Source organism: Leucopleurus acutus (assembly GCF_964270905.1).
Source record: "Leucopleurus acutus genome assembly, chromosome: 3".
Classification (NCBI taxonomy): Eukaryota; Metazoa; Chordata; class Mammalia; order Artiodactyla; family Delphinidae; genus Leucopleurus; species Leucopleurus acutus.
In genome coordinates this window covers 25,937,138-26,008,917 of record NC_139145.1, presented here as the reverse complement: position 1 = coordinate 26,008,917, position 71,780 = coordinate 25,937,138, and the positions used below count along the sequence as shown (strand labels likewise).

At 49.8% G+C, this 71,780-nt stretch overlaps 1 protein-coding gene across 1 annotated transcript; it reads left to right on the top strand.

Annotated features, from left to right (window-relative positions):
* Nucleotides 1-28,751: 28,751 nt before the first annotated feature.
* On the top strand, nt 28,752-49,058 carry HRH2 (histamine receptor H2; the record flags this gene model as incomplete). The annotated part of the gene is made up of 2 exons (XM_082835391.1): nt 28,752-29,827; nt 48,947-49,058. 2 exons carry the CDS (start codon nt 28,752-28,754, stop codon nt 49,056-49,058), a joined length of 1,188 nt encoding a protein of 395 aa, XP_082691517.1.
* Between the last annotated feature and the right edge of the window lie 22,722 nt (nt 49,059-71,780).

The following is a 71,780-nucleotide window of genomic DNA, read 5'->3' as shown; positions in this document are numbered from 1 at the left end:
AACCCTTCAGTAAAAGGTCATAAAATGAATATCCATCCATGTTTTCTAAATGATTAGCCTCAGTTTTGTAAACCATAAAAACTGTAATTCTCACACCATTATATCAGAAGAACAAGAATGTTTCTGAATGCTTGTAATCTGTATTTTGATTAAGGATCCTACAGTGGAGTTTGAAAGGTTTTATTTAGACTATGTGTGAACTTCACACATGTTAACTAATAAAACCGAATGTTTTTTAATGTGTTTTTTTTTTTTAAAAAAAAAGCCTATTTCCTAAGTGGGCTTAGAGATGCAAACTGATTCCCAAGGCCCCTTATCTAGTTATTCATTGCTTTGTAATAAACCACCCCAGAGCTTACTGGTGCAAAACAACAAGAATATGTCGTTTCTTTCGGTTTTGTGGGTTGGCTGGGTGGGTCTTCTGCTGGGCTTGCCTGAGCTCACCCGCATGGCTATAAGAGCGGGGACAGCTGACCCTCTTCCTCCATGTGGTCCTTCAGATGTCTTCGCAGCCTGGTGGCCTCAGGGCCTTATCCCAAGAGAGTGAAATCCGAAGCACCAAGGTCTCTTAAGGCCTAGCCTCGGCAATGGCACAGAATTACTTGCTCTGGGTTCTAGCCATCAAAGGCAGGCCCAAACTAGGGGAAAGGACATGGACTCCACTCAGTGGGAGGTGCTGTCACACTGCAAAGGAGCCAGGGCCACATTGTGGCCATCTTTGAAAATCTGTCACAGGTAGTAAGTGCTGGAACCAGATTGAGTGAAGCTCTGACTCAGCAAGGAAGACCAAGGGACCGTGATTACCTGTGACTCCGCAAATCTAAATGGCCTAAATCAAATTTATCTCTCACTCACATTACGTGTCCACCAGGGGCTGGCTGGGCTTCCGAGACTTCACTCTGGGACCCAAAGTAAGGGAGCAACCTCTTCCTGGCATATCTCCTGAACAGAGCCAGTCTCGTGACACACAGGAAAGGGAAATGACAAGGACTCACTGGCCCAGAGCCTCTGCACAGAAGTAACACAAATCACATCCACCAATACATCAGTGGCCAATCAGGTCACAGACATTTCCTCCTCTCCTGGGAGGGGCACTGAATATGGGTGGACAATAATCTCATCTGCATGGAGCCTATTTTCCTCTTCAGATCCTTTAAAAAAAAATATCCTTCACAGAGCCAAAATCTGTCTCATTCTATTTCTACTGTTGGTCCAAGTGCTGCTGTCTCATCTGCTCCCTCTGCCCACAGAGCAGAGAGAAAAAGGTCACTGGAGCCGTTTCTTCTCCAGGACGCACATCCCAGCCCTTCCAGCCACCCAGTGCAATAACCTGCCACAGCCTCCCATTGCTCCAAAGTCCTACCTGTGTCCTTATAAGCCCCCCACGGTCTGATTCCTGCCGGCCTGCCAGTCTGCACTCCATGAGTGCCCCAGGCTGTTTGATGCCTTGTGCGGGTCTCCATGCTGTTTCCTCTGCCTCTGTGGCCCTTCCACTGTGAAATGTTTTCCTTTTAAGATCTGCCTCGAAAACCACTCCTCTCTGAAGACAATTTTTGTTTCCTTTGGCAGGGTCAACCAACTTTTCCTTTTTCTAAACCACTTCATTATAGCATCTATTCATTCACTCGTTTGACCAACACTTTTTGATCATTTATGACTGCTCCAGGCTCTGAGGAGACACAGGAATAATACAAACAAGGTCCTTGCTCCTTCCCTCGTTCCATTCTGGTGCATTAAAGCAGGCGATAAGCACATAAACAAATGAATAAAAAAATAATTTTAGACAGTGATACGTGTTTTCATTACAATAGAAAAGGGATAGGAAAAACCCAGTGGCATGGAGGTGACTGCTTTAGGTACGATGATCAGGCTTCGTGGCCTCTTTGATATTTGGGCAGCCGTGGGAAGATGTGGGGAAGAGCATTCCCGGCAGAGGGAACAGCCAGTGCAGATGGCCTGTCGTGTGGTCCAGCTTGGCCTGTTCTGGGCACAAGGAGGAAGCTACTGCTGCTGAGGCACACAGAGGGAGGAGGAGGATGGTGAGACATGAGCTCAGAGAGGTGGGCCGTGGCCAGATCACGTTGATGGTGAGAAGAAGCTTGCCTTTAATTCCAACGACAACAAGAAGTCCTGGAAGGGTTTTCATCAGGGGGGTGGAGAGGCGCGATCTGATTTATACTTTTTTGAGATGACCTATATTGCTTTGTGAATTGCTGGTGAAGAAGAGTAGAGGCTGCGAGACCAGCTTGGAGGCTCTTGCTGTCATTCCAAGATGCTGGTGACCCGGATGCACAGCCTTCAGCAGCCTCCCAGAAGCTGTGACCTCAGAGGTCTAGGGAACTGGGACCTTAGTCTCTGCCTCTCAGCACACACATAGCACAGGGTGGGCCCACGGTGACAGAATGACTTAGGATGCTGTGTCAATCATCAGTAGCACATGCCTGAAACTGACACTCAGCAGAACCAGCTCCCCTTCCCTCTCCTTCGTCAAGCTCCTGCTGAAACTCCCCTCCAGGTGTCATATGGGGCAGCCCATCTGACCACCTGCCTCGCTTACTCTGGGTTAGCAAGCCAGGCCTGGCGCGGCCCTCGCCATCCTGCCCACCCAGGCTCCGCTCCACCGAGGTCTGCATGGTTAGCACAGCAGCCTTGACATCTTGATATTTAAGAGAGGTTTCTCCCATTGAGTCTCCATGTTTTCATCTGGAAGGTGGGTGTTATTTTCCCTACCCCAAGAGCCCCTTTTCCCAAGACCCTCCTCTCCCTACCTCTTCTCTCTCTCCGTCTATCCCTTCAACTAGAGCAAACACACTCTGGGGGTTTCTGAAGCTCCACTGATTTTTTTTTTTTTTTTTTTAAGTAATAACCCCTGAACTGATTTCTCTGTGCCTTAAGCCTCGGGCCCTCTGTCTTTCCAGACTTCAGATCCCAGAATTATCCAGACTTTTCCCTTGAAACTAGTTCTTTCTCCCTCTTCTAGCTTGATTCCAGGTGGCTAGGAGCTGGGCACCCAAGGGAAGGGGTGCCACCTGATCCCGTGGGTCTAGCCCTCCAGGGGCAGGCCCTCCAGCTATGGGCAGAAGCCAGCGCTGGGCCACAGAGGAAAGTTCCCTTCCACTCAGCCGGTTACTGCACAGCTGGAAGCTGGCTCCCAGGCCAGGCAGTGGGGGGAGTGCTGGGAGTGGGCGGGAGGGAGGGGGGAAAAAGCCAGAGAAATAGGGGCAGCCTGACAGAAAGAAAGGCAGAGGGAAAGTGTCAGAGCCAGAGAGAGAAGGAAAAAAGGTCCAGGAGAAAGGAAAAGAGAGGATGTGGGAGAGCGTGCGGGGAGGAAGAAAAAAGCCAAGGAAGAGAGAATGTGAGTGTGTGTGCGCCGCGCGCACGGACTGGGAGAAAGAGAGGAGAGAGGAGGAGAGAAAGAGACTTGGAGAGGGAAGGAAGGGAAGGAGCGGTTGGAAGCCAGGAGGAGCGAGCTGGAGGCGGAGACGAGGAAGTGGGGGCGAGGCGCAGGGCGCGGGCGGGGCGCACCGCCAGCTCCATCCCTGGCCGGAGCGCAGCCGGCGCGGGCGCTGGACGGAGGCGAGCCGGAGCGGAGCCACTTCAGCGGCAGCAGCTCCAGGTAGCGCCGCCGCCGCCTCCCCGCGGGGCCTGAGCTCGGGGTGGGGTCCCCTGGCGGGCGCTGGTAAAGAAGGGGGGCCGCCTCGGGCGGCTGCTCCCGGTTCCCCGCCGCCGTCTTGACTCTGACCCCGCGTTCGAACCCCGGCCCCTCCGCGCGCGCTGACTGTGCCTGACCTTGGGAAAGTCGCTCTCCGCTGGCGAGGCTCAGTTACCTTCTGAGACTCGCGGGGCCGGGGGCGGGGGGTGGCGCCCTGGGACGCCTTGCGAGCGCGGGATGCAACCCTGGTCGGCCTGCGGCAGTGACTCTGGGCGCGGGGTCGGGTGGATGTGCGCTCAAACCCCCTTGGGGGTGGATTTGGAAAATCCACTTTCGCCGAAATAGCCCCTGTTTTGTTCCCGGGTCTGGGCGCTGGCGTGTTCTCAGGGCCATGTGTCTGTGGGCACAGGGCACGACTTTCTGCTTAAGGAAAGCAGGTAGGGCGCAGGGGGTGGGCGGGGAGGAGACCCCTAGCTCCTCAGGCAGCCTTCGTCCTCCTGGATGCCCGATGCCCCGGGGGGCCGGAGCTTCCAGGATGAGCCAGGCAAGTGGCCTCAGCTTAGCGGCTTGGAAATCCAATTGTGCCTCTTAAGTAGTACAGCTGACCTTGAGCGTGGGAGCCTCAGTTTCCTCCCCCATGAAAAGGACCATGTTAACTCCGCCTTTGGTTGTGAGGGTAAGGAGGTGGGACGGGTGGAAAGTACCTGCGGGTTGTGGTATTCCCCAGTGGCAGCTGTCATATCCTAACTCGCGTGGCCAGAGTCCTGGCGATGGTTGCCTCCTGGGAACTCATTTGTACGTGCCAGGTCCTCTCTGGTCTCCTTTGCCAGAGATGGTTAGTGGTCCAGCTGGGCATGAAGCCGGGCCCAGAGAATGGGGGGCGGTGGTGTCAGGGGTCTCACTCCCCAACTCAGACGTACATCTTGGTGGTTCTTTTAGACATGAAATCTTTGAGATGACAGCTTATGTCCAGTAAAGCCTCCTGGCTGAATCTCTCCAAGCCTCAGTTTCTTTATTTGTGATAGAAAGTTATGAATTCCTCTCTATTCATGAGTTTCCTGTTGCTGGAGGTTATGAACGGCAATTAGTAAATTAGATTTATTGACATCTCTAGCTTGAGATATGAGGAGATTGAATAGAATGAGAAAAGAACACTTCTCTTGCACCTGCCCCGTGAAGGTCTGGTACTCAAAGCATTATGTATACAGTATTGGCTGTAGTCATCACGATAATCATGGAAGCCAGCGCCATTCAACCCCAATTTACAGATAAGAAAATCAAGGCTCACAGGGTCTGTGATTTCCACAGGGTCACACTGGTGGGATGTGCCTGCCCTGGGATTGGCCCCAGTTCTGCCTGACTGTAGAGTGCTTCTCATAAGACCAAACCACCCCCAATATATGACTGTGAATGGTGTTCCTGGCACCTGGTTAGTTGGTTTCTTGTTAAACATGTAATAGGAAGAGCTGCTACATAATCACTGGAGAAAGTGGGTCTGAAGGCTGGCAGTGGGGTGGGGGGTGCCTTTGCCAGGTGATTTCTCTCGGGGTCTGGAAGCAAGGAAGGTCATGACTCAACACCACATAGGAAGCAGACACCAGGCTGACTCACTCCAGCCCACCAACTTCTCTTCCTTCCTCTACCACCTTGTCCCAGTTCACCTCACCTCAATTAACCTTAGCCTAGACTTTTCTGGGCTGCAAGAACAATTTCTGCATCCTCCCCTGATGACTAATGCAACTGACCCTACCAGCTGATGTGTCCAACGAGAAAAGAAGGCCAGCTGATGTCCGTCTCCACTCAGGCCCCCAGAGAAAGGGAAACAGGATTAAGTCCCAATCCCAAGGATTTAGCTCAGCTTAGGGAGAAAGTCTCTGGTGATGGGAAAATGGACTCCTTGCTATAGGAAAATGGGTGTCCCAGCAGGCTGGAGAGGTTCCTTTGCCAAAAATGTTTTAAGAGAAGAGGAGGACATCCAAACAAAAGGATGGAAATATGGACAAAGGCTCTTTCAATTGGAAAGATATTCACCAACAATCAGAGAGCACCTAAATGTCTGATAGTAGGAGATAAATTAAATAAACTATGGGACAGCCATGTGGCTACTAAAAATGGACAGTTCTTTTTTTAATGATAAATTTTATGTTATGTCTATTTTACTACAATATTAAAATAAAAAACAAACTTGAATGGTCACCCATCTCAGGCTAAAAGCCTAAATTCTTTTTTTTAAAAAAATTTTAGTTGATTTACAATGTTGTGTTAATTTCTGCCATACGGCAAAGTGATTCAGTTATACATATACATATATATGCATTCTTTTGTTAATATTCTTTTCCATTATGGTTTATCATAGGCTATTGAATATAGTTCTCTGTGCTATACAATAGGACCTTGTTGCTTTTCCGTTCTATATATAACAGCTTACATCTACTAACCCCAACCTCCCACTCCATCCCTCCCCCAACCCTCTCCCCCTTGGCCACCACCAGTCTCTTCTCTAAGAAAAAATGGACAGTTCTTAGTGGATGGGGACATGCTTATGCTTATGCATATGCGTATATATGGCATAGTCACAAGTTGGTGACAAGCACATAAAAAAGACTGGAAGGAGATGAGCCAAATGGTGTTAACAGTGTTTGCCAGTGGGAGATTTATGCTTTCTTTATAATTTTTGAACTTTCCAGATTTTATGCAATGAACATATACTATAATAATTAGCAGACATAGAACCATCTGGCTTCTAATGACAATATACCCCACCCTCTCCCACCTCCTCCCGGCCAACACCCAGGACAGGGCTGGTGCATGGATGCTTGTAGTAATAAGGACACCTCTGTGTTGAGGTCTGGCAGGCACCTTAGAAGGAAGAAGGAATACTAAAATTTTAATACCACTAATATCTGGCATTGGTTATGTTCTTACTGTGTGCTCGTGATAACCCTATGAGGCAGGTACTCTCAATAGCCCATTTTACAGAGAAGAAACCAAGATTCAGATACCTTCAGCCACTTGCCTAGTGTCACACAGGATTCAAGCCCAGGCCATCTAAATTCAGAGTCTACATTCCTAGCCAGAGTCAGGAAGTGTCAACAGACTCCATTGGCTGACATTTTAGTACCTATTACAGAAACCCTGGGGGAAGCAATGCATCTCTGCACTTTACAGGTAAAGAAATGGCTCAGGGAATTCCCTGGTGGTCCAGTGGTTAAGACTCGGCACTTTCACTGTGGGCCCCGGGTTCGATCCCTGGGCATGGAACTAAAATAATAAATAAATAAAGATAGCAGCATCAACAACAATGTTCATAACAGCACTATTTACAATAGCCAAGACATGGAAGCAACCTAAATGTCCATCAACAGATGAATGGATAAAGAAGATGTGGTACATACATACAGTGTAATACCTACTCAGCCATGAAAAAAAAAAAAATATATATATATATATATTTATATATCTCTCCTAATGGTTCTGTTTCTCTTCTCTGAAGAACTCTGACTTATACTTAGCATGTCAGAAATGGAACTCCTGTCCTTCCCCGAAGTCTGACCTACCTGCTCTCTTATTCATCTCAATTCATTGGCAACTCCATCCTTTTGGTTGCCCAGACTGAAAATCCCAGAGCCGTCCTTTTCTTTTGTATTTATTTAAAAAAATTTTAATCAATTTTTTAAGTTGTTGCAGTGTTGTGTTGGTTTCGGGTGTGCAGCAAAGTGATTCAGATACCTATATGTACATGTGTTCTTTTTCAGATTCTTTTCCATTGTGGGTTGTTACGGGATATTGAGTATGGTTCCTGGAGCCATCCTTAAAAGTTCTCTTTTTCTCATATATCACATGCAATGCATCATCAAATACCATTGGCTTTATCTTAAAAATATGTCCAAACTTACAGACTGGGAGAAAATATTTGCAAATGATGCAGCTGACAAGGACTTAATTTCCAAAATATACAAACAGCTCATACAACTCAATAACAAAAAAACAACCTGGACTTCCCTGGTGGCTCAGTGGTTAAGAATCTGCCTGCCAATGCAGGGGACGTGGGTTTTATCTGGTCTGGGAACATCCCACATGCCATGGAGCAACTAAGCCCGTGCACCACAACTACTGAGCCTGCGCTCTAGAGCTCGTGAGCCACAACTACTGAGCCCGCGTGCCACAACTACTGAAGCCCGCGCACCTAGGGCCCATGCTCCACAACAAGAGAAACCACCACAATGAGAAGCCCATACACTGCAATGAAGAGTAGCCCCTGCTCGCCACAACTAGAGAAAGCCCACATGCAGCAACGAAGACCCAACGCAGCCAAAAATAAATAATAAATTTATTTTAAAAAAATCCAGTCAAAAAATGGGCAGAAGACCTAAATAGACATTTCTACAAAGAAGACATACAGATGGCCAATAGGCATATGAAAAGTTGCTCAACATCACTAATTGCTAGAGAAATGCAAATCAAAACTACAGTGAGGTACCACCTCTCACCACTCAGAATGGCCATCATTAAAAAGTCCACAAATAACAAAGGCTGGAGAGGGTGTGGAGAAAAGGGAGCCCTCCTACACTGTTGGTGGGAATGTAAATTGATACAGCCACTATGGAGAACAGTATGGAGGTTCCTCAAAAAACTAAAAATAGAGTTGCCATATGATCCTGCAATCCCATTTCTGGGCATATATCTGGAGAAAACTATAATTCGAAAAGATACATTCACCCCAATGTTCATTGCACTATTTATAATTAGCCAACCTAAATGTCCATCGACAGATGAATGGATAAAGAAGATGTGGTACATATATACAATGGAATACTACTCAGCCATAAAAAAGAACAAAATAATGCCATTTGCAGCAACATGGATGCAACTAGAGATTATCATACTAAGTGAAGTAAGGCAGACAGAGAAAGACAAATACCACACGATATCACTTACATGTGGAATCTAAAATATGTCACCAATGAATGTAGCTACGAAAAAGAAACAGACTCACAGACATAGGGAACAGACTTGTGGTTGCTGGGGGCGTGGGGAGAGGATGGAGTGAGAGTTCGGGGCTAGCAGATGCAAACTATTGTATATAGAATTGCTAAACAACAAGGTCCTACTGTATAGCACAGGGAACTACATTCAATATCTTGTGATAAACCATAATGGAAAAGAATATGAAAAAGAATGTATGTGTATGTATAACCGAATTACTTTGCTGTACAGTAGAAATTAACACAACATTGTAAATCGACTATACTTCAATTAGAAAACATTTTTGAAATGTCAAAAAAAACCAAAAAGATCCTATAAGCCGCATGGCATGGCCAAAAAAAAGAAAAAAATAATTAAATTATTTTTTTTTTGTTTTAAAGAAAAGAAATGGCACAGCAGTGACCTCCAAAGTGCCAGGCTTTGTGCTGGATGCTGGGGATCCAAAGGTACATAAGGTGCCCTCCCTACACCGGTGTAGGGAAGAGTGGTGTGTAAACAGTGTCCTCAGGGCTTTCATGCAGGCGGGGTTGTTTAGGAAACTGTGGGACCTCAGAGGACAAAGGGTGAAGGCTCCCCAGACAAGATGATATCTGAAATGCTTCTGAAAGGATAAGCAGGAATCCACCAGGTGAGTAAGAGAGGTTAGAACAGTGATTTTCAAGGGGCACAGTTTGGTCCCCAGGGACATTTGTCAATGTCTGGAGCTATTTTTGATTGTAACAACTGGGGTGGGGGGCTGTGCTGTCATCTAGTGTGTAGAGGGCAGGTGTGCTGCTAAACATCCCACAATGCCGCCGTGACAGAGAATTAACCTGTCCAAAATGTCAACCACGCTGAGTGGAGAAACCCTGGCTCAGAAGAGAAGGGCCTTCCTGAACCATGGATAGTTACTAAGTGCCTCCTTTGAGCCTGTGATTGCATTACTGGCTGTCTGGCCTCCCTGCTGCCCCTCTTTCCCCACCACCAACCAGAGTGGTCTCTTATTTTAAAACATAAAAGCTGTAGAGAGATATAAATCGCATGCCAGAAAGTTCACCCCCTTAAATTATACAAGTCAGTTGCTTTGGGTATATTCACAGAACTGTACAACCATTACTGCTCTCTAATTCCAGAACGTTTTCATCACCCCAAAAAGAAACTTTGTAAACATTGGCCGTCACTCCCTAGCCACCCCTGCTCCCACCCAACCACTGATCTACTTTCTCTCTTTGTAGAGGTGCCTGTTCTGGACATTTCATACCAACGGAGTCATACGGTATGTGGCCTTCTGTGTCTGGCTTATTTCGCTTAGCATGATGTCCTCAAGGTTCATCTATGTTGTAGCGTGTGTCAGTACTTCATTGTGTTTTTATGGCCCAAATGATATTCCATTGTATAGATACACTGCATTTTATTTATCCATTCATCAGCTGGTGGCCGTTTGGGTTGTTTCCACTTTTTTGGCTACTGTGAATAATGTCGCTCTGAACATTTGTGTACAGGTTTTTGTCAGGACATACATTTTCATTTCTTTGGGGTATATACCTAAAAGGAGAATTATTAAGTCACATGATAACGCTATGTTTAATCCTTTGAGGAACTGTCAGAGTGTTTTCCAAAGCAGGGTTCCCATTTTACATTCCCACCAGCAGTGTCTGAGGTTTCCAGTTTCTTCACACCCTCACCGATGCTTACGATCTGACGTTTGGATTCTAGCCATCCTAGTGGGTGTGAAGAGATATCATTGTGGTTTTGATTTGCATTCCCCCGATGGATTACGAATTTGAACATCTTTTCGGGCGCTTATTGGCCATTTGTGTATCTTGTTTGCAGCACTGTCTCTTCAGATCAGAATCATCTTTTGAAACTGGGTTGCGTCCTTCCCTTACTTAGTCTGAAATGCAAACCCCATTAAGGTGTACGGGCCCTACAGGACTGGGCCTTTTCCCCACCTTCTACTGCATCTCCCCTCACTCACTCTGCTCTGGCCACGCTGGCCTCGAAGCAGCAACTGGTCCCCATGCAAGACCTTTGCACGGTTGGTTGAAAGGTTGGTTGTTTCCTCTGCCCAGGTCATCATTTGCGTAGCAGCTCCGGGGTCAGCCTCAGAAAGGGCTTCACTGTTCTTTCAAGGGGCTCCCTCCACCCCTAGGCCTTTTCTAGCACATCTCAAGGTTTCTTTCGATCGTTCTTTTTACTATCTGGTAAGATCCAGAGGAACTGGCCTCCCCTGTGACCCTGGGCAAGCGTACGCCCCTCTCTGGGTCCCAGATGCCCCCTCTGAAAACCAGAGGGGGCCGTATTGGCTGATCTAGTAGGGCCTTCTCAGCTCTGCCCTTCTTTGACGCTGGCTTCCCTGTGGCAGTGCTGCCAGGAGGGCGCAGGCTTGGTGCCGTGGCAGTGAGAGAGAGCTGTCTGGAGCCAAGTTGGTCACGGATCGGAACGGAGCAGGTGGCGTGACAGATTATCGCCAGCCCCGTGGGGACAGTCTCTAGGAGCATGTGGCAGCCTGGACCTGGTGCCCAGCCTCCAGGAACAGCAGGAAGAATTGTCAACAGCTCCAACAAGGTCTCCAGCTTGGCCACTTTCAGCTCTGGAGTCACCCACTTTTCCCATGAGAATAATCTTCTAACTTCCAAACCCTCTCTGAGCACTAGAGCCGTTCGGTCCCGGGGGCCTGCTTGTGCCTAGTCCTGGGCAGTGTGACACAGAGATGGATGAATGTGACACCTACCAAAAGATTCCGGTGTAGTGGGGAAGGCAGACGTGTAACCCACGGTGGGACAGATGCAGCCCTGAAGCCATGAGAAACCTCAGGGACTCCATTACCCACTGCCCTGGGGGGAATCAGGGGAGGATTCGCAGAGCTGGATGTTCGGGTGGAATGGAGTGCAGCAGGTAGACAGAGGGTGTCCGGGTACTAAAGGTGGAGAAAGAGGTGTGCGGAGACACAGCTGCGAACCCTCCAGGTGTGCTCAGGGCATTCAGAACAATTAGGTTTTGCCTGAGGCGCCAGGGACAGTGGAAGGAGGTAATGGAGGGTTCGGTTTGCCAGGGCCCTGATCGTGAAAAGCCTGCAAAGCCAAGCTGAAGAGTTTGGACTTTGCCCCGTAGGCTGCAGGAGTCACGCAGAGATTTTAGGCTGAGGATAGAGGCGATCAGGTTGCACTTTTGAAAATGCCATTTCTTCAGACAGCAAGGAGGCAGGTGGGGCTGAGGAGAGAGCTGGAGGCCAGGCACCTAATCGGGATGGCCTTGCTCTTGTCCAGGTGAGCAGGGGTGAAGGCTGAAATGCTGCAGCTGGAGAGAAGACAACAGATCCAAAAGCTGTTGGGTAAAAGCATGTGAAGGAGATGGGAGAGTCTAAATAATGCATGACACGGGAAGAGCTGATGCCAGCCTCCCAGGGTCCCAGCTATGAGGAAGGAGGCGCGGGCGCTGCAGGAGCTGGTGCCTGAGTGTGGCATTTTCCGGGTGGCTGAGAGACAGGACAGAGGCCTCGGGAGAGGGTGATCCAGACCCAGGGGTCAGGATGTACCAAGGCACGGAGGTGTGAGAATGTCGAGAGTTAAGGAAAGGGTGAGGCTTTCTGGTTGACTGGAGCACAGAGGGTGTGATAGGAGGGGAGGGGAAACTGAGGCGGGGGAGGGCAGAAGGGGCAGAGACTCTGGCATCGGGAGGCTGTTAGATGCCGGAGCAGAAGTCCCGGCTACAGCACTATTAAACCATCACTTCCAGACGCAGAGCGCTCACTACCCCCGAGAGAGCCCATTGCCAGGGTTAGTCACCCCTCTCCTGGACTCCTTAGCAGACTTCCAGGGCGGAGATGGGTAAATGTCAGCCCGATCTTCAACCAGGAAGAAGGCAGACTCCGCCCCCCGAACAACTGACCAATGAATTTGGCCTAGGGCAGAATTCTCAAAGGCTTAATGAAAGGTGGGAGGGTGGTTAGAGAAGCAAGGAAGTCCTGGGGTCTGACCTTGCTCTGCGAGAATACCGGGAGCGTGCCAAGATCATAGACGGTAGCTGGTGGAGGACATGCGCAGGGAACTCTAAGATATTTTTTTTTTTTAAAAAGAGCCAACATTTAAAAATGAGGTTTCATTGAAAAGTTTGGATATTTTATTTTAAAGCCAGAAGAATTCACGTAAAAGCCGATTTCCAGCTTCTCTTGCAGAATGTGGTGATTGGGGGGCGCTGGGCCCATAATGATCACAGTGTCCACCCCTCTGGCCCAGGCATGCATCCTCTCTCTGGGTCACCATGCCCGCACCCACACAGTCCCACAGAAGGTGCAGACAGTTCACACACAGCCCGCCTGGGTCAGGAGGCCTTTGGATCTGGGAGGCAGAAGCAGCCTCCTAACTTTCTCTTCCTTAGTGCCTTTCCCTTGCCCTGCATTCCCTCAACGGGGCCTAGGAGCATCCTTCTCAGGGGAGGCTCCATGGTAAAAATAGGGCTGGGGGGGGGGGGGCAGCAGAGAGAGGGTTCTAGGACCTTATTTGACTTTTTGGAAGCCCTGCAATCCATAGCGCCTCTCAGTCACAGCACACGCCCGTGAGCTCAGTCAAGTCCACAGTAAGACCCCAGCTGACTTCATTTGCCCCTGATTCATTCCCAGCACAGATTCCTTTGTTTAAGTAGCACCCTGTCCCCATTTGGGGAAATACTGCCTTTTTCGAAAGGTTTATTAGATAGTTAGGCCTTTTTCTTTTCACTTTATGATTAACTAAAACACTGATACGGTTCAGAAGTGCAACATACAAAGGCCCCCTCCACCCTGGCCCTGTCTGCCCTGCCCAAAAGAGGGGGTCAATTTTGTTATTTTGTTGTGATGTATCTTTTCAGATTTTCTTTATCCGAAAACATATACACTTCATATATAAACACATGTCTATGTACATATGTATTCTCACCTTTGACATAAGGGGAGCATATTATACACAATTTTACATCTTCGTGTTGATTTTTTTTTTTTTTTTTTTTTGCGGTACACGGGCCTCTCACTGCTATGGCCTCTCCCGTTGCGGAGCACAGGCTCCAGACGCACAGGCCCAGCGGCCATGGCTCACGGGCCCAGCCGCTCCGTGGCACGTGGGATCCTCCCGGACTGGGGCACGAACCCGTGTCCCCTGCATCGGCAGGCGGACTCTCAACCATTGCGCCACCAGGGAAGCCCCCTTCATGTTGATTTTTAGTCCCTGTAGAATTAATTCTTAGTGTAGAAGATTTTGAATAAGGAAATGTAGAAGAAAACAGTAACAAATCATTGTACTACCATCCAAAGAAAACCACTATTACCATTCAGCCTACCCTTCTACACATAAATTTTTTTTTTTTTTTTTTTTTTTTTGCGGTACGCGGACCTCTCATTGTTGTGGCCTCTCCCGTTGCGGAGCACAGGCTCCGGACGCACAGGCTCAGCGGCCATGGCTCACGGGCCCAGCCGCTCCGCGGCATGTGGGATCTTCCCGGACCGGGGCACGAACCCGTGTCCCCTGCATCGGCAGGTGGACTCTCAACCACTGCGCCACCAGGGAAGCCCTACACATAAATTTTATTTGTTGTGTTTCTCCCCTGCAGGTTAACAGGGTAGGCGTAGTTACAGTCACCCTCTATATACAATCTGAATCCTGCTGTTTTATTACTTAAATATAAGCATTTTCCCTTATTTCATAGTTTCCAAAATGTGTTAGCAACAGCTCTAGTAATTCCATTACGGCATCATTTACTCAACTGTTCTTCTAGTTTTGACCGTGTAAGAGTCATTTGCAGTATTCACCTATCGTAAATAATAGCGAAACCTACAGTTTTGTGTGTCTTTGGAGTTGTGTTGAGTGAGCACCTTCAGAAAGCCTGGCATCTAGAGCAGAAGCTGAGTAGCCATGAGTTGGTCCCCCAGGGCTGGTGGCTGGGGGTGCTGGGAAAGCATAGCTGAGGGAGGGGATGTGGGTGAGGTCCTGGAAGGGGAAGGGACAAGGAGGCCAGTGGGCAGCTGCAGGAAGGCGGGTTCTGGACCCAACATTGTGCTGAGTGCTTGTGCATCCATAGAGTGTTCACACCCACTGAGGGCTTGGTAAGCGCTGGGGCTTCACACACATTTGCCCAGTTACTCCTCACAACAGTCAGGTAATGTGAGGATTATTGTTATTTCCATTCTGCCAGGTGAGGAACCTGAGGTGGGAAGAATGCAAGCCGCTGTTCCCTACGGCTGCAGAGAGAAGCAATGCGGCCAGAATAGGACCCGGGTAGCTGGTTCTAGGAGCACCTTGCTCTTAACCCCCACAAGCCTCTCGACACCCTTGTGTAGTTGGGATTATTATCCCCACTGCTCAGGAAGAAAAACTGAGGCTCAAGGCAGAGCCACCCAGCTAACAGTGCCTCCCTGGCAAGTAGCAGAGCTGGGATTTGAAACCGCAGCAGCTGCTGGAAAAGACCCGATTTTCATCAGGGTCCTGGAGGCTGAGATGGGGGTGGGGTGAGGGGTGCACTGGGAGGAGAAGCCTTCTGCCCCGAACTCAGACTCCGGGAGCCGCCCCTGTACTCAGACTCTTCCAGATGAAGATGTGTTTGCTTGGGTGCCTTCTCTCACAGGAGAGGAGGACTCAAGAAGAGCAGAGAATGGCCATGGGGAGGGGAGGGACATTTACTGAGGAGCCATCGCGCCTCTAGCGCCATCCCCTTACCTTCACATTTCATCTTCCCAGCATCACATGCTGTGGTTTTATGCCCATTTACAGGTGGGAAAACTGAGCCTCCGACTGGTTCCGGGTTCCTTTCCACTACACGGTGTTATCTTCCTGGCATGAGCAAAATACTCCCTTAAATGTGGGGCAGGCAGTCCTGGGGGTCCTGAAGTGGACTTGGGTGGTCAGTGGCACAGATAACAACAGCCATCCAATCATACAGTGAACTGGGTTTTGCTTTTCGGTTCTGCTTCAGGCTTTCCTGTCTGTGTCAAAGAAAGTTATCAGTTAGGTGCTGATCTGTCTTTAATACCTTATAGCACAGCCTTTCTAATTAGGAGAGGGTTAGGCGGGCTTTTCAGGCAGCAGTAGCTACACGGAATTTAGCAGCATCGTCTGTGTTTCCACTGCCTTTATTTTCAGGGTAATCTATTTGAGGGAAAGTGATTCTGGTGGTTACTGTAATGATAAAACAATTCCGTTTGCAATTAATTCCACCACTTTAAAGAAAAATGTTAAGTACAAAATAGACCTGTGGGTTTGGCAAAAATCATGGACTTGGTACCTGGATGCATGAGGTTTGGGAAACACAGGAGGCTTAGGACAGGGTACACTGTTGGCAAGTGGAAACTCAGAGGGCTCTTCCCGCCTCTGACCGGCTGTGTGGCCTCGGCCCAGGCATTCGGCCTCTCTGTGGCATCTTTGCCAAGTGGAGTAATAGTGACTCTGCCCTGGCGGTTCCACAGAGTTCTCCGGCAGGACTCAGGATGAGGTAATGAGCCTGTGGAGGGGCCATGGAACGTGGGGGAGGGCAAAGAGGATTACATAAGATAACCAGTGTGTGTGAATGTTCCTGGCAAGCGTTAGCTGTTTGCTGTGGATATCTTTAAGGTGACCCAGCCGGCTTCAGGACTTTCGCCTTGTAAGAGCAAGCTGTACCCTGCTGGAAGGGCAACACCTTTCTGGAGTGAGTTTGGGGGAAAGAAGAACAGAGAGAAAGGAAGCTATGATGTTACTGGGGGCGGTTCTGGTGCCCAGCTCTGCGGCCGCCGCTGGTGGTGATGGAGGTGGTGGTGGTGATGATGGTAGTGATTTTGGTGAGGGCAATACTGGCAGTGACAATGGCAATAGTGTGTCCAGTTGGAGGGCCTGAGGGCTTTTGTATCCATAGAGAAGCAACAACTCAGGAGCTCTGTGGGGCTGCCCGGAGGAAGGGACTTAGATGTGTTCTCTGGGCCTTCAGAGCTTTTCAGGAGCCTACAAAAATGTCTGCAAACTCACACACACACACACACACACACACACACACACACGTACACACACAAATACCAGATCTAAAAGACAAAAAAGACCCCACAAAATTTCAAGTAATAATTGTTCAATTGGAAATTTATGACAGCTAGTCAGTGTCAGCTCATTATACTGAACAGCTAAATATGAATCCTATTTTCTATGGAATATGTCCTATGGATATTACAATGCATTTATTACGCAGTATGGGGTATGCCTCCAGAAAAAGGAGTACGTAGGGCTCTATAAGGTTTTTAAATGGCTATGACTGAGTGGCAAATAACTTGTAAGATAGTAAGCCCCCCATCGTTGGAAGTATGCAAGGCAATCAGGGATGACTGCCTCTCTGGGATGCTATAGAAGGGGTTCCTGAACACCAGATGACCACTGAGTTTTGTTTCTACCCAGAGCCCTCCTATTTTATTAGTTTGGGGGCTCCTGATTCCTTCTCTCCCACCCCCTCCAGACACACACACACACACATCAAGTTGCTGGAGGAAACCTTTGAAATATTCTAAGCTTTTTTGCTGAGGAAACTGGGGGTACTAAACTAGTGGGAGGTAACGTGGCAAGTCAGAGTCACACCAGGGACTCAAACTCAGGGTCCAAATTCCCAGCCCAGTGCCCTCTCCACCCCTCCCCTCCCCGCAGGGGAGTTTTGCCCCTGGGTGGCAGAGATTCAGACCCCCCTGCAAACATTGGCGATCCAGGGTCTCACCTCCCCCAGAAGAACCAAGGTAGAATTTTCATTTGGCCCTGTCCAACCCTGCCCTGAAAAGTCCACCCCAGGTCTTTCCCACACTTGCCAGCCCACTGCTGGCTGTGGGCTTTGGCCAAGTTACAAAACACCATAAACCTCAATTTCCTCATCTATAAAATGGAGATGAGTAATGGTGTCCAGGTAAGAGGGTTGTTGCAGAGAGATTAAATTGGATAATATAAAATACTTAGAACATTGCCTACACTTTCCAAGCGCCCCATAAATAGGATATTATATTATGATGGTTGTTTTCAGTATGCGTCAGTCAATCCAATAAATATTAATTTATTTAATAAATGAAGAGCCCCCATTAAGTGCCTGTCCAGGAACAAAAAATTGATCCTGGGGCTTCCCTGGTGGCGCAGTGGTTGAGTCCGCCTGCCGATACAGGGGATGCGGGTTCGTGCCCCGGTCCGGGAAGATCCCACATGCCGCGGAGCGGCTGTGCCCGTGAGCCATGGCCGCTGAGCCTGTGCGTCCAGAGCCTGTGTTCCGCAACGGGAGAGGCCACAACAGTGAGAGGCCCGCGTACCGCAAAAAAAAAAATAAAAAAATGGATCCTGGTCCTCATGATGCCTACATTCCACTTGGGAGAGAGATATAGGGAAGCAAGAAAAAAAGCCAAGGAAAACTGTGCTCTGCAGAAATGGCAGGGATGTGATGGAAGGTCAAGGGAGCTGCTTTGGGGGTCAAGGAGGACCCCCTCCACAGAACTGATATTTGCTCCAAGGTGCCAACGTCCGCATCGGCAGCAGATCACAGGCAGAGCCCCAAGGAGGAGAGTGCAGTATGTCCAAGGCACTGGGGCGGGGGCACTGTGGCCAGGTAGCCACTGAGTCCTGAGGGTAAGGTAGGAGGTCAGAGAGGTGGGGCACAGATCCCATGGGGCCTTGTGAGCCAGAGGAAGTGTGTAAAGGGACAGTGTGGGCGTGACAGAAGCAGGAGGGTGGTGCCGGGGACTGAAGGCAGTTGCAGGATGCCTGTCGGAAGCAAAAGTCCAGGAAAGAGATGGCGCTGGCTCGGACTAGGACCAGGACAGCAGCAACCAAGGAAAGTAGCCGCGTCCGGGATGTAGGTATTTCAGAGGCAGGATCCACTGGGCTTGCTGATGGGTTGGATGCTGGGGATGAAGGAAAGACAGGAGTCCAGGACGATGCTTGAATATGTAGCCTGATCTCCTAGGTGGATGAAGGGGAGGCAGAGGCTAGACAAAAGACTCAGGGATCCTCCCTCAGTCCCAAGTTACGTGCACTTTGTGCCCACAATGTCCAGAATAGTCAAATCTAAGGAGCCAGAAAGCAGGTTGGTGGTTGCCAGGGACCAGGGAGAGACAGTGATCGCTTAATGGCCGCGGAGTTTCCTTTTGGGGTGATGAAAATGTTTTAAAAGCAAATAGAGATGGTAGTTACACAACGTTGTGAATGGACTGAATGCTACTGAATTGTACACTTTGATTTTACATTATGTGCCTTTCACCTAAATTGAAAAAAAAATATGAAGGAGAAATAAAGACTCTCTTAAACAAGCAGTGACTGAGGGAATTTGTTGTCACCAGATGCGGCTTCAGGTTCCCACATCAGCCATTGGCAGAGCCAGGTAAATGGCCTGGGGTCTTTCACTGAAAAGAAAACACCACAAAAAGAACCGGTCGCACAAATAGTCAGCGAATGAACTGGATTAGATGCATGTCTTGGAGGGGTGGTTGGCTTGGACACTCAGAGACTATGGAGTCAGTCAAAGCCCTGCCTGCCTCTTTACCAGCTGTGTGCCCTCGGACAAGTGACTTAACCTCTCTGAACCTGAGTTTCACCATCTGTCAAATGGGAATAATAATAATCTCTGCCTCACAAAGATATTAAATTATCTGTGGGTGCTCAGTAAATGGAAAAGGTCAGTGTCCTGGCCTCTGGTCCAGGTCACCTTCCCCCTCACCGTGATGCTCAAGTGATGACATTCATCATAAGAAAATGCCTACTTTGATGCCACCATCCCTTTCTGGGCTGGTAGACACACATTGAAAGGGTGGGTGGGGCTCTTCAGTCACAGTTACAGAACCTTCCCCAAATTCCAGACAATATTTGAGTCTGTTCGCCTCTCAGGTGGTGCAGAGGGGACCCCCACCCCCCCAGGAGGCTGCAGTGCTTGGGACAAGATGAGCTTGAGAACAGATGTGAAAATGAAAACAATCCTGGCTTCTGGCCCCTCGTGGCTCAGAAGAAATGAAAGAGTGGGACAAAAACTCAGACCACCAGCAGCCCAGGGCCTTTCTCTCGAATGAACAGCTTCAACCAGAAATCTGTCAACTGCCTTAAGAGGCTCTTACCAAAGGTCCAGCCCACTGTGGGGAAATAGCTAGAAATCTGCAACCACAAAGATCAAAGACACCCTGGAATGGTATTGCAAAGGTGGAAGTATTTTCTGCTGCAAATGCCCGGGCACTCGAGCTGTCTCTTTGAAAAGCCCTAAGGGTGGTTTCTTTCTCTATAGGAAAAGTGAAATAGTAACAACTGAGAACAGGGATTCTGGAGTCAGACAGACTGGGGTTCAAATCCTGACTTTTCCACTTGGTGATGTTGAGACTTTGGGCAACTTAACTTTTCCGAGCCTGGGTTTCTGCATTTGTAAAATGAGGAAAAGGTCCCTTGCCACAGGATGTTGCAATAAAGCGTAAGTGAGAGGATGTGCGGAGAGCCCCAGGCGTGTTATGAAGTAAGCATCCTACAGATGTTAATGAGGGAGAGAGGCCTCATTGATGGATGGCTGACTGGGATCCAGAGATCTGGGGTCCCAGATGCTACCAGTTCCCTGGGCAACCTCGGGCCTGTTGACTGAACCTTCAGGGCTGCCTGGTGCCTTCAAAACTGAATCCAAACTCCTTAGCACGCCACCCACAGCTACAATTCCACCCCCACCCTGAGAATCAGCTGGAGAGGTTGGCAGAGGCCAGATCATGCAGGGCCAGGGCTTGGCAGGCACTGGCATCTTTATGCAAACAACAGGGGAAGCACTGGAGGGGCCTGGCCTGACCGGCCCAAGGCCTGCGCAGTGACTGGAGAGAGAGGTCCCTGAGGGTGATGAGCTTGGAGCGGTGGACTTACAATTAAGGGGCTCCTGACTGAGCAGACCGAGCGCCAGCCCTGGCCTGGAGCCCTGATCAACCAGGTCCCGCTCCTAAGCGCCCCCTGAGCACACAGCTGCCTTTCCTTTGCTGTTGTTCCCTCTACCCCGTGTGCCCTCCCTCTTCCCTTCTCCACCCGCCAAACCGCGTGGCCTGGATGTTAGTTTGGCAATAGGTGACATCTACCCCAGGTAAGAAGATTCAAAAGGTCCCAAAGGACATATGGTGAAAGAAGTCTTCCCCCCAACTCTTTGCCCAGCCCCCATATCCCTCCCTGGAAGCAATCAGTCCCTTTGCACATGTGCCCTTCCTGGGCCAGTCTGTGTGTCAATGCATGACTGCACACACACATTTTCCCCTTAGGCATGTCACACTCCACACATGTGGAATCCATCCCACATCAGCCCGAAAGCCTGCGACAGTCCTTTTTTTTAATTCTAATTTTTATTTTTTATTTTATTTTTCTTTTTATTTTTTTGCGGTACGCGGGCCTCTCACTGTTGTGGCCTCTCCCGTTGCGGAGCACAGGCTCCGGACGCGCAGGCTCTGCAGCCATGGCTCACGGGCCCAGCCGCTCCGCGGCATGTGGGATCTTCCCGGACCGGGTCACGAACCCGCGTCCACTGCATCGGCAGGCGGACTCTCAACCACTGCGCCACCAGGGAAGCCCTAATTTTTATTTATTTTTTATTGACGTATAGTTGATGCACAATGTGATGTAAGTTACAGGTATACAATATACTAATTCACAATTTTTTGATTAAACTCCATTTATAGTTATTATAAAATATTGGCTATATTCCCTGTGTTGTACAATATATCCTTGTAGCTTATTTTATACATAATAGTTTGTACCTCTTAATCCCCTACCCCTATATCACCCCTCCCCCCTTCCCTCTCCCTACTGGTAACCACTAGTTTGTTCTCTATAACTGAGTCTGCTTTTTGTGGAAAATAGTGTGGAGGTTTCTCAAAAAACTGTAAAAAGAACTACCATATGACCCAGCAATTCCACTCTTGGGTATGTATCTGAAAACAACAAAAACACTAATTTGAAAAGACCCATGCACCCCAATGTTCATAGCAGCACTGTTTACAATAGCCAAGGTATGGAAGCAACCTAAGTGTCCATCAACAGGTGAATGGATAAAGAAGATGTGGTACATATATACAACGGAATGGTACTCAGCCATAGCGAAGAACGAAATCTTGCCGTTTGCAGCAACGTGGATGGACTTGGAGGGTATTATGCTACGTGAAATAAGTCAGACAGATAAAGACAAATACTGTATGATATCACTTATATGTGGAATCTAAAAACTACAACAAACCAGTGCAACAGTCCTTTTGATGACTGCACTGCATACTGTCACCACAGGCAATTTTACACCATTTCCAGGTCACACGACAAATTCCCAGGAGTGCAACTGCTGGGTCAGTAGTCTGTTTTTAACATTCATGGGGTTTTCCAGGCCCGATAAAACGTTGCCGTCTGCACACACATGTGCACACACACGCATGCACACACACACACATGCACACAGCTGTCACCGGCCACCACCCACAGCATCAAACCTCATTCCCCCAGTTCGCACAGCCTCTTGCTGCCCCCATCACGGGCCCTGCGACTCACCGCTAGGCTGTGTCTGAACCGCCGGGGGCTGGGGCCCCCCTCGTCCTTTAGGTTAGTCTCCCGGCCCTGGGCCCACATCTTGCCCTGGGCTCCTGTGTGAAGGTAAGAAGGGGCCCCAAAGCGCTGTCGGCCTTTCGGAAGTGGAGCTGCAGCCACCGTCCGGGCCTCAGTCATATGGGTCAGCATCCCCTGTGCGGCGGCCACTGTGGGGTTTGGAAGGCTTGTCTTCCCTCCTTAAAGAATGAAAGTCACCCCGCTGACGTAACTCCCACCCCTCAGGCCCCTTTGGGACTCCTGCCAGGGGCAGAGCTTCCGAGGGTCTGATGCTGCAGCCAATCGCTGATGCCCTCGGCACCAGGTACCCAGGACGTTCAAAATGGCCAATGACAGGGGGAGCGGAGCGTTCTGAGACATGACGGCTCATAAAGCTGAGGGACTGCCTGCCAGGGGCCCAGTGACACCAGCATCTCATTACCTGTGGTGGTAACTGGGAGCGGCCAGCAGGGCCCAGCTGGGCTGACCCCCGTGCCGCTCCCCCCAGCGCCTGATGTCCCAGCAGGATTAGCCAGACCAGAGCAGTCTTCTGCCTTGCAGTCACATCAGCCTCCGCTCACACTCCCCGCTCCACCCCCGAGGCTTCCCATGGTTCTGTGGTTAAAATCCACCATCTCTCTGCCTCCAAGTGTTTATAGGGGCTGTTCTCTGTGGCATCTGCTTGTTCCCCGTTTTCACTGAGTTACCTTTTTCCTGTCTGTACAGATCTCAACTCACATATCCCCCAGACCAAGTCAGGTCTCCACACGACATATTCCTGTGGCTCCCTACGCTGCCCCTTTATATAACTGTCAACACACTGCAGTTAAATCAGCAGCTCTGCCGTGAGTTACTTCACGTTCGCCCCACGCCAAGCTGTCGTAGAAGCTCCAGGATGTGTCTGCCGGGCTCACCGCTGTACCCCAGCACCCAGCACGGTGTCTGCCTCTAAACAGCACTCCATAACTATATGGAACATACGTGAATGCCATTTCCTGGTTGTGCCGCTTTAGATAATAATAGAACATAAGATTTATTATTATAAAATAATAATCTTATACTATTATTATGTATCATGTAACCTGCCATGCGCCAGGTACTAAGTGTTTTACAGACCTTTACTCTCTGCATTTTCACATTCACCAAGTGAAGAAGGACATATTATTATACCCATTTTACAAATGAGAAAACTAAGGCTCGGAGAAGTTGCAGTCTTGTGCCCGAGGTCACAGAGTTATTAAATGACACCACTGGGATTAAAGCCCAGATCTGTCCAATGTCTAAGTCCTTGCCTTTCAGCCCCTGGGGCTCCCTTCGCTTCTCTGAGTGTCAGTTTTTGCAGAATAAGGATCAAACGACCTACTCCGCAGACTTGCCCACCGGCTCCCCCAGAAGGTCCCTGGCACGCAGTGGTTACCTGCTGAATATCGTTTAAAGAAAACAATTGTAAATGATTGCCTGGAAAATCAGATTCATCTTCAAGGTCAAGTGAGAAACCCAAAGGAGCCTTAACTGATTTCCCCAAATTGCTGGCTACTCCCCCAGTGGCTGTGCCTGGGGTAACAGTAAAAGGGAGCTTCATTTTAATTCCTAATGAAAAGAGAAAAGTGTTGGACTTGTTTTGATAAAATTTGATGGGAGGAGACTCCAGCCCCCAGACTAGTTAATCTTCTAGATGACTTCACCCCTCTGTTGGCAAACAGAACGTACCACCTGTGGCATCTCTTCTGGGATTTTGTGGGTGAGGATCAGTGAGAGGGGAGTTGGGGCAACAGGCAGACCCGGTTGGCCTTTGGGCTATACCTCCGCCGGTGGGGTGACCTTCAACCCTTCAAGCCCCCATTTTCTTTGCTGCCACAGGGGAGGATTGAGGAGGGTAATGATATTCTGGATTCCACCCACCACAACTCATTCCTAGGGAGACACATTCTGATGGGGAATCACCAAGGACCACACTCAGAGGAGAATTTTCCTAGGGCCCTGGAAACTCAGAATTCTACCCACTGGGGTTAAAGAACCCCTCCTTCCTGTGCACCCCAGAAATCACAAGCCTCTGCCAGAGGTGGGTGTAAGTGGGAGGTAAAAGTGAGAGGGGATGGAGCAAGAAGACTCTGGAAGACTTCCTGGAGGAGGTGACAGAGGAAGCCAAGTCTTGAAGGAAGAGTGAGAGTTCCCCAGACATGGAAGGGAGGAAGGGCACTCCAGGCAGTGGGAAGAGCATGTGCAAAGGCACAGAGTCAGAATGGGCCTAGGACTTTCAAAACCAGGAGGAATTAAATGCCACCAGAGCTGTTTCTCAAAGTGTTGTCCAACTAAAGGGCACTTGGCAGCAGGAGCTAAGGCTAAAGAGAGAAGACAGAACCAGGTCACGAAGAACCTTAAATGTCACATCAAAGATCTATCTATACTTAAAGGCAACCAAGGCTGGTATTGGGAAGTGATCAAAGCAGACTTCCCCGGGCAGAGCCCAGCACAGTTGGTTTAATACACGCCTGTGAGCACATTGAGTGCATTTAACATACTCAGCTGTGGCTGCTCTTCAGGGCCAATTGGCCACTGTGGCCTCCCAGAGGCACTTGATGAGTCAGACTGAGCGGGGCCCTGCCTCTTGTTACCGCCACATTTGCTAGGTGATGACTGTAGGTGAAGGTCAGAAGCCTCCCCAGGGAGCAGTGAGGGGCACAGCAACCCATGAACAAGTTCTCCAGAAAGTGCCTTTTCAGAGGTCCTTAAGGCAAAGATGAGATGATGTAAGAGGAAGCAGTGTGACATATAGAACTGCAGCATCTGTGGTCAACCTGCGAGATGGGGAGAGGAAGTGGCTGAAGCCGGTTTTAATGAATTCCGTATCATTTTCACACGCACACACACACTCTGTGTACCCTGGACCTCTCCCTTAGACAACAAGAAATGTTTGCTGGATGGATGGATGGACAGGACAGATGGATAGGTGGATGGAAGGTGGAGAGAGGTGGTCCAGATCCAGGACCTGCTTGCGGACAGACACAGAGCCATATTAACAATGCAAGGTGACAGCCGTATAACTCAGTACAAAGTGCAGGAGAGGGTGCCCCTGCCTGCAGGCATTCAGGACGGGTTCAGGGTGCCCCTGATTTTTGAAAGTTCACTTTACCCCACTTCTCTTTTACAAAAGACCTACATTAGTACCTGTTTTTGCTAACTGAAAGAAACCCAAGGAGGATTTTTGCTTTGATGAAAAAAAGTGAAAAGCAAAACTAGCGTTCAGGTTTGTCTTGCGGTAAGCCATTGTAGAGGCAGCCTGCACCCCAAGCATAAGGTGGCGCCCCTCAGAGCTCCTTCCCCAGGAACCACATTCAGCATCTCAGCATCGAGCCCCCGTAGCTGTGAACTGTGTCTGAGCATCTGTGCTTTATCTCGATTTATTTTGTGCATCCGTTGGCAAGATGTGTCCTAAGGTAACTTCTTTGCTTTACGCCATTTCAGCTTTCTAAAGGTTTCAAAAGAATGCTGTACTTTCAGATTGGGGCGGGTTGGTGGGGGGAAACGTGTTTGAGCCAGGCCTTGAAAAGGGAGTAGTTGACTGAAGACAGGGAAGAATGGGACTCCAGGTGAGGAGACAGCAAAGGCAAAGGCAGGAGGGAAGAGACGTGCTGCGTTTGGGCAAAGTCCTGGTTGCCTGAACGGCAGAGTTAGGGGGACAATTACAGCGCTGTTTGGTGAGATCCACTTAGAAGGACAAGTTGAGGTCGGGTGCAAGAACGGGCATGAGGGCAGGCTGGAAGGGTGTGAGCTGAGTTTGAATCCAGGCTCTCTGGACACTTAATGGGGTGAGACGTCACTTGGCCTCTCCAAGCCTTGCTCTCCGCAGCTGTTAAATAAAGACAGTGATTCCCCTCGCTTGGGGGTTATTGTGAGGATGAGATGATATTTCACTTAATATGTATGATATCACCTTGCCCAGGACTCTTCTACAGTACAGACGTGCCATCCTTGGTTGAACCATTCCCCTGCTGATGGACACTCGGGTTGTCTCCCATTCTCTGCCACTTGCACACCTGCTGACGCAGACGTCCTTCTTCACGGTTCTTCTTATGGTGGTGGTTGTATTGCCACAGCCTAGGTTCCCAAAGGAATGAGTTAGATCTAAGTGATCCAGAGGGGTGTCCGTTATATAATAGGAATTTTAAGAGAAATGAGGAAAAGAAGTAGCAATGTAATGTGTACAGTGTGTATAAAACAGTGTCCTACATGGGTCTGGTCCATGCAGAGCCTCAGAGAAAGAATGTATGGTCTCCATCACACCAAATGGTGAGCAACGGTCACCTCCCTGGCGTGAGGGCTTGGGTATGTGATGGCCCAAATAGTTGGCCCTTCCTGTATACCTCAGGGCCCTTGGTTTACTGCAATAAGCATGTCATTGCTTTTAACATTTGAAAGGAAAGTTCAAGAAAGTGTTTTTTTTATATGAACCGTGATAGTGACAATGACGGTGATCATGGTAACAGTGATCTTGGGGGTGCCTTGACCCTCTAGGGCCATCATTCTACCCACAGATTGGCAAAAGATCCTGCCTTCACAAAGGTCACTGGAAACTTCTGGGACTTAGGCTACAAGACAGAAACATGACAGGGGTGGTTCTTATTTGAAACTCCAAGAAAAAAGGAACCACCACTCTAGCCCAGCCTGCTAGAGTAGCAGAAGGTGACCAGGAGTTGGTGATCCCTGCACCAACACAGTGATTATGACTAAATGATGCCTCTCGTATTCAGGTTGCAAAACCCCTCCAGGCAAGAGCCTAGGAGAGGCTTAATTTATGTCAGCTGGTAATGAGCTTGTTTCTGAGAGGGGTTCCGCTGTCAGCCTGATTTTCTGCACACTCCCGGATCCCAGGAGATTGCCTGCTCTCTGGAAAACCAGGATCAGCTTGAGATAAAGGGTCCAGGAATCAATCAGGGCCTTAGCTTGTTTTGCATCAATTGGAATCATAGAATATCACCAGTAGGAAGGACTTTAATCTGAGATTTAACCAAGAAGTATTGCACGTGCAGCCACCCTGTTGAAGTGATGTTTGCCGTGAGACAGGAGGTAAGAAGGAAGGAGGAAGGAAGGAACTAGAAACAACAGGAATACCTGTGATAGAGTGATGATAAATAAAGCACAGCCATCCATCCTGGGGACTGTTATGCAGCCATTAGAAAGACTGAGTGAGCTCTGTACCAGCTGACCTGGAAAGTGAGGTTTAGAGAGATGTTAAGAGCGGGTGTGGAGAGGGGCTGCAGTTGGCAGACTACGACAGCAGGCTAGATCTGGTCCTCTTCCTGGTTTGTGCAGCCCATGATCTGAGAATAGCATTCACATTTTTAGCTTGGAAATTGTTTTAAAGAGTTTGAGAAAAAAAATTCAAAGAAGAAGAATATTTTGCAACACGTGAAAATGATGTAAAATGATGTAAAATTCAAATTTCAGTGTCCGTAGTAAAGTCTTCTTGGAGCACAGCCATGATCACTCATCTGCACATTGTCTGTGGAGGTGCTTTCACACTAAACAAGAATTGAGTAATTGCAGCAGAGACCTTGAAGAATGCAAAGAGAAAATATTCGCCACCTGGCCCTTTCCTGAAAAAGTCTTTTGGCTCCGCATTTAGAGTATGGTGACATTTTGTAGAACGAGAGCGTGGAACACTGTTTTCGGCGCTTAATCGGAGTAAATGTATTACATTTGCTTATTTTTTCATTCATTTTATCATTTATTCATCATAGGCTTAATGCCTACTGGCGGGGCCAGGTACTGGGAACTAGCAGTGAACGAGCAGATACAGCCCCTGTTTTCATGGAGCTTAGAGTCTGTGTCTAGATCTTTCTTTCTCTAGTATAAACAACCCTAGCCCCTCCAACCGTATCTCACATGATGACTTGGTGGTCCAGCCCCTTGCCTCCTGTCTCCCATCCTCCTCCCGCTATGTATCTTGACTGCTTCTGTCCCTTCTCAGGAGTTGTGCCGGACTGGTCCCATGCCTCCTGGTGTCTAGAAGGGAGGTCAAGGTCTAGAAGGGTTCGTCTCGAATCAGGTCACACTCTCGGTCTGGTTTCAACATGCTCAACACTCCGTCTTTGCATTTCTAGCTCACGCTCTCCAGTGGACTCCAGAGGGAGAGGCAACAGTGCTAGACCCCCGTCATGTGGACGGGAGTAGCCACCCGCTATGGAGAAGGCTGCAGCCATGTCTCCACATGATGCCTCCCCAGTAAAACCAAAGCCACCTCCAGACTCATGCCCCAGTGCGTCAGTCTCTATGCAAAACCTGGAGAGTGGAGACGTGTTCAGTCCCAGGAGGAAGCCGGCTCTTCCAAGGGGTCATTTGAGGACTGGGGTTTGAACCAGGAACCTCGCTTCAAGGACTAGCTTTCCCTCATCTTCCTTCATGCTCATGCCCAGCACCTCCTAAGAGACAGCTTTACTTATCTCTAGAAAAACAGCACTGGATCGGTCATTGCAGCCTCTCCACATTTGTACGCTTCTCTTGGCTCTGTTGGGCAGCTTGGAGCCCAGTGGTGGGCATAATTGACCCTTTGGGGAGCTGGAAGAGAAGCAGCCAGGGGCCGGAGGCAGGGGAAGGAGTCATAAGGTCCCAGGATGGCGTCCAATGGCACGACCTCTTCCTTTTGTCTGGACCCTGCTGCGTTGAAGATCACCGTCAGCGTGGTCCTCACCCTCTTCATCCTCATCACCATCGCCGGCAATGTAGTCGTCTGCCTGGTGGTGGGCTTGAACCGCCGGCTCCGCAGTCTGACCAACTGCTTCATCGTGTCCTTGGCCATCACTGACCTACTCCTCGGCCTCCTGGTGCTGCCCTTCTCGGCCTTCCACCAGCTGTCCTGCAGGTGGAGCTTCGGCAAGGTCTTCTGCAATATCTATACCAGCCTAGATGTCATGCTCTGCACGGCCTCCATCCTCAACCTCTTCATGATCAGCCTCGACCGGTACTGCGCCGTCACAGATCCCCTGCGCTACCCCATGCTGGTCACCCCTGTCCGCGTCACCATCTCCCTGGTCCTAATCTGGGTCATCTCCATCACCCTATCCTTCCTGTCTATCCACCTGGGGTGGAACAGCAGGACTGAGCCCAGCAGTGCCAATCACACCATCCCAAAGTGCAAAGTCCAGGTCAACTTGGTGTACGGCCTGGTGGACGGGCTGGTCACCTTCTACCTGCCTCTGCTGGTCATGTGCGTCACCTACTACCGCATCTTCAAGATCGCGTGGGATCAGGCCAAGAGGATCCATAACGTCGGCTCCTGGAGGGCAGCCACCATCAGGGAACACAAAGCCACAGTGACCCTGGCAGCCGTGATGGGGGCTTTCATCATCTGCTGGTTCCCCTACTTCACCGTCTTTGTTTACCGCGGGCTAAAAGGGGATAACGCCATCAACGAGACCTTCGAAGCCGTGGTTCTGTGGCTGGGCTATGCCAACTCAGCCCTGAACCCCATCCTGTACGCTGCTCTGAATAGAGACTTCCGCACAGCATACCAGCAGCTCTTCTGCTGCAGCCCCACCGACCACGGCACCCACAGAACTTCTCTGAAGTCCAACAGCTCTCAGCTGACGAGGATTCCAAGCCAAGGACCCAGGTGGCAGGAAGAGAGGCCCCTGAGGCTCCAGGTGTGGAGTGGGACAGAGGTCACGGCCCCCCAGGGAGCCACAGACAGGTAACTGCCCCGGCAGCTTGTGTGTGGGACGGGGCACAGGGACGGGGTCCCACTCATGGTAACAGCTGTTCACGAGGTGCTGCTTTGGATGTTATGTGCTGGGAATTCTTCATGAGCACTTGGCAAACCTCGTGTTATTCCATCCTCCCAAACACCTGCTGAGGTAGAACTTTTTACCTCCATTTTTAAAAGGAGTAAGTCAAATCGCAGGGAACTTGGCCAGGGCCACACAGCTGGGATCTGGATAGAGCTCCCCTGACTCAGAACTGGTGGACCTTTTTCCTAGCTACCTTGTCCTTAAAATCAGGAGTCCTAAGTTTGAGGTCCAACTCGGCCACTTAGTTAATGGTCATAAGTGTTCACCTAAATCTGCCAGGACGGCCCTCAAATGGCCATGGAATAATGCTGCTGCCTGGGGGTTAAATCAGACCCCACTCAGCCCACCGTCACTGAGCACATTTTATGCCTCAGCTCTTACTTTGGGGGTGCTCAAGTGGAAGGAGAAAGAGGACTGGCCAACGTGGGAAGGCAAAGCCTTGAAAGCCAGGCTTGGACATTGTACTGTAGGTCTCAGGGGAAGATGGAAGGATTAGAAGCAAGGATGGGTATAACCCAAGCATCTCTCTACTTTGGAAAGAGGGCTCTGGTTGTCCCCTAAGACATGGACCAGAAGAATGAGATGGGGACAGCAGTGAAGGAGGGATGTGGTACTGGTCCATGAGAGAGAGGAGAACGGAGCAAAATCTAGGAGGCTATTAAAACATAGTCTTGTAGACCATTGGATGTCTGGGATGCAGGAGATGCAAGAGAGAGGATGCCCCAGGACTCCACCCCCGAGAGGTACCCAGGCTGAAAAGATAAACAGGATCAGAATGACATTGAGATCAATTCACTGTTGACAAAGCCCGTGCAACGTATTAAGGGGTACCTCACCAAAGACTTGAGTGGCCCGAGGAAGCTCACACACGGAGAGAAGGTTTATAGGTCTGAGCAAGCTCTATCTAGCTGTCGAGAGGAATAAATGAAAGGATGCTGGTAGAACATCTGACACACACAAATGCTCAATAAATGTCGCTTTCCTTTGTCTTCCCACAGACCATGCCTTTGCCCCCCAGAATGCTGGTCTGTGCGACTGACTCATCCATCCATCCATCCATTCATTCATTCACAAACATTTGTCAGCTTCCTATCACATGCCAGGAACAGTGCTGAGCGCCAGGGATGTAGAAGTGACATTGTGGCATCTGTTTTGATGGACAGGTATGGCAAGTCAACTGTACAGACTCGGCCTCAGCTCTGTGGCTTGAGCAAGTCTCTGCCCCTCTTGGGCCTCAGTTTCCTCATCTCGTAGAATGTGGGGTCTGTCCTCAAGCCGCCTGCCCAGAGCCACCTGAAGCACACATGTGCTAAGGGGCACCAACAGGCTCTATGACCCCCGGTAGGATACTTGTCCTCTCTCGACCTTTGAACATCAGACTTGAGAAAAGCTTGCATGGACTCTGCACACTCACACCCTCTGGGTGCTGGTCCCTGTGGAGCATTGTGGGGATGAAACTGCCCAACTGGACCCCTCGGCCTTTTGTCCCTCTGGTCCTTGCAGGAACCAGGTGTGGAGGGTCCCGCCATAGACTTTGGTCCTGGGCCCTCCACCCGTCCACTGCTATCCTTATGGAACAAGCTTCATTGCTCCTGCAACCAGCCTCCTCCAGGCCTCCCTGCCTCTAGACTCTCCCTCTCAAATCCATCCTCCAAGCCACCTAAAGGCATCTCTCCAAAATGCAGATGGGAAGGCTTCCACATCTGGCCTTGATAGATAAGATGACCCTGTCCTCCCACACTGCCTCATTCAGGAAGCAGACTCTGGTACAAAGCAAATTTAGTTCACAAAACAAACAAAGGACAAAGCACGGGGTGTGGACTCTAGAGAAGGCTGTTGACACTGTTCATTCTGGTTGCCATCCCACTTCCTACTGCTCTTACCTGTGGGACCCGGGTTAATAGGCTGCCTCTACCCCCGATCCTTAGGGAGCCACGCAGCAGGCACTCACCAGCAATGGCCAGGCCTCACTGAATACCCACTAGGTACCAGTTTTAGGTTTGCCACTATTTCTATGTATTAATCTTTCTGTGACGGCATCTCATCCCCACCCCTGTACCAGGTGCTAAGGTACAAAGGGAAATAAAGCCAGCCCCCCATCTCATGCCACCACCTGTCTGGTTGAGGAACAGACTGGCCACGGTTCAGAGCAGCACGTGCCCAGGCTCGAAACCCAGTGTGCAGGGCAACCAGAGGAGGCAGCACCTGGCCCAAAGAGCCCCTCCCTGGGAGCAGACCTCTGAGCTGAGCCCCAAATGTGGAGGGGAAAGACCCATTCCTCCAGGGTGGCACGCTGGGGCAGGGAGCGTCCACCTCCTCTTCTGATCATCACAGCCACCCTGGCCACCAAGGCCAGCTGAGAGGCAGTGCCTGCCTGGGTCACACACAGCAGCCGCGGAGCAGAGGGGTCCGGCAGAGAAGGCTGGGGAACCAGCTGAAGGGCCTCATACTATGGTGGGGGGCATGGGGATCGAGGAAGCCAGGAACAGCCCGAGTTTGATTTTCCAGTAGAGGCTGCCAGGGCGACCGGGGACTTGGGTGGCCCTCCATAAGGTTGGCTTCCAGCTTCCCTGATGACCAATAGTGTGTCCTTCCTGCTTCCCGTCTGGGAACAAAACCCAGCATTGCCCTGACAGAGAGCCCTTATCCCTGTCAAGGGGCCAGGTGTCTGCCCTTGGTTGGTGATGGCGGAGGTTGCAGGGGGTTCGGGCGGGGGGCGGCACAGTCGCGCAAGGGGAGACTCCAGGAGACAGTGGCTGAGCTGTCTGGTCCTCCCTGCCCTGAGGCCGGCCAGCAGCCACCTCCCCAGCAGGATGCTCTGTCTGCCCCTTCCTGATCCCATTGTCCACCCTTACCCTGCCCCTCGTCACCTCTACCCTTCTCTGATCCCAGCTCCCCAACCTCACGCCTTCTGCTCCACCGACCCTGCTCGGTAACCCCCACTGCTTCTACTGAATACAGGCCTGCATTCGTTTCCAAGGTGGGGCTGCTGTAACAAATGACGGCGAACTTGGTGACTGGAAGCGAGACAGATTTCTTTTCTTACAGTTTGGGAGATCAAGACGTTGGTAGGGCTGGTTCCTTCTGGAGGCTTCAGAGGAGAATCCGTCTCCTTGCCTTTTCTGGCTTCTGGGGGCCGCCCGCCCTCCTTGGCTTGTGGCCCCTTGCTCACATCACGCTGACCTCTGGCCTCCATTGTCACATCTCCTTCCCCTCTTCGGTAGCCAAATCTCCCTCTCCCTGCTTCTTTTAATAAGGGCACTTGTGATTCCATTTAGGGCCCACTGGGATAATCTCGGATGACCTCCCCATCCCAAAGTCCTTAACTTAATCACATCTGCAAAGTCCTTTTTGCCATATAAGAAAACTTTCTCAGGTTCTAGCGATGAGGATGTAGACGTCTGGGGTCCACGTTCAGCTACCACAAGTCCCAGCTCCCCGGCTTAGCACTGGAGACCCTTCATGATTTGGTCCCTGACCACCTCCTGACACCATCCCCAGGCCCACACCCACCCTCCAGTCCCTTCTGCCCCCACCGAAACAAACCACTCAGAGTTCATTCATTCACAAGCACTCACCGAGAATTTGCCACGTGCCAGCACTGTTGGGGGTGTGGCAGTGAGCCACGCAGAGGCCCTCTTCCCAGAGGTTCTCAAAACGTGGGCCCCCAGCCAGCAGCAGTCTTCTGGGAGCAAAGTAGCTGACGTCGGGCCACACAGCCTCATCCGTCCGTGGCAGAGCTAGGATTCCAGCCCAAGCCCGTCTGACCCCAAAGCCAGGCTCTTTCCATGAGGAAGTGCTGAATGGACATGAATTTAGCCCAGGCTCTGAGTGCTACTTCCATAGACAGCAGATGGGGAAACTAAGGCCCAGGGAGGCAAGTGACCTGAGACCCAGAGCAAGCTGGGGTTGGGGCAGGGAGTAGACCCTGTACCTCTGGACCCCTGCCCAGGGCTCTTGGGTCTTTCCCCATACACTCCCTTGCCCTGCGTTATCTCCCCAGGCAGGGAGATGAGACTCCTGGGCACCAGCTGTCTCTCTCCGGGGGCGGGGGGCAGGCGGGCACTTCCTCCTCTCTGCAGAGGCCCTGTGCTTGCGGCTCTCACCCTCCCAGGGGCTGGAGTTTGAGCTCAGGAAGAAGAGGCACAAAGGGAGGCCAGGAGCCACAGGTGCCCCCCTACTGCCAGCTCTCTCCCCTCACAGGCCTCTTGCCAGCATTGCCAGGGCCCGCCCTCCTTCTGCTGCCAGTGAGAGAGCATTTCGTCCAGCTGGGAATGGGCCTCTGCTCTGCCCTTCTGGTGCTCTTGGACTATGATACAGAGCTCTTATCCTGACCAACAAGGCCCTGCCCTGGCCGACGCTTTCCGCTGCCCTAACTCCTCCTCTGGGCCCCTCGGTCCTGTCCCCAGGCCACGCTTAGTCCCATCCCACGCACCCTCCTCTCAGCCCAAGGCAGTCTTCTTACCTGTCTTGGGACATCCTCTCTGTTCTGTGTCTGCTCCCCAAGACCGCAAGCTCCCTGAGGGCAGGCTCACATCTCTGTTGGTCCCTGTCTAACACCTAGCACAGTGCCTGGCACAGGACGCCCAGTAATATTTGTTGAATGAATAAGTGAATGAATGAATGCATGAATATCTCACTCTAGGTCCCCAAGAGCCCTGAGAAGTGACTAATACCACCAGTCGCTTTAGAGATCAGGGAACCAAGTCTCGAAATGCCAAGTTCCAGGAACACAGTGGGAACTCAGAAATTTCTGGTTTCCTTTTCTAACTTTGACATCACTGTGGGCCTCCCGCCAAGTAGTGGTGTCAGCAGCGGGCCTCACAGAGGGATCCACCGGCCGCTGTAAATCATAGGGTCTGCGGGTGGAAAGACTCACACCCCTCACCCTGCCTCCCAGGAAAGATGAAGGGATCCCGGAATTGGGGTAGGAATCCAGACTTCAGACAACCTGGAAGTGGTCCATTGCGTCTCCACGCCATGTCCCCATTTGGCCAGAGTCTGGGGGCTGGGGAAGGGCGGAAGTGGCTTTATCTTCTGCTCAAAGTCTAGTCTGGTCTGGTAGAGGAGGCTGCAATTCCCTTAGCAGTAAAAAGGTTACATGACTGATGTACACACACTTCTTAAGAAGGAGGGAGCTTTGCTCAGAAGGGAAGTTTTGCATAATTTACCCTTTCAAGAGCCCAGACTTGTTTATTTGTATCATTTGGGTCCTGAAATAGTCTTAACATTTTGGCACATTGATTCCAGCATCTCTTAAGGGGCCTTTCTGAGCACTCTTTGCAGAGGCGCCCAGAGCAGCTGGTCCCCCTCCCTTCTCCCCCACCCCCACCCCCAGCCCCCGCCCTACCCCCAGCTAAGGGGCCTGGCTGCCCCCTGCACACTGGCATCCTGCTGGCTGCTGCTTTGTCACCTCTGCCCTCTGTGCCTGGCTTGGTCACACCACAAGGTTCCTGGGGTGTCTTCCTGCCTCCGTGTGGAAGTTAGGGAGCCCGGTATGAGCCCTGGTCCCCCGCTAGTTAGGGGTTGGGTGATGTTAGACAAGTCGTTGACAGTGTGAGCTGAAGTTTCCTTACCTATAAAACTATGATAATTATCAGACCTACTTTGAAGAATTGTGAGAATAAAATGGAGTCAGGGATACAGGCACTTAGCACAGTTCCTGGCCGGTGGCAGGTGCTTTAACAGACTGAACAGGCATGAATTCTCCTTCTTTGCCATCCGTCTCTTTCTCTTTTTCTTTCTTTACATTTTGTCTCTTTTCTGTCATTTTCTGTCTTTCTTTTCTATCACAGTTTTCTTGAGATATGCTTCACATGCTATACGATTCACTCATTTCAAGTGTACAGTTCACCGGTTTTTGGTCTGTTCACAGAGTTGTGCAACCATCATCACAGTCAATTTTAGAACATTTTCATCGCCCCAAAGAAACCCTGTAGCCTTCAGCTCTCAACCTCCCGATCCCTGCATTCCCCAGACAACCACAAATCTACTTTCTATCTCTATAGGTGCCTATTCTGGACATCTCAGATAATCCGTGTGCTTTTTTTTTTTTTTTGCGGTACGCGGGCCTCTCGCTGCTGTGGTCTCTCCCCCTGCGGAGCACAGGCTCCGGACGCGTAGGTCCAGCGGCCATGGCTCATGGGCCCAGCCACTCCGCGGCATGTGGGATCTTCCCGGACCGGGGCACGAACGCGTGTCCCCTGCATCGGCAGGCGGACTCTCAACCACTGCGCCACCAGGGAAGCCCCAATCCGTGTGCTTTCTTGCCTGGTTGTTTCACTTAGCATAATGCTGTTGAGGTTCTTTCTTTCTTTTCTGTCTGTTCTTCCTTCCTTTCCTTTTTCCGTTCTGTTTTGTGTTTTCTTTCCCTCCCTTCCCCCATTCCCTTCTGTGTCCATGGTCCCGTTTCTCCTTCACCAAGGGCTTGGGCTTTATGGCAGCTCTTGGCAGTTGGTAGGCCCTTGGGGAGGGGGCCGGGAGGCTGCATCCGGGACCCACAGGTGGCCCACGTTCCTACCTCCCGCCTGGGTGGGCTCGGAAAGGCCGTTCTCAGGCCTGTGGGGCCTGCACTTCTACACAGCTGCGGGCAGAACAGCGGGATGCAACAAGGTATTAACCCTTTTCATCTTCTGTCTCTTCAGAGAGTTTGGGGAGTGAGACCCCCTTCCCAGCCCTGGAGAGGAAATCATGGGAAGAGCAGAGGGAAAGGAGGTGGGAAGCCTTTTACAACCTCAAAAGTCAAGGAGAATAAATCGTGGCCCCCCCAGGAGTCACTTGAAAGGTAGAGAACCCCTCCTTTACCTCCCTGGTGATTGTGCCTTTGAAGCAAGCTGGAGGTCCCGCCAGTGCCCCGCCAGCCTCCCTCCCTCCCTGGCTTTGCACAGACCCCTGCCCCAGCCCTTTCCCCACCTTCCCTGCTGGGTCCTTGTGCCGAAGATCTGACAGGACTGCTCTGGAGCTGCCTTGCCAGGGGCTGTGAAGGGGAGGGAAGGGGAACCATGCCTTCGGGGGCGCTGCTAGTAGCTTTGTACCCGTGAGAAAAAGGTGAACACTCTAGGTGAACAAATTAAGAGAAAGCCCTTTCTCCAGGGGATCCAGCCCCAGGCAACACAGCTTGGCAAGCAGAAAGAGGTCTGGATTTCAGCCCCCATGCTCTTGTGCAGAGAACAACCTGCGCAACTACAGGGAGGCCCTGCGGACCTTCCAGACCCCTGGGAGACAGCAGGGTGGAGGGCGGGGCTCTGCAAGCCTCTTCTGCAAAGGGCCACATAGTAAATAAGTTAGCTTTGCGGCGCCTATGTTCTCCATCACCACCACTCAACCCTGGTGGTATGGCGCAAAAGCAGCCCCAGACAATACTTGCGTGAATGGGGGTGGCTGCCTTCCAAGAAAACTTTATTTATGGGCACCCAAATTGGAGTTCCATATCATTTTCACCAGTCACAAAATGTTATCCTTCTATGCACTTTTTTTTTCAACCATTTCAACAAAATAGGTGGTGGGCTGAGTTTGGCCCACAGGCTATCGTCTGCCAACCGCTGGTGCAGGGGAAAGGAAAGGGTGCCAATTCCAGCCCCAGCACTTGCTGGCTCCTTGACTTTAGGCAGGTGGCTTGCCCTCTCTGAGCCTCAGCCTGCTCATCTGCAAAATAGGGATAAAAATACCTCCCTGTGAGGACTGTGATGAGCCTTAGCACCGATTTGTGCAAAGCTCCCGACACAGGGTAGATGCTTGTAAGGGGTCATTTTTCTTTCTTCCTTTCTTTTCCCTTTATTTCTTCCTGCCCCCCTCCCTCCTTCCCTCCCTCTCTTCCTTCCTTCCCTCCTTCCTTCCTTCCCTCCCTCCTTCCGTCCTGTGGCCCCTTTGTAAAGGAGCAGCTGAAAAGTCCGTGGCAGGCTCTGTGGACTTGTGTCTCAGCTGTACCACTGAATTGCTCAGTTTGGACCCTGACCCCGAGCCTCGTGTCCCTCCTCTGAAAATGGGGGGCTTAGATCCATCTCAGGGGACCATTCCAACACTAATTATACATAAATGCTTAACAAGAGAGAGAAGTTATGCCAAACCCCCAACTGTGTTTGTGTCAAAACTCTTCTGGCGAGGGCGAGGGGGAACCTGTTTCTCATACTAATGAATCACCCTGAGTATGCAGGCAAATTCAGTAAAACATATCCTTGTCGCAACCTGAGCTTTGCGTGCAGGGGTCACAGGCAGGTAGGGATGCACATTGGGTACAGGACAGAGCTCCTAGAGAGACCCAGCCTGGCAGACAGGGGACCGGGGCTTCTCACTGCCTCTGCCACTGACAGGCTGTGTGGCCTTTAGAAGATCACATCCCTCTCTGAGCCCCAGTTTCCTCATCTGTCAAAGAGAGCTAAGGCTTCCAGCAGATGTCACTGCTCTTAAAGAAACAGCAGTAAGTCACAGGGCTCTCTGTTTTAGGGTGATGCTGTGTTCATTAAACCTACAGCAGCTGTTTGAGGTAGTGTCAGGGGACAGGGACAGGGTGCGCCTGAGACCCAATGGGTATTTTAGGGTGTCCTTTTTTTAAAAAAAATTTATTTATTTTATTTATTTTTATTTTTGGCCGCCTTGGATCTTCGTTGCGGTGCGCGGGCTTCTCAGCGCAGTGGCTTCTCTTATTGCGGAGCACGGCGCGCGGGCTACGGTGGTTGTGGCGCGCGGGCTTAGTTGCTCCGCGGCATGTGGGGTCTGCCTGGGTCAGGGCTCGAACCCGTGTGCCCTGCATTGGCAGGCAGATTCTCAACCACTGTGCCACCAGGGAAGCCCTAGGTTGTCCTTTTAATGCAAGGCTGAATAAATCTTTGTGTCTTCTTCTCCCAGCCTGAGGCTCCCTTGAGAAGTGAGGACCATTCCCTCCCTGCCCATCTCTGGGCAGGGAGGTGGGGGGCAGGGGAGTTTGTCCCAGTTCCCAAAAGTGGCATGTGGCTCTGCTTGTCCACATCTGATCGTGCAGAAGGCTGCAGCTTGCAGGGAGGGCCACAGGCTTTGGGACTCACGGGCGGGTGGACGAGACTCAGGCCTTCCTCATTCCAGGACTGAGCACATGCCAATGTCACCCAGGGTCAGACGCTCTGGGTGGGCAGCAGGGCATTCCCCAGCACCCAGAAGATTGGAGGGAACTTCCCTTTTCCACACTGACTTGGGAAACACACAATATTTGTAAATACTTCATCCTCATTGAAATGGAACGCTGACAGTCAAAGAGAAACTCCATTCCTGTTGCCATCTTACACAAGCCCTGAAGCCACGCTCTGTACTCCCTTTCTGTCGCTCATGAGAGATGTGGTCCTGATATCACGGCGACAAGAGAATCCACGTGTGGAGATCCTAAGCAGGTCTCTGCGCTAGGGGCTGCTGAGTCTCACTGATTCATTCACTCAGTCATTCTTTAGTGCTCCTTCCCCGTAGGGTGTGTGTTGGGGGGCGGTAAAGGGGGTGACTAATGGATCTATGAGATGAGCTGTTAGGGTACAAACATGTGGGATAAGTGCTGGGACCTGGCAGGTATGGGAACCAAGAGGGGCCCGGGGTGGCCCAGGAATCGGGCAAAGCCTCCTGGAAGGGGTGATGGCTCAGCTGACTCCTGAGGGACAAGCGGGAGTTTCCTAAGCTGAAGGGCAGAGGTTAGAGGTGCCGTCCTAGGCAGAGGAGGCTGGAAGTGGGGGAGGAAAGGAGGGACGGGGAGGGGAGAGAGGGACCGGGGACTCACAGACGATGGGAAGGCGACTGATGGGCAGGTACTTCCTTTTCTGAAACTTTGTCCCCAGCTGAAAAGTAGGACTTATCATCCCAGCCCCTCCCTCCCAGGGCTGGGAAAAGGACCAAGGGCGCTAATGCTTGGCTTGGGAAGGAAGCTTAGAGCAGAGCACGGAGGCCGCTCAGGTGTAAGTGTCTTTGCTTCATTCTGCTGTGGATGCCCACAGGCCACCACTTCATGGATGGTGGAGAAACGTACATTTTCCAGGTCAGGGGCTCTCAGGCACTTCCAGCTGTAAACACGGTGACTTTGGAAGTTGAACCCAGTCAATCCAAGAGTCTCTCCACTGCCCCCCCTTCCCTCCAGGGCAAGCTAAGTTCCCGGAGGCTGTCTGGCCCCCATGGCTTCCTTCTCCATCCATGGTGCCCATGCCATGCCTGGGCCCTGGGGACACAGCTGGCCTGCTCCTGGCCTTACCTGGATTGCTGAGGAAGAGCCACACCCTTCCAAGGGCCTCGGCCTCTGCTACAGGCCCCCAGGAATCGCCAGCAGGCAGGCCCCAAGGCCCAGCCACAAGCTAGGGCTCACTGTAGGTCTGGGAGATTTTAGGGGCCTCTTGTGCCCCATGTGAGAGCAGAGGACCTGGGGTACAGAGCTCCGTGAAGCCTCCTCATGGCCATGTCTGCAGGCCCACCCCCCTTGTCCTAGGAAGTAGGACACAAGCCCCTCTACTTTCAGACCCTCACCTCACCTCCAATGAGCATTCTGACCCCCAAAGGAGAGGCTGGGGGCAGGGCCCACTCTAGCAGCTAACTCATCCTCCTGCCCCAGCTTCCTCTCTGGGTGGTGGGGAGCTGCTCTCACAGGCTCCTGAAAGCCAAATGCCCTTGAACTCTCTCACCATTGTTTCTGCTTCTGTTCCGAGTCACTGCCTGAATGGCGGGGTGTGTGTGTGTGTGGCACTGGCAATGGGGACAAGCCCACTACATCTCAAATTAGTATCCTCTCCTACCCCACCAGCGACACACCACACACCTGACACACTGGCCCACGTTCAACACCTAACTAGCCGGTGATGGTGACTAGTAACCACCACTGCCCTGGGAATGGTTGAGCCTGGGAGAGTCAGACTGCCTGATTGACCTTGGGCACGTTACCTCTCCGTGCCTTCATTTCTTCATCTGTAAATGGGGATGTTACTAGAGAGTAGATATACAGGCCCGAGAACAGTGTCGTCCACAGCAGCTCACTGGCAGGCATGGGGCTCCATGAGGAGCCTCGAGACTGACTAAAATGCTCCCCTATTGTTGTATTTTGCCCTTGTCTCGACGTTATTTTTGCTCTTATAAGCAGTCCTGTGATGAACATCTCCATGCAGAGAACATTCTGTTTCTTTCAAATTATTTCCCCAGAAACTGAATTTCTGGAACCAGAATTACTGGTGAAAGGAGAGGGATATTTGAGGCCTTTTGTTACACTTTGCTTAATTGTTTTCTAGACTGGCTGTACGGGGACCCACCAGCCACCTCTGAAGGCATTACTTACTGGACACCACTCAGGGGGAGGGTCCTAGAAGGGCTGTGAGGGGGACTGACTAGGGCAGAGGTATAGCTGGCAAGGAGAAGGGGTCTCTGGCATTTAAGGATGGACAGAGGGGCAGGGAAGAGGGAGAAGAAGGGGCTAAGGAGGAACCATCAGAGAGGTGAGCCCACGTCCAGGGCCTGAGCCGTTCAGAGACTACAGAGCAAATAAGTCTTCAGTCAAAAGAACTGGCATAGTGGTGCCAGGAGCTGAGCCCAGGATGCAGCGCCCGACCCACCTGGATGACCTTGGGCAAATGGCAGCCTCTCTGAGCCTCAATTTCCCATCTATGAAATGGGCGTGGCCTTTCACCTGCCTCAGAGGGGTGGGATGGAGTGAGTGAGAGGACATGACTTTGAGAGTTGCCTTGGGCACTGTGGGTTCTTTTGCCATGAGCACCCACTGGTGTGAGTGGGCAGGGTTTGGGGGGTTTCCTTCGGTTTTAAAAAACTTTCCAGAGTTTCGGGGAGAGGATTGGGCAAGCCAGCCAGTCTCAAATAGATGTTACTTAGGGTTGAAGCAGCCGGGCAGGGTAAACACAAGATGTCCCTTGGGACTGGGGAGATCTGAGCATGGTCCAGAGTCCACCTGCATTGGACGGGGAGGGGAGGTGGGGGCAGGGAATCTCCAGCTTTGCAGGTGGGCCAAGCTGGGCTCTTTCAATCCTCCACCACTTATTTGCTGTGCAAGTGAACTAAAGTTCTTTGGGCTCAGACTTCCTCATCTGTTGGAGATAAGAATATCGTAACTCTATCATACGTATCACATGGATATTGTGAGAGTTCAACGTTAAGTGCCTGACCCATGATCACTCTCAACATTTTATTATTCTGCCGTCTCATTCATCAGCGGAAAGTGGGTGACACGGAGGCAAAGGAAGGGTTGAGTGGAAGTAGGCCGCGCCACGCCTTCACTTCTCCTTCAAGCAGCAAGCCCAGCGTGCTATAACAATGCCCAACACTCCTCACCGGCTGTGTGACCTCGGGCAAGTTTCCTAACCTCTCTGTGCCTTAGTTTCCTCCTCCATCAAATAGGGGGACTAATAGTACCTAGCCCTTGAGGTCGAGCTAATATTTACAAAACGCTCAGAACCAGGCCTGGCGTGCAGCAGGAGCTCAGTGTATGGTGGCTGTCATTTGGCTGCCCTTAGGGCTCAGAGCATAGGCTTTGGACCTAGCAGACGTGGCACAGAGCCCTGTTCCTCCACGCACTGGTGTGACCTTGGTCAGGCAGGTCACTTAATCCCACGAAGAGCCAGTTCCCTCAACTGTAAAGAAGTGGGTGGTGGGGCCCCCAAGGTACCCCAAACACACAGTAAGCACTCAACGTGACTATTGACTGAGGGCCAGACCCATGCCCTGAGGCCTTGGCTCTCCCAGTGGTGGGTGCATGCTTCTCCCACCTTATCTGTCATGAAAATGAACACTGTTTTTGCAAAACTCCTGCAGGAAGCCTTTGCCCAGCTTGAAGGACAGAAAGAGAGCTCCACCTATGGACTTGGCCATGGGCGCCCATCATCCTGCCCTGGCCCTCCACCCTTCAAAGCAGACGCTGACACAGGCAAACCCTCTGTGTTTACTTCCGGAAAAGTATGAGAAGGCCCTGAAAAAAATCATTTCTTTCATGAGTGGAGGGCTGAAGTTTGGTCATTTCGGCCAAATACTGGGAAGTACTGGTTTGCGGTAGAAAACAAAGTTATTTGAAGATAACACTCATATGAGTGGGCTCTGGGTAACTTGGCATCCTGAAATTTCCACCTCATAGCTTATTTTAGGACAACGAGAAATTAGGTCTGCTTGGAGAAGAGGGTCGCCCCTGATTTTGGCAAAAGTGTAAGGCAAGGGAACAGACACTTGGTGGGCTGTGGCTGGCTCCCAGGGCACATTTCCCCTTTCTAAGCTCTCCCACTTCCCTTTCCTCAAAAAGGAGAGGGGACTTTGCACTGACCCAGTTCCCAAGATATACGTGAAACTGCCCTTCTGGGTGTGGCAGTTCCCCCAGATGCTTGGGTGCAGGATAAGCAAGGGTCTGGGTTCAGGGAGCAGCCCAGCCTACAACACGCAGTCCCTCAAGGGCCAGTTCGTGGTGACCCTCAGGGAAAAGCAGCTAATGGCTGTACCTGTCTTGGGAAACAAAAGAGGAGGGAGAAAGGGAGAATCTTCTGGAATTTCTAAACATTTCTCTTCTCCCATCACTTCTCCTGGCTTCTACAGCACTTCCCCTGGGATTATGCTCATTTTACAGACGAGGAGATGGGCTTCGACAGGGAGGTGGAGTTGTCTGAGACCCGACAGCAGGGGAGTGAGGAAGCCTCAAACTGAATGCATGACTCCTGCTTCTAAAGCTCACATTTTGTCCCAATCATCCCAACGCAGGGCTGGTGCTCAGCAGGTATTTGCTGAAATGGTCACCATGCCTCACTGTCTGTCCCAAGGTCCTGGCTCACAATGCTCTTCTGGGCTGGTAGGAGTGGGAAGGTAGATATAGAAATAAAGCCAGCATGAGACACCACACAGAGTGGGGTAAGGGCTGCCCCACAGCCAGGGGAAGTGCTTTTGCTTCTGCTGATCTGTGAACTTGGGAAGTCAGAAAATGGGAGAATCACTATCGAAAATGAGATTGGCTGGCTTTTTCATTCATTAGTTCACACACACGATTGAGCACCTCCTATAAACTTGGACAGTGGGGTAGATGACGAAAGATCCAACACCTGCCTTTAGTCTGGGAGATAGGTAAATTGATGGTTAACCCAAGGAGGTAAGTGTCTCAGCAGAGGGGCTGTAGGAGCCAGGAGGGAATCAGTAATCCTGGGAGACCTCAGAGACAGCTTCCCAGAGGAGGTGATGCCTGAACAGAACCTTGAAACACTTCAAAGTGCACAGCAAAGAAGGTAAAGGAATTGCAAGCAATGGGGATGACATGTGTATAGGGGCAAGTACAAGACAGAGCAATGTGTGCGTGCGGTGGTTCTGTGTGATAATTTGTACTATAAGCCGTAGATGGTAATGGAAAAGGTCACTGACAGTCATTATCTGTAGTCCTTACAATAGTCCTGTGAGCTTGATATTATTAACATATTTCACAGATGGGGAAACCGAGGTTCAGAGCGAGACTGAGCAAGGCTTCTCACTGAAACTGGGTCCTGACCCCTGGTGGCTGAACATATTATAGCACCCTCATGTGAAAAGATATTCAAAGAACATTTATTTGAGAATGCTATTAGGACACTATTAACTGTCAGTTGCAGAAACCCAGTTAAAAGAGGCTGGGATTGGTGGAGGTAGGGAATTAGCTTATAGAACTGAAGAAATCAAGAGTAGCTTCAAGTTGGATTCAGGAGCTCAAATGTCATCATAAATTTGTCTTTCTCCAGCTTTCAACTCAGTTTCACCCTGTGTTGCCTTCATTTTCAGTTAGAGTCTCCCCATGGGGCCACCAGGAGCTCCAAGCTTACATCTTACCATCTCAGTAGCCCCAATGGAAAATATTTCCCTTCCCTCCCGTTCCAACAGAAAGTTTTAGGCTTAAGTTTCATTGGCTGGATGGGGTCCTGTCTTTACCTCTGTACCCAGACCCGGAGCCAATGCAATGAATAAGGTAAATCTCACCTCACCCACATGGGCAAAGAGTAGAGAAGTTTGGATTCCAAAGAAGAATCAAGGTGTTATTACCAAGAGAAGGGGAATTGATGATGGGAAGGTAAAAATAAGATGTTTACCATAAGCACTTGGCAGACAACCTATATGTGCTCTCCTAGAACCCCATATACACCTCCGAGCCTCAAGTGTCAGAGCTCAGGGCAAAGATGGGCCATAAGGGAGTCCAGGAATATTAAACGTACAAGTATCTCTAGATGTGTGTAATGTAATAAAGTCTACACAGTGTGGGACTCCAGCTTAGTGTCTCATCCCAACTTACATTTGGCATGGATGGCAAGCTAAGTAAAGGAGGAAGGGCTCCACACCACTAGACATTATTAAGTTAAATATGCATGGCAAACAAATTTAATAAGAGGATGGAAATTCCATATGGTAAGGAGGAAAGAGAAGGAGAAAAAAGGCAGTTTAAAACAAAGCAAAAAAAAAAAAAAAGACAGGAAATTTTAGAAAAGATGGGACAAATGTAGAACACAAAATCACATTGAAGAAATTAGTCAAAATATATCAGTAATCACAGGACATGTAAATGGAATAACCTGGGCCAATTTAAAAAAATGGAGATTGCCAGATTTTATTTTTTTTAAACCCAAACAAATATTTTTACAAGAGATAGACTTAAGGAAACAAAAAAGTTGAAAGCATAAGGAAGGAAAAATAAGATATACTAGGCAAAACTAACCAAAAGAAATCTGGGTAGCTATATTAATATCAGACAAAGTGAACTGTAAGCAAAAAGTATTACTAAAGATAAAGACCATCTTTTGAAAAAAGATTCAATTCACTAGAAAGATAAGAATTCTAAACTTGTATGTACCAAATAAACCAGCTGCAAAAAGTAAAACTGACAAAGTAACATTGACAAAACCACAAAGAGAAATTAATCATTAACATCATAAGCAAACAATATTAAGACTAATAGGGAGATATTATTATAGATTTTGTAGCGATTAAGAAAGATGATAAGAACATTGTGGTCAATTTTATGCCCCAAACAAGGGAAAATTCAGATACAGTGCACGAATTCCTAGCAACAGAACTTACCAAAACTGACTTGGGAAGAAATAGAAAACCCGAATGGTCATATAAACATTAAAAAATAAAGAAAGTGGGCTTCCCTGGTGGCGCAGTGCTTGAGAATCTGCCTGCCGGTGCAGGGGACACAGGTTCGTGCCCCGGTCTGGGAAGATCCCACATGCCGTGGAGCGGCTGGGCCCGTGAGCCATGGCTGCTGAGCCTGCGCGTCCAGAGCCTGTGCTCCGCAACGGGAGAGGCCACAACAGTGAGAGGCCCGTGTACCGCAAAAACAATAAAAAAAATAAAGAAAGTGAATGAAACACCAGTAGTACTTGGTTTTGCTAAGGAGTTCTACCAAACACTCAAGGAAAAGATCGTTCCAGTCCTGCTCAGAGAAGAGAAAAAGGGAAACTCTCCTGTTTATTTGATGAGGCCAGTAGAGTGTAGATTCAAAAACAAGTATGAGAAGGGAGAAGATAAAAATGAGAAACAACCCAGATGTCCACCAGCAGGTGAATGGATAAATAAATTGGAGTATCTTCCCATAATGGAATACTTTATGACTGTGAAAATGAACTACAGGTTCACGCATTGACAGAGTTTAATCTCAAAAGTATAATGTTGAACAACAACTAAAAAAAGGAAGCTGCAGAAAAGAATCCTAAAACATGATTCCATTTCTATAAAAGTAAAATCCTGGCAGAACAACACAGTATATTATTCAGGGGTACATACATATTTGCTGAAACAAATCAGGGGCTGGTAAATTCCATTTCTTAACCTAAGAGGTGGTTACACTTGTATTCATTTTAATATTCTTTAATATTTTAAGCCACACACATGTGTTTTTTATAGAGCCTCTTTGATGTATTTCATTTAAAAATATTTTTTGACACAATCTCCACGTAGCAAAAAGATATGTCTGAGTAGTGGAGTTATTTGAGATGCTCATTTTCTTCTTTTTGTTAGTCTCTATGTTCTGAATTTTTTACTATGAACATGTGATACTTCCATAATACTATTATTTTAAATGATTTTACAGCCTTTTAGAAGAAGGGAGGTAATTTCCTAGCCTAGAGCTAGCTTGTCTTGGATCATTTCAATCTAATCTACGTGAAAGTCACTTTATCACACTTCAGGCTCCATCTGGAATGTTAATCCAAGGGTAGATACCTGCCTACTTGGTCAAATATGTACACTGCTGGCATGGAGAAGAACCGGAGCCTCTGAAGTGCAGGGGTGTGACCTGGAGGTCCAGGTGAGGGCAGGTGTTCTGGGGACGGTGGGGCTGGCCAAACCCACGAGAGAGCTTGGGCCATGCGAGGCCTCCAGTACTGGCTAAGCCAGAACATACCATGCATCCAGGGAAGCTGGGGTGTTGGCTGTGGGTGTTGGCTGTGTCGTTGTTCACAAAGCCTTTACAAAAGCAGGCATCCAGATCTATACTCCCCTCCGATGGACTCTAAGGGGAAGCACGATGCTTTTCTCTCTCTCCATGCGGAAGAGAGTGAGTTTGATTCCTCTGGTGGCCAGAATACCTTAACAGATGAGGGCTAGAGCTGAGGCCAGGCACGAGATTCACGGGACATCCGGAGGACCCGCAGTGAGTGTCAGGACCAAGCAAGGGCTAGCTTCCAGCCTGAAACTGGATGAAGAAAACTACTGCTCCAGCCAAGGCAGGGAAGCAAGAAACAAAGTAGCATCCATTGCCTTAGACAGAGCTCAAGCCAGATTTGTCCTGCCCTGGAGCTGCAGAGACCCCAGGCAAAGTGTCTAGGGATACCAAGCAATGCTTAGCTTCTCCTGCACTGGGGCCAAGCATGAGACAGGATGGGCCAGGACTTGCAAGGACACTCCTCAAACCACAGTTGCTTGCAAATCCCCTTCCGTGTGCAGCCCATAGTCCTCTCCCAACTGCATAATTTACACTTAAGTCTCTACACCACCTGGCTGTTTTCACTGAAATATATTTATAAGACTTTATATCATCACCATAAATGGAAATGCAGTATCACTTGTGGAAAACAGAAAGTACTTGTGATCATAGAAACAATGACACAAAACAATGCCACCCAAGTCTGGCCAGATCCCATTGCCTGATTAAAGCTCTGGGCCTGCCCCCACTCCGGGTTATAAAGGGACACCTGCGTGTTGAGTACTAAAAACACAGGCCCTCCACACTGAGGCTTTTTCTCTTGACCTCAGAAGGCTTGAAATAAAAACGATGAAGGAATTCTTACTCACTGAAAGTATCGGAAGGAAAAAGCAGGTCAGCTGTCCACATCTTAGCAGGCAACAGGCCAAAGGAATTTTGTATACCCAGATATGGGGGAAGTCTTCATCTTTCTGAAAATGTATGTCAAATACTTTGTTAAAAACTTTCCTCCCAAGTGTTTGGCTAACTTACGTTCAGTGACCTTCAGTCAGCTTGACTCAATGGACATAACTGAGGACCTACTATGTGCCGGCAGCCACTTAGTAGGGGTTTGAAAGGCAAGCGCCTTGCCTTCAGGGACCACACATTCTAATGGAGAGACAGACACATTCACAACTGATTTTAACGCAAGGCTGAATAAATCTTTGTGTCTTCTTCTCCCAGCCTTCCCCCAACTCATGCAAAACATGATGTAGGTGTTCAGGAATCATTTTATTCAGACACAGAAATAGCAAACATTCACTGGGCTCCTACCATGAGCCAGGCAATGTGTGGGATACTTTTAAACATATTTTATAACACTTAATCCTTTCAAGAATTGGAAAGGTGGTTATTTTTACCTTCACTTAAGGTTCAGAGAGGTTAAGTAACTTGACCAAGGGTACACAGCATGTTAGAAGCTGATTTGGGGTTTGAAAGCAAGTCTCCTGAATGCTCCCCATCGTGGGTTGAGGGAACAAGTCCCTGTTTCACGTGGGAGGTTCCCCGCCCCATACCACCCCCCCCTTCCCAGTTCCCGGCTTAGAAGAAGCAAAGGCCAGAGGCAAGGTCTGGCCCAACTGGCCTTGCTCAGTGGTCACCTCAGCCCTAACCTATGCTTGTGTCTCCCCAGGAAGCCAGCGATGTCCTGCACCCTGTGCTCCAGCAATCTTCTGAGCTGCTGCAAGAGCCTGTGGGCGCTTAGGTTCCTCCAGAGACACGTGGGAGGCCCCTTGGAGGAGTAGCCGGGAGAGCCACTGTCTGAGGAGCTGCTAAGGACACTGGCCCAGGAATCGGTGAGGATGCTGCCCTCCGAGGCTGTCTAGACCCAGCCCCAGAACGCTGAACATCCTGCTTCTGGTCACCAAAATTTGACTCCTGGAGCCACTAAGGACCCAGCAGCCGCCCCCAAACCACCGAGGACACACCCTAGCCTGAGTCTGGGGACCCCCAGAGCACATGGTGGGTGCTGGGGTCCTCTGGCCTAGGAGCAGCCTGCTCTGCGCTCAGACTCCCCTGGGTCTGGGTCTGCTGAATCCCATGGGCTCAAAGCTCAGGTTGGTGCTGGCCCTGAGTCACGGGCAGAGACGGTGGGACTTTCGGGGATGTGCACACAGGTGCGTACACAGAGGCGTATGTGCCGACACACGCCTGCCCTCTGAGCACGGCAGAGGGTTGTTGCCACGAAGTATTGGCCTCTCATTCCCTCGTGGGTTCTGCGGGATGAAGGGAGGGAAGGGAAGGGAAAGGAAGGACATTAGCCTTTAATGAACACCTACTGTGTGCCGAGTACGTCACCCGCCTGAGCTCACGTCATCCTCGTTACATGTGGCAGGGATGGTCGACCTGTCTTTACAGGAATGGAGAATGAGGCTCAGAGAAGTAAGGGGCCACTCAGCTAGAAAGTGTGCCTGGCACATAGGAGGCACTTGAGAATAGTTGCTAAAGGAAGGAAGGAACAAACAGACGAACAGACAAATGGGAGGATGGGTAGAAGCCCATGCTCTTGACACAACACTACACTGCCTCTCAGGAGAGGCCACGATATTTCCTTGACTCAGCAGACCCTCCTGCTAGCGAGGCTCAGACCCGGAGCCTGGGGGGGTCCCTTCATGCTGCAGTTCTGACCCTCTCTGGTGCTTTCTATTAACAAGGAGTGGCATGGAACAGACTTGCTGGGGCGAGTGTGCGGGGCCACAGGGAGGGACAGGGAGAGGTGGGGTGGTGAGGACATGACAGGCAGGGGTGGGGAAGTTGGCCCCGCTGCACCCTCTGCTGGATGCGGGACCCTGGGTGTGGCGGCGGACACCTTGGAGCAGCTCTTTTCTCCTCTGTCCTAGGGCCTGCGCTCTCCTTTCCTATTTTCAGGGCTGTTGAAGAGACCCAAAGAGGTGAAGGAGGTGGCAGCCCCAGAGAGATGAGGGTGTTCCTGGGCTCTCCTCGCTGACCGCTGCCCCTCCCTGAGCCCACTCTTCCCTTGGTTCCAAGAACCCCTGTTGTGGTCCCCCTTCCCCATCCACCCCTGCCTTTTCAGTCCCTCTTTCAGCCCACCGTTCTCTCCCCAGCCACCACATGCGCTGTTCCCCAAGGCTCAGTCCTGAGTCTTCTCCTCTCACTGCGATTTCTCGCCCTCTGTGGCCTCGTCTCCACCCACTGAAGGTACCAAGAGACTTACCTCTAAGGAGATTACTCACACATGTGTACCTGGAGCCCAGGCTTCTTCTGGGAGCCTTTGACTAACTTTCAACCTCACCGTGAGCATGTCCACAGCTGCGCCTTGACCATCTCCCTGCACCGCTCCTCTCCAAGGGTCCCCCTTCTTGGACAGAAGCCCTGCCATGGGCTCCAAAGGTCAATCTTGGCATCAACTTTCTCCTGGCTCCGCACGGTCCATCCTCTTGTATCCTAGCTCCCGCTTGTATCCACCATTTACCTGGTTCTCTCCACCTGCCCTGTCATCACTCAGTCCCACTGCCATCCCCTCCATCAGGACAATTGAAACAGCTTCCCGTATTCCCCACTGGCCTCCCCCAAGCCCACCGTCCACCCCACGGCCACACTGGGCTGTGCAAAATGCAAACCCGTACAGAAAAACATCTTTCCCACAGCCCTCAGGCCCCGCGTGGTGGGCTCCGACATGCCTCCCAGCCTCCTGTTGCCCCACACTCCCTTCCATCTCTTCATCCCAACCCTAGCGGCCTTCTCCGTTGGGTTTATTTATCTCACTGCTCCTCCAGCTACCAGGACACACACAGAGCTGTTTCCATGACTTGAAAGGCTCCTCTTTCCCTTTCAGCCACAGGATCTCAGCCAAAACATCACTTCTTGAGGGAGTCTTCTTTGACCCTCCCTATTGGGTCAGTCCTCCCACCCGTACCCACAGAACTGGACTTGGAAGCCATGGGCATGGTTGTCACTTACAGTCATCTGTGTGGTTCCCTGACCCCTGTCCGTCTCCCCTACTCAGGAGGTCATGAGTCCTGCCTATTTCTGTTGACCATTGTATGTCTAGCCCTTAGAAGACCGTTTGGCCTATATAAGGCACGATTTGCCCCAGTGGCCCCCAGAGATGCTCAGTCTCTTGGCTGGATTCCTTCTGGAAACCCCAGAATCCCCTTCTTGGAAATTTCCCCAGGAGTCTGAGACAGGTGAATCTCTAAGTCATGGCCAAGTCGATGGAGCATAAGACTGGTCTCTCTGATCACAGACTCAGCTGGTCAGGGCCGAGGTCAATGTGCTCACATGCCACTTGCCACTGCAGGTCTGGCTCTAGCTGCCCCTGCCCTTCTGGGGGCCTCCTGGAGCCCCTGATGGCTGCAGAAGTGGGGCGCATGCTCCCTAGAGGAGAAGCATCTGTGGTGGGCCCTCAAATCCATGTTTTGTGTTACCATCGTGTTCCAATAAAGCTATCAAAACAGATGCTGCCTTGCGGTTTTATTTTTTCACTTCCTGGTGAGGAAATACTCCCCAAACTTCATCATATGGTGTGTCTTGATTTAGAAAAAGAATTATCATAAAATGTTGGGGTAAAGGCCAACTGGGAACTTGCCTTAAAAGGTAAAAGAGTTTTCAGGTAATTAGGTCTCACCTTGAAATGCCCTGTTAGAAATGAGGGGCGGGCTGATCAGAAGGGTCAGATCCTCTTCCTGCTCACCTAGTGAGCCAGGTACGTGGTCGGCACTCAGTGTTTGTGGAATGGACTATTTCAGAAATTGTCAGATCCAGAGATGCTTTTGGTAGGTGGGAGAAAAAGACATCTTTAAAATGGAAAACTTGTCAATCGGGGAAGTCTTCCACAGTCAAGAGTAGGTGGGTGAAGTGTAGGTAAAAAACCAGGTCAACGAAAAAAATTCATTGATTCTGTGCAAGGAATGATTCCCAAAGGCACCCATGAAAGGGTTTGGAAAATGGAGGGAGTTGACCAGTGTCAAGGTCACCGTTTGATAACTGCAGGGTCGGCAGTGAGCAGTGTCCCCTGGGGTGGAAGGAAGAGGCTGTAGGAGGCTGTGAAATCCTGAACTTCGGGCCCTGCAGAAGGATGTACCAAGACACACCTTGATGCATTTCCACAGGAGGCAGAGAAGAGGTTGTGAGTCATCACAATCAAAGCTTACAGGAGCTCATCTGCCAGCAATGGATTTTGATATATTTCAGGGCAGAGAAGACAGAGCATGTTGAGAGGTCCTTGGGGAAGATGAAAGTAGTAGACCGATGGAGTCGTTAGATGAGGTCAAGCAGTTCTATGTAGATGGTATCAAAAGGATGGGGAAATGTCCCCTGAATGATAACTGTGCGTGCAGTAGATGTCGGGGCACTTTATAGGCACCCAGCCAGGGCTGGAAGCCTGGGAACCACAATTTCCAGAATCCTGTTCCAACAGGTTTAGCTTCCACCAGTGGGAAGCAGAGGAGAAGCAAAACCATTGTTGCTAAGGTCAAGGGAGGAGGGACAGCGGGAGGGGAAGTAGGCCCAGGTGGGTACAAGGGCCTACCGCAGGAGTCTTGGAGCAGAGAAGTTCTAGAGGGAGCTGCACTAGGGAACATCGTCTCATCCTGTGGGTGATGGGAAGGCTTTGAAAGGCCCTCATCAAGAGGGGACTAAAATGATGAGGTCTGTACTATAAAAAGATCTTTCGGAGTCCAGTCTGGGGAAATCCACTGAGGGGGCTGGGGGTGGAGGCAGAGTGAGTGCAGGCAGCTCCACTGCAGGGGTGGGTTCACAGCGGCATCTTATTAGGATCTACTCCAGACCCTACAGCAGACTTCAGGCTACAGGCTGGGAACCCAAAGGAATCAGACCCTCCATGCCCTCCAGAGAGACAGGCATTACCAGGGAATCAGAGAGGGAGTGGGACAAGGGGGCCAGTGCTGGGGTCGCTCGGGGTGGAAAGTGTGTGTGTGTGTGTGTGTGTGTGTGTGTGTGTGATGTGGAAGGATGTGGACCAAAGAAGCATGAACTTCTAAGAGGAAACATTCCTGGTGCGCATCGGGCTGTGTTTAAACGCAGGGTAGAAGTGTGGCAGGTGGTGGAAGTGCTCGGAGCCAGGAGGGAGGGAATCCACTTGGCATCTCGTCTCAGCTAAGCCGCTGACAGTCAACACTTGGCTGGTCAGACTCCGTCTGGAGCCTTGGGGGAGAGTTGATCGTCTTCATTGTCCATTTTAGGGGGCTCTTTCCAGGTCACTCAAGCAAGGAATGACAGCTTAGAACACACTTCTCCCACCCCAATTCCAAAATCCCACCAGAATTCCAAGCATTCCAGTGATAATTCAGGAGCCCTCAATGGTCACCAACAGCCCACAGGGTGACTGGGAAAAGGCTCCCTTCACCTTGCCAGCAGCCCTACGGGGCTCATCATTTTGTGATTTGGGAGGCCATTGCACCGTGACCGCAACCTCCCCATTCAGGGTCACGCAGAACAACATGTTTCTCACACCCTGAGATGCCACCTTGTGAATCAGAGCACTGGCCTGGCTGGACCTCGGCCCTCACTCCCTGGGGCTTTGCGAAGGCTCTCATGTGCCCGGTGGGCCTGGCAGGCTTCCCAAGGAAATAGACCCCCAGAGGGACATGCCCTCTGGGCTGTGGTATCCCCAGATGAACCAGTCCTTCACTTTCAACTGACAATTCCAAGCCCTTTCACGCATCTAGACGTTACATCAGCCCCTCCACAGGCACTGGTCCAGTTTGTCTACTGGGCACAGGCAGAGGTTAGCATCCCCACCACCTGGGGCCTGAACAGGGACAGGGCTCACCCCAAGTTAAAAATCCAAGTGACATGGCTTCCAGCCCAGACCTGCTTGTCTCCAAAGTCCAGATACTTTTTTAATCATTCATATTATGAAATTAATTTGTAAGGATTAAGCAATAATCAGACACAGCCTCTTTTCAAAATTGTGACATTACAGAGAAAGCCGGAGTTCCTTGGACCACTCCTCCCCATCCTTTTCCTCTAGTGATCTCCAAGGCAACCACTGCTAACAAGTTTGCTGTATGGTGTTTAGTTCAGTTTTGCTTGGTTTTCAACATAAAAGTTATACTGCACCTCAGGAACTGAACTCAATAATCTGTCTTCAAGTTTCAACCATATTAGCACATAAAGGGCTCCCTCTTTATTTTGTCCCATGGTATCGGTACCCACAGTTCATTTAGCTGTTTCCCCTAGCCATGGACATCTGAATCGCTTCTAATTTCTAGCTATTTAAATAATAATATGCTTTTCCATTATAGGTTATTACAAGATATTGAATATCGCTCCCTGTGCTATACAATAGACCCTTGTTGTTTATGTATTTTATATATGGTAGTTTGTATCTGTTAATCCCAAACTCCTAATTTATCCCTTGCCTGACCCTTTCCCGTTTGGTAACCCATAACTTTGTTTTCTGTGTCTGTGAGTGGTGTTTCTGTTTTGTAAGTAAGTTCATTTGAATCACTTTTCTGTACACCTGAAACTAACACATCATTGTAAATCAACTATACTTCAATTTAAAAACTAATAATATGCTGACCATCTGAAACAATGTTTCATTGTGTACACCTGCAAGTGGGTTCTGTTGTTATCGGGGGTGGTGCGTGTGTGTGTCTGTCTGTCTGTGCACGTGTGTTTAGCATACCTACAAGTGTAACTGTGGATAGGGAGTATGTGTGTTGCTGAATACCCCTCCAGAGAGGCACAGCTCGTTCAAGCTCCCACCAATAACACTAGGCGGGGCCTGGCTCCCCAAAGCCCCACCATCCACTTGTGCCTTTTCTACCATGCCCTCTGGCTTCTTTCATCTCTGAGAAATTAGAATATTCCTCCTAGAGATGCCCTACCTCCAGTCAGTGCAGGCAGGTCATTTAGGTAGAAGAAATTTTCAGAGACCCCCTTGGTTTCGCTCCAGGTTTCCCATGAGCTCTACCAAGCCTTGCCTTCCTCCTTGGGGTCTCTCTAGCGGAGGACAGCCTTGCCGAAGCCACACCACTGGAGAGAGGTTGTATCAGTTCCCAAGAGCTGCAGTAGTGCTGTGTAACAAACATCCACAAACACTCTCAGCATATGACAGTAACATTTATATAACTCATGAAGCTGTAGGCTGGCTAACAAGGATGGGCTCTGCTGGGGTTGTTCATCTTTGCCCCATAAGTCTCTCTTTTTCTCTTGGGACCAGCAGGCCGACCCAGGCATGTTCTTCTCACAAAAATGGCAGGGGCACAAGAGAGCAAGCCCAGGAACACAAGTGCATTTCAGGTTCCTGAGCATCTTGCATGCAAACATACCATTAACCAAAGTAAGTCTCATGGGCAAGTCAAGGACGGAGTATACCTACCCCTCCCACGGAATTGAGGTGGAGTGAAGGATGAATGTTAACTGGATGACCATCTAATGCACTACAGTGGCAGAGCCTGGGTGGGAACTGAAGTCTGCCTGACTCCAGAGCTCGACATTCTCAGGATGGAGGAGACCTGGGTCTCCCAAGTGATTGGAAATTCCCTGGAGCTCCCTAAAACTCCTACTCCTCAGTATCACAGTTGCTTCCAGCCTCCTACATACCTTATGCTCGTTCTTTACCCTGGCCTACAGCAAGATCTTTAAGACGCAAATCTGGGCCTTGGTATTGCCTGGCTGTGTTCCACCACCCTTCAGTGTTCCACCACCCTTCAGTGTTCCACCACCACCATTTCTACTGTTCCCTCAAATTACCATCACTTGAGCAGGGCATTCAGGGATACACTATGATCTGGCTCTGCCTAGTGGTCCAGGATCCTCTTGTACCTCTCTCCCCATGCTCCACCCTCCCCATCCAGCCCAAGACCCTAGCCTCTTACACAATCTCACTCTATGACTATGTCCCCTGCAGAATTCCCTTCCAAACCTGAAGAATTTCCCTTAGCCATACTTCAAATTTCAGCTTTAGCATCACCTTCATTTCAAAGCTATCCCTGCCTCTTCTTAGAATAGCTTATCACTTTCACCCTGGTGCACGCCTCTGTCACAGGACGCATCTTGCTCATCCCAGGGGTTCCCAGACTCGGATGACCAGAGGGGCCCCCTAAGTTCACTGGTGTAAGACAACAGCAAAGGGCACACTGGTGGTTTTCGACCAACATTCCTGCAGTGGGTCTATGCCTCTACCTACTAATTATATATATTCTGAGTAACACCCCAGCTGAACGGGGCTGCAGCAACTCTGTGTACAGTGATGTTAATTTTGGGGGATGTGGGGCCTGATTCTATTTTTTAAGAGAAGCCATAAATCTGGATTTCTATTAGTAATTTTCAATGAATTAATATTTGTAAAGATCTCAGAAAAGTGCTGGGCACATAATAAATATCGCAGAAGTGTTAGAATAAATGAATGAATAGATAGATGGATAGATAATAGAAAGATAGATAAATAAGAGAGAGACAGATAGATGACTGATTGATAGGTAGATAGACAGACAGATAGATCTTTGAAAAGATGGCAAAAATTTTTTAAAACACTGCACAGGCAAAACCAAGACTTTTCATAGGCTACATTTGGCAAGAAGGCCCAGTTCTCGGCCTCAGATACAGGAGAAGTGCCCTGTTTCTCTGCAGGAAACCTTGGAGGAAAGAGCAGGGATATGGCATGTGGCTTCCCACTCAGAGCAGACATCACTGAGGCTATCCCCACCACCCACACTCCCAGACCTTCCTGCTTGCCTTCTCCCTCTGGGTGAGGTGGTGAGGATGAGGAGAGAGCAGAGGAGAAAAATCATGGAGAGAATGTGAATTGCTTCTGTCTTGAAAAAGGTTTCTCTGCAGCGCTTGAGAGATCCAAAGAGCCTCCAGGTCCTCCAAAAGGGTCTTCGATGTGCTCTCTCCTCCTGTCTCCATGGCCAGCAGCCTGGATCAGGCCTAGCTGTGCTTTCTTGGGTTCCAACTAGCTTTGCAGTCTCACTTCTCTCCTCCTCTAATACGTCCGGCCACCTCGTTGCACCCACAAAGGGTGAGTAGATCATGGTCTCAGTCTGGCTTTGAAATCTGGTTGTGTGAACAAGTTACTTTACCTCCTTGCACACCAGGGTTGCTGGAGATCATGCTTGCAAGGTACTTAGAACGACGCAATAAAAGAACTTAGATATTAATACATGCTCAATAAACGTCAACCATTGCTACTGCTAAAAGGCAAATCATTCTCAGCACTCTTGTGCTTAAGTACCTGTGTGGCTTTCATCACCTGTGGATACAAACCAGGCTACTTGGCTCGGCATTCACAACACTGCCTGATCTAAGCCATGCTGTCCCTTGGTGCTCCCATCTGGTCGTAGGTTCCAGTCATGAGATGTACACACCCTACCCTGAATGGCTGTGTATTCTTGCTTTGTCAGTTCTGAGCCTACCAAATGCTGAGACCTGGCAAGCCACCCCTTCCCCAAAGTTGGGGAAATCCCCCACCACCCTTGGAGCTCAGTCCAGGATGTGAGACCAAGTCAGGGCTGCCCTGGGTACCCAATATCTCATAGAGATTTAGGGATGAAGATCATTCTGAGTTTACTTCAAGCCCTTCTCCCTGGGATCCAGTGTGCATCTGATCTAGTGGGCTGAGCCAAACAGGACAATGAGAGCGACAGATGCAGTCCTTTCTGACCCTCATTTCCTCAGCCATGAAATGGTGGTGCTGCATACATTCTCCTTTATGCTGTTTTTAACCTAAATGACCTTTTTAAGAGAAGACCCCTTTATTGTTAACTGAGTCCCCTTTTTTTCTGTTTAGCATCTGCATGAATCTGAAAACACATTTATTTGCAAAATGATGGGAGAAGAATTTGGAGTTCCTGAGGCACAGTCTGGGGTGGCAGATGGTGAGGAGGAGGGATGGGAAAAGAGGAAGGAGACAAGAGCCACCAAGATGGGAATCATGCACATGCCCCAAATGACACTTCAAGGAAAAGGGAATGCCTAGTGTTCATGTTGTTTTTGTGAGCATTGATGTGATGTAAACCCTTCTCCACCCCTCCTCCTCCAAAACGATCTCCAGAAGGGTCCACTGTCCTTGTGCGTATTTCGTATGAGTGGCTTTTGGGGGGGAATCTGGGAAGTGGAATTTCACACCTGGGTCCATGTAGAACATAACAGAAGGGACCCTAGAGGAGCTAGGTACCTAGAGGCAGAGGAGACTGTAAGAATCTGAGAGCCTGAGCCCTTTGGGAAGCCACCAGAGTTTTGGGGAGGGCTGTGGACTTCTTAGAGGGTAGTGAATAAGTGGGATCAGACCAACCTTGTCCAGATCTCAAGGGATCGGGAGGCCTCGGATGTCATTTTGGTTACACAGTGTTCATAAAATCTACCTTGTAGGTTTAAGAGCTATGATGAATCAAAGCATTGATGAATACACTGAGACAATTATTTGAAGTGGATTTTTCTCATGGTTACACCCCCCAAATAACGGCTGCCTCGTAATGCTAGACACAACATGGTGAAATCTCTAATTTGAAGAGCAGGCCTCACAAACATCCAATGCTAAAGCACCGGGTGGATCGAAGCAGGTGTTTCAAATGGTCTGAAAAAGTTGAGACTCCTATTACACGTGGGAAGAGGAGAGGAGAGGGTCCTCTCAGTTCTTAGAGCCTGTCTCCACTGACACAGGTCACTAAAGACAGGCTCAGCCCAAGCTGAACTATGGTTTGAGCCAGGCAGGCAGGGTAGGGAGCTCTGAAACACCATGGAAATAAGCCTCAAATATGTTCACTCTGATATCCAGACCATTCTTTTCTCTTAGATGGCAAAATGTGCATTGACCCCTACACTTGCAACAAAGTAAATGTCACTCTTTTGAAATTAAAAAAAAATCTCTTGCTGTGCTGATCCTTCTCTGGGTTTTCAATTTTGTAAATTGAGATATAATTCACATACTATAAAATCCACCCTTTTAAAATATACAATTCAGTACTTTTTAGTATATTCACAAAGTTGTGCAACCATCACCACTAATTCCAGAACATCTCCATCATCCCCAAAGAAATCCCATGCCCTCTGGCAGCCACTGCCCCCGTTCTGACAACCACTGATCTCCTTTCTGTTCTCTGTGGAGTCACCTGTTTTGGACATTTTGCAGTATACACGTGCAGTCGGAGAGCACTTGGAGTCCACAGTGATATCTGCTGAAATTTAGAAACTCAGTCGTTTCTGCTGCTTACCAATAAAAATCACACTACTTACCAATAAAAAAAAAAAATGTATTACCTAAAATTAAAACTCTTTGCTCTACCTCCCACTAAGTTATTTGATTTAGATACTCCCCAAAGGAACCTGAGGAAGGAACCATGATACCCCAAAAAACACAAAAAAACAAAAAAAGGAAATGTTCAGCTGAATACTTTCAGAACTGACTCTGCTGGGATGATAGACATGAAGGAGTAAATGACTTTCTTTCTGTATGTAGTTTTTATTAACAGAAAAATCAGTTTTCCCCTGACCCATCTGCATAAACATGGAACAGAGATTGAAAGACATAGATTTGAAGGGGTGCCGAACTATTTTACCTGCCTGGGTACCCACTCATCTAGGTCCAGCCATGACCGTGGCAAAGACTTGCTCAGGAAACCCCTTTTCTACTGTTAAGAAAATTCATTCAAAACTTGGGAATAAAGCTAAAGGGTGACAACATGTCCTTTGAATGTCATACGGGAGTGTACCTAGCAGTCCTGACCGGGATTACTTTCTCTAGGGGAACATCTCTTTGTTTGATTTACTGTTTACTATTGATTAGGGACCAGACTCTGCAAAGTTACATAACTTGTTTAAGAGTGCTAAGTTGCAAATAATTTTCTTTTGGACCAGGAGAAATGCAAAGGATTTCTGTACAGTAGAAAAGATAAGGCCAAAGGTTATGGTTTATGGTTCTGTGGGACACCAGCCAGTTTTGTGTCTGATTTAGCAATTTCAAAATTCTTCCTTTCCAGATATATAGCTGCTTCTCAGATACTTCTTTGAGCTGGTTCTACCTTCCTTCTTGTTCCCTCATTAATGGGTTAAATTAATCTGTCACATGTTGACTATACATTTGTATGTCATGATTTTAATCTTTCGAAAATTATACTTTAACAAAATGTTAGGTTGCTAACCACAGCCAGTGAGCATCAATGCTGCTGGAAGTGTCATTCTATCCATTGGACACCATGAGCACAAGCAATTCCAAGATGTACAAAGGTATTTGGGACCTGAAATAAATTCAGAGCCTCCAAAATATGAAAAAAAAAGTAAATTAAAGAACCAATAAATGCTTAGTTAAATATCTACAAAATACAATATTTTAAATGTCTATGTAAAGTATAGCTTATCACTCATAGATCACCTCAACTCACGATTATAAAGAAATTATTTTTAATATGGGATATTGTCCGTGGTCACAACTTCTGTTGTCAGGAATCCCTCAAGACAAAAGAGGAAGGCATATTCTGTGTGCCAGTCTCACCAACTGTAAAATGCAAATAAGAATAGCTATGTACTTGGAGACAATCTCTTAGAGGGACAGCTGGTCCCACCTGCCCTATTGCTAAGATGAGATTGATTCTAGGCTACAGAATCCCAGGTCCACATGCCAAACCCACCTGGGACCTCCAGGATCTGGTGGGAGAGGGTGGGCACAACTTATGCCCTCCTGTGACTTCCTACATCTCCAAACCACTGTGTCATCTCTCTCTGTAAGGTGTCATGCTTCAGGGCCTCTGGGTTAGGCTGGGGTCATGATGTACGTCAGCTGTCCATCCTGGCAACAAAACCCACCTCCCCCTCTGAATAACCCACCAAACTTCATGGGAAACCACGCTATTTGGAGGCTCCTTCTACTACCTGGTGACAACAGCCATCCAACTGGTTTGGCGTCATAGAATCTTTGCTGCAGGCCGTGAGGACCTGGCACTAAGGAATACTAAGAATATTCTGGTTTTGAGCTGTCTTCTGGGTAATCCATTCACCACTGGTAACCATGGTAACATTTAGGGGCAAAGAAGAGGTCTCAACAGAGATTTCACGTCCTCACGTCCACAAGGTCGGGTCATCAGCTAGTTTTTTTAAAGATCCTCATCTCAATGTCTGATAATCTAGAAGTATCGATTTTGATCTGCCATGGACAGAAAGTAACATTATAAAATAGCATTACCATCTGTTTCAAGCACAAGAAACTGAACCACACCAAAATCACTCTTAACAGCCATGGAGTGGAGGTTAAGGCTGCCATTCTCACTTCTCTGAAATTGTGGTCTGGCCCACCCTATCACTGTTGACAGAGCCAAATTCTATTTTGACCCAAGATAGGAGGAGAAAGCAAATACGTAAGCCTTGGATTTCAAGGTTTTTACTAAGAAGAACCCCACTCCTCTCTCAGCCTCAAAACCTTAAGATCTGAATTCCTGCTCCAGTTCAAGTCCTAAGGAAACGTTGGGGCTTGTCACTTCCTCATCTGTACCTCAGTTTCCCCATCTGTAAAATGGGAGTGGTCATTAATGTAAGGATCAGGTCATGATTGAATAAGACAATGTCTACATAGTACGCAGCACCTATTTGGTACGTAGTAAATATTTGCTTTATAACTCCCACCATTTTAAAGTAAATAACTACTTCACATGTCACCAGTTGAAGGTAGTAAAGGTTTCTAGGTTTTAAATAATTCTGTAGCTTGATGAGTGATGAGGATATACTAACCTGGGAGACTTACTCCACATCTTATCAACATATGAAGATGTTTTCAGACCCCATCTTAAATGACTATTAATGTTGAATTCAATTGCAGTTCACCAGCTGGCATAATATTACTGCTTGCAGAATATGTTTAAATATAAACATTGATTCGTTTTGATTTTTGCAGTCTTATTTTTATATTCTGGAATAATATGAGGCAGAAGCCACACGGGGGAGGGTGACGAACCAGTGAGAAGGGCAGGAAGCGCTGAGCTGAAGGTTATAAACTGCGGCAACTGCTGTTGGAGCACTCCTGGAGCTGTTTAAATATTTAACCAACGTTTAAATAGCATGTGACTTGCAAAGAATTGGAAAGGATTGAAATCCTTTATTTGGCAAGATCAGATCAGTCCTTCTCCTTCCAACCAGTGGTCTCCAAAAACAAAAGTGACATGCTATTAGGAGAAAATGGAAATGTTTCACTTTTGCACGTTGCTGAGTTAAGGCTGCTGGGTTCTCTCCCGCTAAACTTGTTCTTCCATCTTTTTAGTCTGTTTCTTGCCCAGGCAGGCAGCTATCAATCATGGCTGCCCAAACCTGCGAGCACCCCCTCCCTTTTTCTGTAGTATCTTCTGTTGTGAATTTCTCCTGCCCAATGGAGAATGCAAGCATCTGCCTTTGCCAGCCTCCTCAGCCCCTCGGATGCAGACATGTGACTTAGAATTTCCCCGATCAAAGGCAGTAAGAGCCTTTGATTTAAAAAGACGCTCTGTCGGGAATAAAGACGCAGACCTACTAGAGAATGGACTTGAGGATACGGGGAGGGGGAAGGGTAAGCTGGGACAAAGTGAGAGAGTGGCATGGACGTATATACACCACCAAACGTAAAATAGATAGCTAGTGGGAAGCAGCCGCATAGCACAGGGAGATCAGCTCGGTGCTTTGTGACCACCTCCAGGGGTGGGATAGGGAGGGTGGGAGGGAGGGAGACGCAAGAGGAAGGAGATATGGGGATATATGTGTATGTATAGCTGATACACTTTGTTATAAAGCAGAAACTAACACACCACTGTAAAGCAATTATACTCCAATAAAGATGTTAAAATAATAAAATAAAATAAAAAGAAGCTCTGTGCAGAAAGTGGTGGGTTCAGGCAGCAGTGCTTCAAGCTGGTGGGCGGGACGCAGTCACAGCTCCGGCCAGCCAGTTCTGCCACAAATCTCTGAGCTTTCTAATAACCCCTGTGCTGATAAATCCTTTCCTGCCTAATACCCAGCTCCCGGCATGTAATAGGTACTCAGTGAATTCTCACTGAATGAGGGTCTGTCGAACCAAAACCTCTGCTGGGCACAGCTTTTCAAGACCCCGTATGCACGCTTGGGGAGAAGGACTGTTTCTGCTTTGAGTTATGTCTTCCCTGGTTCACTGAGAAGGCAGGGGCTGTGCCCTTCAAATCCTTGGTTGCCTCGGCCTGGCAAGAGCTTGGCACAGAGTGGATCCCGTTGAATATTGAATCAGGGAGGAGGGAGCAGATGTGTGGCACCAGCTCTGACCCTGGGCTGGTATTTTTTCATGACCTCTATCCTACCTTTCATTCCTGTCTCTCTGGGGTGGCTTTTGCTCAGGTGTATCCCTGGGGGTACCTCACCCATCTGAGAAGTTTGGAATGAGGGTCTCTCCCAAGATCACCCATGGATGCGAAGCAAGAGGGCCCCCACTGTGGTTCCTGTGCTTTGGAAAATCCTTCTTTGGCCCTCCAGCTGCACCTCCCGGGGTCATGAGTCTGTCGGGCCAAGAGGATGTGCTCACAGGAACCCACTCCTGCCTTGTAAACACACTTGGAGGAATTAGATCCCTGGATTTCCTTAGCCACATGGTGCTAAAGCCCAGTTCTAGGTCCTGTGCAGCCCTTGCGCCAGATCTAACCTCGAGAGGGCAGACTGTGCACTACATGCATGGCTGGGCCCCCGGTGGCTATTTGCAGGGCGAGACGTATGGGGTTGTAACCCTTGAGTATGTTACAAGACCTGGGATATAGGGGATGGAGCCAGGGTGGAAGAGAGGAGGGGTGGCCTCATGCCAAGTTCTCTCCCACCGTGTTCTGGTACAGATCTCCAAGGAGTCTAAAGATTCTAGATTTGAACCTGACCTTCCAGGTAATTTTTAAAGTATACTTTGTCAAGGTCAAAGGATAGAACGTATGTACTTTTAAGTTTGTCTGTGTACTGGTTACCTATTGCTGTATAACAAATTACCCCCCAAACTTAGCAACTTAAAACAGCACATATTTATTTTTATTATTATTTTTTTTTTTTTGCGGTACGCGGGCCTCTCACTGTTGTGGCCTCTCCCGTTGCGGAGCACAGGCTCCGGACGCGCAGGCCCAGCGGCCATGGCTCACGGGCCCAGCCGCTCTGCGGCATGTGGGATCTTCCCGGACCAGGGCACGAACCCGTGTCCCCTGCATTGGCAGGCGGACTTTCAACCACTGCGCCACCAGGGAAGCCCAAAACAGCACATATTTATTATCTCACAGTGTCTAGCAGCAGCAATCTGGGACCAGCTAAGTTGACTTTTCTGCTTCACAGTCTCAGGAGGCTGCAACTAAGGTGTGTCGGCCCAGGGGCTACGGTCTCAACTGAAGTCCTGACTAGGTTCGCTCGGTGGTTGTGAGTAGCATTCTGTTCCTCACAGACCTTGGATCAGTTCCTTGCCACGTGGGCCTCCCCCACATGGCAGCTGACCCAGAGGCAAGGACGAGAGTCTGCTATCAAGCCATGAAACCAACATGGAGAGTTTTGTAAACTATTATGGAACTGGCACCCATCACCTTTGTCATAGTCCGTTGGTTAGAAGCAAGTCACTAAGCCAGAGTGTTCTCCTGCACTCAAGGGGAGAACACAAAGCACCCCCTTGCCGTGCCCAAAACGTCCCACCCCAGGGGCTCCAGCAGAACCCAAAAGCCCTGGGCTGAGTGTCTATGGCTCCCGCCACGGAGCCCAGGGCTCCCAGAGCACCACCCTGTACCCTGGACAGATAAGCAAAGCCCAATTCACAGGGAGCTTCCATGAAGGACAGAAATTACCACCTCCATTTCCAATTACCAGCTGAGCTAATTGCAAACGTAATTGCAATTGAAGGATCTAATTACCAGGCTGAGCCAGAGAAGCACCCCCTCCCCACGTTTGGGGAGATTCCTGCTGCCTCTTGGGGGCTACAGACACCGTGGAAATCCCATTCCTGGAGAAGCGGGAGTTCTGGCCTGTGTCCCGGAGACCAGATGGCCAGAGGTAGGCCACCCCCAGATAAGGCTCTGCAGGCGAGAGTGGCCTCTCCCCATGGGTTTCTGCCCCAGCCCTGGGCTCTTAAGCCACTTGACCTACTCCTGTGCTACACACAAGCGCCAAATATGAGCAGAGGGCTCTCTGTGCCGGCATCTGGGTCTTGGCCCTCTCCCTTGCCCTTCCCTCCTCATGGGTCTGTACACTAGGCACAGTCAGCCCTGGGGCTCTGTCTCCCCTGTCTGGCCTGGAGTTTGTTCCCAGCCTGGCTCCTCTTGGAATACCCCTCCTGCTCGTGTGCAGCCCCCGGCCTCTGGCTTCCACAACCACCTGCAGGACCCATTCTTGGCACTTCCTGCCAGCAACACCCAGGCCTGCAGAGCACATCCCAGCCAGGAAGCCCAGCCTGGCCCGGCCCTGGGTGAGCCCAGCGTAGGCCACAGTGCAGGAGCTCATAGATCACTGTGGAGAGGATGAAGGTCAATGAACAGAGGCCACAGAGGTGGCCTCCTCCCCTACCTGACAGCAGCTCCATTAGGCCTCCTCCAACTACCCCTCCACACCCCCAAAATAGCCACCCTTGGGCCTAGCCATGCACATACCATCGGTATGGTCCACCCTTGGGAGGCTGGAGCTGGGGCAAGGCCTGCACAGATCCTGGAATCAGGTCCCAGGTCCCCAGGATGCGATCTGGAAGAGGGGTTGGCAGTGGGCTCCAGGTGGCACGTCCTCCAGGGCCCATGGACTCCTCGCCCATGGGGAGCGGCCCAGCTGGAGGGCCAGGACAGGGTCTTTCAAAGCATGGGGACCACGGCAGGGGTCCCTCTTGTCTGGGTCTGGGGGTTGCACTGGGAGAGCTCCTTGTTCTGCAGAAAACTTTCAGACTCAGGAGTGGCCTGACCACTCTCCTGTTCCAGCCTTTTCATGGGACCCCATTGCCCTTAGGACAGAACCCACACTTCCCGGCTGGCCAACCTGCGGCTCTCTGCCTCTGTCACTTTATCCTCTTTATCCTCTGCTGCTGCCCCAGCTGCCGCCTTGGTTCCTCCAGGTTCGGTGGGGCTCCTGAAGCTTACTCAACCTGGGGGGACGGGGGTCTCCTAAAAGTAAAGAACGCAAAATGATGAATGCAACATGAATTCCCTGGAAAGGGAGGACCACCGAAGCTTTGGGCCATTGCATCACAGCTGACTTGCCTGTCTCTTCTGGACTCGTCTGACCCCAGCTCCCCTCTGACACTCACGCCACCTGCTACCTTCTTTGACCAGCCTTTCCCTGGCCCCTCCCTCCACTCCCCATTCCTGCCCAGTTTAGGGCTCCCAGGATGCTCTTGGGTGTGACTTCACAGTTCCCACATCTCCCTGCATCATGGGTGTCTCTCAGAGGGTTCTACCCTCCCACAAGGCTGGGGGCTCCCTGCAGGCAAGGGCTGGGCCAAGTCGTCAGCATCTTGGCTTGGGGCATCCAGGTGTCTCTGGAGACTTGTTGAATGATTTAATGGATGAAAAATTTTCCCACAAATACGTAAATACATGAACATCTCTAATCTGTTCTAGAAGACTTATACATTCAGCCGTCCAAAAGCAGGGCCTGCTCCGCCAGGAAGGTCTCCTGGAACCCACCCACAGCTGCAACCAGCCTGAAATTCCCAAGCTCAATACTCCCAGACCCCGGAGGCCAGGCATGGGGAGGCCACCAGGGGGCAGTGCGGGAACATAGATGTTCATCCAGCAGCACCTGCGAGTGCCGTTCCCTAAGGCTTCTTTCTCCCTGAAGAAAGCATTTCCGCCCAGCCCCGTCATCCTGCAGCTCTGAGTTCCAGCTACTCATCTGCACTGTTTAACAAGAAAAGCAGAGTCAGGCAGATTTGGATCAAACCCAGGCGCTACCATTTTCATCCTGGCTGTGTGAATTTAGGCAAGTTCCTTCCCTTCTCTGAGCCTCCGTCTTCTGAACTTCAGGGTTGTTGCTGTGTCCTTGGGAGTCCCGGAAACGGTAAACCGCCAAACACAGATTGATGATTGGTTAATTCTTCGTTCACCAGTAGTCTAAGTCCACTGTCTGATTCCCAAATGATGGCGCGTTAACCCAACTTCAGCTTTACACGCAAAATGTTGAAAATGCCAACCCATAACAAGGTTATAAAAAGCTCCGATTTAGTCTCCATTAAGGACATCGTGAACAGTTTATTGATTTTTTTTTTTTACGGGAAATGAGAGGAAACAGAAGCAAACCCTTCGGGGTGCCAATTGAGTTAACAGTTGGGAGTTTATTACACGGGAGATGGCAGGCACCGCGGAGCGCTGACACTGGGCCCTGCCCCTCCGCTATCTTCTTCCCCTGCCCATGGACTGTGAGCTCTCTGGACTACAAAGGAGAAGGAGAACCTCAGTGCTCAGCACACAGGAGCTAGCACACAGTCAGTGCTCAATCACTGCTCTGCATCGCCGTGTGCACTGCACTGCTCTGAGTAAGGCTTTGGGAAACCCCACTGTCCGTTAGGGTTTCTGTCTGCATCATCAGGAGTGCTTGGCTGCAAGCCCTAAACCCTGACTCGAGAGAACTGAATCTATTGGAAGGATGTCAGCTCACAAAAATGAAGGGAACTCTGGAGGATGGAGGTGAGCAAATGCCGGAGCAGCTCTGGGGGCCCCAGATGGAGACAACTCATCTACTGTCTGCCAGGCTGCCACCACCGAGATGAATGATTGCTGGTGGTCTCTCCCGGTGATTCAAAGCCCCTGGAGTAATGCCCTCTCCCCGGCCTGGCCTGGTCTGGAGAACACATGCATCTTGATGGGCAGCCCCAGAACAACCCCACACAGAGCTCAGGAGGGGCAGGTCCACCAGTCTGCCCCCCTGAGTCCGCCAGCTCACTGAACTCTAAAGACCAGTGAAAGTCCACAACACAATTCAAAACTCCCTCTCCTGTCCCTGGGCCCAGCCCTGCAGCGTGGAACATGGAAAGTTGGGGTGCTGGGGGAGCAGGCGAGATTCCCCTTTCCGAGTGTCTGAGGGCCGGCTGAGGGGGCAAGGCCCACGGAGGACAGGGCAGAAAGAGAGAGAGAGGCCCTCGGTGCAGACAGTCCTGGGTGTTCCTCGCAGCTCGCCTGCCATTTGCTGTGCAACCTCACACGGGCCCCTGGCTTCTCTGGGCCTCAGTGGTATCATCGGTAAAGATCTTTCTGGGCAAGCAGACCTGCCGGCCATGGCCCCTCTGTCCAGCAGAATCCTGATTCATGGGGTCACTAAGGCCTACAGAGATGCCAGGATTCCAGTGTCATTTACCACCCCCACTCACACACACTCGCACACTCACCTGGCCCCAGTGAAACAGAAGCCCTTCCACATCTCCATCATTAAACGGCAAACTTCTAGAGATGGCAAGCTGGCCTTGAGTTAGCCCCCTTGCTCGTTAGCTGTCACTAATCTTTAAGCGTCCTTTTTTTTTTATTGCAGTATAGTTGACTTACAATGTGTTAGTTTCAGGTGTACAGCAAAGTGATTCAGTCACACACACACATATATATTTTTTTCTTTTTCAGATTCTTTTCCATTATGTTATTATAAGATATTGATTCCCTGTGTTAGCTAGTAGGTCCTTGTTGTTAATCTATTTTATATATAGTAGTATGTATCTATTAATCCCCAACTCCTAATTTATCCCTCCCCCCTTCCCCCTTTGGTAACCATAAGTTTATTTTCTATGTCTGAAGAAGCTTCAGTTTCTTCATCTGAAAAATGTGAATAACACCTTCCTTATAGGTTTGGTGGAAGCATCAAATGAGATTACAGATGTGGGAGAACTTTGTCAATTGTAGAGCTAAGCAAATACAAGATACTTCCCAAATCGTTTATTTCCAAGTTCTTACTTTTGCCTTTGCGTTTGATTATGCAGGAACTTGTTCTTGTTTTCAGTGGGAAAAACCCGGGGCCTTTTATTTGGGGGTGAACAGAGCGATTTTTGTCTCTCTCTGGACTTTGCAACTGGCTTATTGGGAATCCTGCAACCGTCTGAGGCCAGCCTTCTTCGTGCAGATGCGTGCCACAGATTCCTGGGGAGCCATCCTGGGAGAAGTCTCATCCTTGCCATGCTGGATGTCTGAGCCAGTGTATGGATGGATGGATGGATGGACGGATGAATGGATGGATGGGTGTGTATGTATGTATGTCAAGGGTCCCGTTTATACCCAAAGGTGGTACTCACCAATTCCACCTGTGTAGTTAGGTAATGCTAGCAGCAAAAATAGACCCAGGGGTATAAGAAGGCTCAGACACAGCAGAAGTTTATTTTTTGTTCACACAATGTCCAAGTCAGAAAAATCCAACCAACCGAGAGAGTGGTCCCTCATTCCTGAGCTCTATTTCCTTTCATTTTGGCTCACAGACTGGACAGTTCTCATCTGAGCTTGTGTCTTTCTTGTAATACCTTGCTATGGGCAGCAGAAAGAAATGAGTGCCCACTAGCTTTCAGGTTCTTTACCCCTTCTCCCAAAATGACCATGTCAATGGCCCATTTTAAGCAATGCTTCATTAGATGTTCTCAACTGCAGGCCACGGGTCCCCAGCCTTCCTGCCTGTGGTCTCTACATCCTCCCTACCCACTGCCCAGCCCTGGGCTGTGCCACACACTTTAGGTTTGTTGTTATGGCAACACCCTCACTTCAAGGTACCAATTTACATATTAATTAGAGTAATACAAGCTGCTGAAACATAGATCCAAGTAAATAAGGTCTCAACACATCAGAATTTGCGTGACAGTCCTGAGCCTGTATTCCTAGTCAGCAGGGGTTTCTTCTTCATCGTGATAAGGGAGAAGGCTCCACTTGTAGCCATGTCCCCTTGAAAACAAGAACCTTGTCCCCATCTCCTTCAGCTTTAGGAGGGGGAGAAAATGAGGAGGGACACACCTGCTCCTTAAAAGCCTCAGGCCCAAAAGGGAGCCCAATGCATTCCATGGGTCAGAACTCTGAACTTAACCCATAGCCACAGCTAACTACATGGGAGGCAAGAACCAGGAAGAAAGTGGACTTTTCTGCAAATAAGCAGCAGTCAAGTCCAACCCCATCTTTGGGAGGTTTCTCTCTGACCTACCTCACTTGTCATTCATTCATTCAACAGATATTTACTGTGCCCCTACTATGTGCAGGCCCTGTGAGGGAAATCAGCAATACACTGATGAATCAGACACCGTCAGTGTCTTCAATGAGCTCAAAGCTTAATGGAGAGACTTAAAAAAATGTGCAGTTATACCCCAATATGATCAAGCTGATGGGGCGTGCGCAAGGAAGGAGGCTGAAAACTCCATGGAGATGACATTTAAGCTGAGACCTGAAAGATGTGTGGCCATTGTCCCAGTGGAGGATGACAGTCCACAGCATGGTCCAGCCTGCCAGGTGGGGTGGGGCCGGTTGAGAAGAACAGACCGGAATCCTAACTTCCCTTCCACGGTGAGTCTCTGGGAAATGGTTCTATCTTTGGGGGAGGGAGGGAAACCGGAGTGGAGTAAGAGATTCAGAAGGCGAGATACCAGGTTCTAAGGGGTGTATTAGTTTCCTATGGCTGCTGTAACAAATTACCACAAGCTTAATGACTTCAAACAACACAAATGTATTATTGGACCATTCTGGGGGTCAGAAGTCCAAAATGGGTCTCAAGGAAGCTCCAGGGCAGGATTTAGTTCCCTGCCTTTCCTGCTTCTGGAGGCAGCCCGCATTCCCTGGCTCATGGCCCCCAGCCTACAGCTGCATCCCTCCCATCTCTGCTTCTGCCCTCATATCCCCTCCTCGGCCTCTCCTGCTTCCTTCTTTCGCTTATAAACAAACGTACATAATTAGGGGATTACATGCACACCAATCAGATAATCCAGGACCATCTCCTCATTTCAAGATACTTAACTTATCGTATCTGCCAGTCCCTTTTGCTATATAAGGTCACAAGTTCCAGGGATTAGGATGTAGACATCTTGGGGGGTTATTATGGTCACCAAGGGGCTGCTCAGACAAGGAAAGGAACATCCGTGCAGGGGACCGAAGAGCAGTGCCGAGGAAGCCAAGCGTATTCAGGAGTCGCAAGGAAAGGTGGCAGCCATCCCAGCAGGAAACCCATTGGCAGGACCAGGCCCTGTCTGCGGACATTTGCTTTTGCTTTGCCCTATATCCACTCTCCCTCTTCTGGTAACCGCACCCCGACTTTCCTTATGGAAATACTTCTGCACATTCTTAACCCAGGGGTTGGGCCATGACCCAGCTGAAGCCAACCAGAGCCTTTCGTGCCTGGTTCAGGGGCAGGAGAGCCCCAAGCCAGAATAATGAGAACTTTCTTGTAAGTTATTCTGGAGTGACTGGGGATATACTGCTGCTTGGGACCATCTTTGGCCAACTCCTCTGAGAAAATACATGGAGAAAGAAGACAAGTAATGGAAAGAGACCATAACATTGTTTGAGAATCTGGATCTAGCTATGCCTGAAGCCAGCTTCTCAACTATATGAACAATCACAACACCAGCAAAATCCCATTTGGGCATAATCCTATTTCGAGCAGTGGCAACGAAATGG